Here is a 72,089-nt window from a genome sequence, read left to right as displayed (position 1 = left end):
GAATCGTACGACACGTCATCTGAGACTGGGAGGAAGTTGGGAGTTTTAGTTTCAGGGTAATTCTTAGTTTTATGTGGTAAAGGTGAAATTGAATCTGCTTGTGGGGGTACCTTTTGCATGTGTGCGCACTCATCAGTGCCAGGGAACAGAGACGGGGGCCACGTTTATGTGAGCATCAAACATTAAAGAGGAAGTAAAGTCTTCCTCTTTAATTGTACCTATAATAAGGTACCTATAATAAGGCTTTCCTCTAGGTACTGTAAATATCTCTTAAACGTGCACTTGTTTAGGAGATACAGTATTCACTATATACTCCAATGTCATCTGTGCATGCGCACTGAAGAAACAGCCCGCTCGTGCCGTTTCTTCAGGACCCATGGAGTGACCGGCGGTACACGCACGCATGCACGGGAGTGACGTCACTGTGGCTCTGTCCAATCACAGCGCCGGAGCCTGCAAACCCCCCCCCCCCCCCCCAGGAAAGATGTCGGCCGTGGGAGGCACTGCAGGGCATCATTCTAAGGTAAGTATTTCATAATGAGCTAGTACGTGATGCATACTAGCTCATTTTGCCTTTGTCTTGCAGGTCTTTTTTTTTTTACCGGAGCTTTATAACCTCTTTAACCACTTAAGCCCCAGACCATTTTGCTGGCTTAAGACCGGAGCACTTTTTGCAATTCGGCACTGCGTCGCTTTAACTGATAATTGCGTGGTCATGCGACGTGGCTCCAAAACAAAATTGACGTCCTTTTTTTCCCACAAATAAAGCTTTCTTTTGGTGGTATTTGATCACCTCTGCGGTTTTTATTTTTTGCGCTATAAACAAAAAAAGCGCAACAATTTTGAAAAAAAACACATTATTTTTTACTTTTTGCTATAATAAATATCCCCAAAAAATATTAAAAAAAACATTTTTTTTCCTCAGTTTAGGCCGATACGTATTCTTCTACATATTTTTGGTAAAATAAAATCGCAATAAGCGATTATTGATTGGTTGGCACTTTTTTTTTACTAGTAATGGCGGTGATCAGCAATTTTTATTTTGACTGCGACATTATGGCGGACACATCGGACATTTTTGACACATTTTTGGGACCATTGTCATTTATACAGCAATCAGTGCTATACAAATGCACTGATTCCTGTGTAAATGACATGAAGGGGTTAACCTAGTCCTACGGGCGTGTTTATAACTGTGGGGGGCGTGGCTGTGATTTGCATAACACTGATCTCTGCTCCAATCTCACAGGGAGCAGAGATCAGTGTCACTTGTTGCTAGGCAGAACGGGGAGATGCTGTTTACATTGTCATCTCCCCGTTCTCCCTCCCCGTGAGATGATCACGGGTATCCCCGCGGTGGTCGAGTCCGCGGGACCCACGGTCGGACTCACTGGGGTCCCGATCAGCACACACGCGCACCGCTGGCGGCGCGCACGTGATGGCATGGGGGCAATTTTAAATGGACGTACCTGTATGCCAATTTGCCTGCTCGTGCCATTCTGCTGAGGTACATCGTTGTGCTTTAGTCAGGAAGCGGGTAACCATATCAATACAGGGCACTTACACCCCCTTCCTGCCCAGACCAATTTTCAGCTTTCAGCGCTCTCACATTTTGAATGACAATTACTCAGTCATGCAACACTGTACCCATATGAAACGTGCATCCTTTTTTTTTCACAAAAATTTAGATTTCTTTTGGTGGTATTTAATCACAGTTTTTTTTTTTTTTTATTGTGCTATAAATAAAAAAGTTTTTAAATTTTGTGAAAAAATGCCTTTTTCATTGTTTCTGTCATAAAATTTTCCAAATTAGTAATTTGTCTTCATAAATGTTGGTCAAAATTTATACTGCTACATATCTTTGGTAAAAATAACCCACATTAGTGTATATTATTTGGTCTTTGTGAAAGTTATAGAGTCTACAAACTATGGTGCCAATATCTGAAAATTGATCACATCCAATCACACCTGATGTACTGAAGGCCTATTTCATTTCTTGAGACACTAACAAGTCAGGAAAGTACAAATACCCCCCAAATGACCCCTTTTTAGAAAGTAGAAATTCCAAGGTATTAAGTAAGTAGCATGGTGAATTTTTAAGTTGTAATTTTTGTCCCACAATTCTTTGCAAATGAATATTTTTTTTTTTTTTTACAAAATTGTCATATTATCAGGTTATTTCTCTCACAGAGCATATGCATACAACAAATTACACCCCAAAATACATTCTGCTACTCCTCCTGAGTATGGTGATACCACATGTGTGAGACTTTTACACAGCCTGGCCACATACAAAGGACCAACATTGAAGTAGCATCTTCAGGTGTTCTTCGAGCAAAAATGACACATCTCATTTCTCAACCACCTATTACAATTTTAAAGGCCCTGGAATTTCCCCCAAAATGACCCCCTTTTGGAAAGAAAACACCCCAACGTATAATCTATGAGGTATAATGAGTCTTTTGAACAGTTCATTTTTTTTTTCCAGAAGCTTGGGAAAACGTGAAAAAAAATGAAAACGCATTTGTTTTACACAAAGTTGACCATTTATAAGATATTTCCAACACATAGCATGTATATAGCAAAGATGACACCCCAAAAATACATTTTGCTACTCCTCTTGAGTATGTCAATACCACATGTGTGAGACTTTTACACAGTCTGGCCACATACAGAGGACCAACATCCAAGTAGCACCATCAGGCGTTCTAGGAGCATAAATGACATATATAATTTCCCGGCATCCTATCATTTTTGAAAGCCCTTCATATTTCTAACACATAGCACGTACATACTGAAATAGATATTTTGTAGATAGGCAACTCCTATCCTCATATTGATTAGTGGTTCCAAATTAATAGTAACTACTGCAGTAGGGAACAGACACAAAAGATACACTCAGCATCTTTCCAAATAACTGTTCTCCTTTATAATGACGCATTTGAAGGTTTTTATACACATGATTACGTAGGTATCACATTAATATTACAATTGTACGTTTATGGTAACAAGGGGCGTTACATAGGCAGGCTAATTCTAATCAGGACTCGAAAGAATGCAAAACATGTATTGAAACGGTGAGGGCAGTGTGCAATACATACAAAATAGAACACAATTATATACAGAACTTACAAATTTCCATTACAATACCAAGAATTACAATCGAAAAATTCTATTGCGGAAAGGGTAAAAAACAGTATTACCTGTACTTTTAGTAGTATCCACAGAGGAGAGCACTGGTCCAGGCAGCAGGCAGGGATGTGCTTAGCGACAGCAATAGTAATTATCCAGGCAGCAGGCAGGAATATTGTCTATAGCCAGTACAAGGATGTTGTCAGCACAGCACAGTCCATAGAAATTATCCAGGCAGAGACAGCCAGCACAGCCATAATATTGGTCCTGATACACTGTTACCTGCAGACACTCATTATTGTACATCTCTCCAGCCCTTCATAAACATACTGCCTCTTGCTACAGCTAATTATTTGCATAGTCCAGGTAGCGGTGTGGTCTGTTCATGCAGCAGGCAGAGGCAGGGTGGAAGTAAGTCAGCAGCAGGCTGAGGGCCACAATCAGGTAAGACCTGTGCACAGGGCCACAGGGGTAGAGGCTTCGACCCACCCAAATCTCTATGAAGCCTCCGGACTCCAGACCCTAATCCGGAGATTCTGAAACCTGGAGAAAACAAAAAAAAACAGTTTTCTCCATCTGGAAAAACAATTCTGGAGCCCCTCACATATGTAAGACCCCTGTGTACTACAGTAGCAGGGCAACAGATCAGTCCAAGCAGTAGACAAAAGCATAGTCCATAAAACAGGCCAGGGTCAGTTCACGTGCAAGCAGTCCAAACGGTAGGCAGCAGCATAGTTGATAAAACAGGCCAGGGTCAGTTCACGTGCAAGCAGTCCAAATGGTAGGCAGAGGCATAGTCACAAAACAGGCCAGGGTCAGTTCACATGGAAGCAGTCCAAACGGTAGGCAGAGTCATAGTCAAAAAACAGACCAGGGTCAGGTCACATGGAAGGCAGTGGCATGGTTATTTGGGTAAGCATGGAAAATGGTCAGCACAGATGATGAAAATGGGGAAATGGTTAAAAATATGGGCTAATATTTTAGGCATGTATGATAAAGTTAGAAGCATTCACCAATGCAAAGACCAGGTTGGGATGGGACACTGGGGACAATGGTAGCAGGTATCAGGTATCTTTTCATAATCTTCTTTTGGTGCACATGCGTCTTTGGCCTACTTCAAATGGTGCGCTCATGAAGTCAGCAACCAGCCTCAGAGCGAAGGTCTTCGGGGGGGGTGGGGGTCTTTGGTGATAGATGAGGGACGTGACAACTTCTTCTATGAATTTTAGGAAGGGGGCGGGGCTTTCCATGGATTTGGTGTAGACTACGTAGGAATTATAAATGGCCAAATGGATGAGATAAATTGCTACTGTATTTTATCAGAATTGGGACCCCCTTATTGACAAGTAGGGCTGAATCATTTGATCATTGAAATCCACCCTCCCCATGTAGAGATTATAATCTTGGACACATGTTGGCTTTTCAATGGGACCTCGTCTTCTTTGAACCTCAATTGTAGTGTCGTCATGGATGGTGAACATCATTTGCACATCCCTTTTATCCTTCCACCTCAAGGCCAGCACTTCGTTGCGTCTCAATGATGCTCATTCCCCCTTTGCAGCTTTTTGTTCGCTAGAGATTGTGGGAAGCCCTTCCTATTTTTTCTGGAGGTTCCATGTATAAGTGTTTGAAAAGGGGCAGGCTAGTGTGGCATTTGTCAAGGTATATGTGATATCCTTTGTTCAGAAGTGGGTATGCCAGGTCCCATACAATCTTTCCAGATGTGCCCATGTAGGCCAGGCATTCAGTGGGCTGGAGCTGGGAATCTCTTCCTTCGTATATGCAGAATCCATACAGATATCCCATGGCTCTCTCACAGAGCTTGTATAATTTTACTCCGTATCTGGCCCTTTTGCTAGGAATATATAGCTTTATTCCTAAAGGGACTCATCGACACATATATTCTGATCGGGGACATAGAGTTCTGCAAATTGTTGGTAAAAGAAATGTATCAATGGGCAAATTTTATATAACTTGTCGTAATTTGGATGATTGTGAGGAGGGCACTGGGTGTTGTCGCTGAAGTGAAGAAAGGGCATTATCATCTTGTATCGGGACCTGACCATTACGGCAGAATAAATGGGCATGTTGTGGACCAATAGGCATGTCCTTAATTATTTTTTGTAATCCCCATGTTTATGGTGAGGCCCATAAACAATTTGAACTCCTCCAAATTCAGATCTCTCCACTAGGGATGAGCTTCAAGTTCGAGTCGAACCCATGTTCGACTCGAACATCGCATGTTCGGTTGTTCGTTGAATTGCGAACGTTATGGGTGGTTTGCGCCAAATTTGCGTGGCGCTTCACGGCCCATAATTCACATTGTATTGCTGGCTGATGATTGGCCAAGCATGCACTATGACCCGCATGCTTGGCCAATCACAGTGCCTTGTGTTGAGGCGGCGGAGAGAGATAGACAGAGAGACAGTGTCATTTGATTTAAGTTAGATAGAGTAGGCAGGCAAGACAGTTAGCTGCAGTTAGTGTATGGAGGATATATATGCATCTCAGGTGTTTTATATATATATATATATACATATATACACACTGTATTCAGTTTAGCTAGATCCGTTCCTGTTATTCTCTTCCTAATATACTAACAGGCAGGCAGGTGATTTTAGTACTTGCAGTATTTACAGTTAGTGTACTGTGTCCTCTGCACAGTGTGCACCTAAAGATACCTTAAAGACAATTGCTGGTGTTCTGATCATATTAATACCACAGACAGGCAACTGCAGTATTTACAGTTAGTGCACTGTGTCCACTGCACAGTGTGAACCTAAAGCTACCTTCGAGACAATTGCTGGTGTTCTTCTGATCCTATTAATACCATAGACAGGCAGCTGCAGTATTTACAGTTAGTTTACTGTGTACTCTGCACAGTGTGCACCTAATGCCGCGTACACACGATCAAACAATCGGGTGGAAAAGTCCGGCAAACTCAAGTCAAGACAATCCCCCCGTGTGTATCCTCCGGCAGACTTTTTTGACCCAAAAGTACGGCGGACTTAGAAAGTAGTTTTGCACTCCAATCTTCCCGCCGGACTCTCATTTCAGCGGACAATCCGGCCGTGCGTATGCCAGTCTGCCGTACTTTTGAAATGAACTGACTTTTCCCACCCGGAGAAAAGTCCACTCACTTCGAGCGGGTCTCCAGGTAGGCGGGGCCCGCGAAGGAGACGTCGCTGGCCCCGCCACCTGGTATGGACTTAAAGGGGAACCCCCACGCCGAAAAAAATCAGCGCGGGAGTTCCCTCCCCGGTCCACATCAGACCCTTGTCTAAGCACGCCACCCGGCAGGCCAGGAAAGGGGGGGACGAGCGAGCGCCCCCCCCCCCTCCTGAGCCGTACCAGGCCGCGTGCCCTCAACATGGGGGGTGCCTTGGGGAAGGGGGGGCAATATGGCACCACATACTTGACCAGACATATGTTGACCTGCCATGCAGTTCATTGGCAAGCGTACCTAAAAGACCCACACCAAAGAACAAACCGGACCTCTCCTTGCTCCTCATCAGCTGGGATCTCCAATGAAGGTGTAGAATTAGGTGTGTCACAGCCAAGTACTTGTGGACAATCTGCTATCGGTACACTGACATCAGATAGTACCAGGTAAATGTTCCTGCCCCAACTGCTGCACCGCCGAAAGAAGTTAGCTCCCAGCCATCCACATGCCCAGCGGTTGAATGCTAGCTTGGCTAAATTGCTAGCACTTCAACTGCTGCCTTTTCAGTTGGTAGACTCTGCCCCCTTCCATGAGTTTGTGGAATGTGCAGTTCCTCAGTGGCAGGTTCCCAAACACCACTTTTTCTCACGGAAGGCGATTCCGGCTCTCTACCGGCATGTAGAAGGAAATGTCTTAGCCTCCCTGGACGGGGCGGTCAGCGGTAAGGTGCATATTACCGCTGACTCATGGTCCAGCAAGCATCGGCAGGGACGTTATCTATCTTTCACTGCCCATTGGGTGATTCTGTTGGCAGCTGGGAAGGATTTAGGACAAGGTGCAGTAGTGTTGGAGGTTGTTCCACCACCACGTTTCCAAAATACTACTACTGGTGATTCTGACACAACTCTCTCCTCCACCCTTTCCTCTTCTTCTTCCTCCATGGTCTCTTCCTGTGCTTTGTCCTCAGAACCAGCGGTGCTCTGTAGGTGTTCAAGGGGCTACGCAAGTACGCAGGCAAATAGATGCTTGAGCTGGTGTGCTTGGGGGACAGGAGCCACACTCGGGCAGAGATTCTGTTAGCTCTGCAGGGGCAGGCTGAGAGGTGGTTGATGTCACGCCAGCTTAAGCCAGGAATGGTGGTTTGCGACAATGGCACCAACCTCCTCTCCGCCCTCCAACAGGGACACTTCACCCATGTTCCCTGTTTGGCTCACATCCTTGACTAGGGATGAGCCGAACACCCCCCCCGGTTCGGTTCGCACCAGAACTTTCGAACGGACCCCAAATTCGAACGAACTTTAGAACCCCATTGAAGTCTATGGGACTCGAACGTTCGAAATGAAAAGTGCTAATTTTAACGGCTAATATGCAAGATACTGTCCTAAAAAGGGTTTGGGGACCTGGCTCCTGCCCCAGGGGACATGGGTCAATGCCTAAAATGTTTTTAAAAATGGCCGTTTTGGCGGGAGCACTGATTTTAATGACGATTAAAGTGAAAAAAAAAGTGAAATATTCCTTTAAATATGGTGCCTGGGGGGTGTCTGTAGTATGCCTGTGAAGTGCCACGTGTTTCCCGTGTTTAGAACAGTCCCTGCACAAAATGACATTAAACGGAAATAACACCATTTAAAACTGCTTGCGGTTTTAATGTTATATCTGGTTCCTGCAATATGGTTGAAAATCATTGAGAAAAATGGCATGGGTAGCCCTCCCTGCCCATTACCAGCCTATTTGGGTCTTGTACGCATATTAAGGGGAACCCCGTACCCATATTAAAAAAAGGAAATGCGTGTGGCCCCCAGGCCCTATATACTCAGAACAGCAGTATACAGGCGGTGCAAACAAGACAGGGACTGTGTAGGTTTGTTGTGTTAAGTTGAATCTGTTTGTAATTTTCAACTGGTACATTTTTAAAGTGTAGCTCCAGTCCAAAAAACTATTTTTAAGCTTTTTGGAAAACATAGGGAAGGGTTATCACCCCTGTATAATTTGTTTTGTCGTCCATCTTTTTTCATCTCACTTGCTGTTGTCTCCTTCCGTTTGCAAGTAGGAGATGTTTGTAAATTGGATGTTTGAAAGTAGGGGCCTGCCCTATATGCTCTGCAGAAATGGCGGAACAAGGTGTTGGTTTTGCCACAACATTGTAAGCCCTCAAAGTGACTCTTGGTGGGCGCTGGAGCGCCCTGCTGTGAACGATTATATCAAGAATTGTAATTACATGCCATTGTTGAACAGTGGTAGAAAAATTGACCTTTGGTGGTTGTGGTGCTGGTGCCACAACACTATAAGTCCTCACCGTTACTCTGGGTGGGCACAGGAAGGGGCCCTCCTGTGAAATATTATATCAAGAATTGTAATTACATGTCCCTGTTAAACAGGGGCAGAAAAATTTGGCCTTAGGCACTGCTGCTGGTGCCACCACACTGCAACCTCTTCCATATACTCTAGTTTTATTGCAGGAATTAGCCCTGCTGCAAAGCATTGCATCAAAAATTGTACTTAAACGCCCCTGTTAAACAGGGGCAGAAAAATTGGGCCTTAGGCCCTGGTGCTGGTGCCACCACACTGCAACCTCTGCCATATACTCTAGTTTTATTGCAGGAATTAGCCCTGCTGCAAAGCATTGCATCAAAAATTGTACTTAAACGCCCCTGTTAAACAGGAGCAGAAAAATTGGGCCTTAGGCACTGGTGCTGGTGCCACCACACTGTAACCTCTCCCATATACTCTAGTTTTAGTGCAGAAATTAGCCATGCTGCAAAGCATTGCATCAAAAATTGTACTTAAACGCCCCTGTTAAACAGGGGCAGAAAAATTGGGCCTTAGGCCCTGGTGCTGGTGCCACCACACTGCAACCTCTGCCATATACTCTAGTTTTATTGCAGGAATTAGCCCTGCTGCAAAGCATTGCATCAAAAATTGTACTTAAACGCCCCTGTTAAACAGGAGCAGAAAAATTGGGCCTTAGGCCCTGGTGCTGGTGCCACCACACTGCAACCTCTGCCATATACTCTAGTTTTATTGCAGGAATTAGCCCTGCTGCAAAGCATTGCATCAAAAATTGTAATTAAACGCCCCTGTTAAACAGGGGCAGAAAAATTGGGCCTTAGGCACTGGTGCTGGTGCCAACACACTGCAACCTCTGCCATATACTCTAGTTTTATTGCAGGAATTAGCCCTGCTGCAAAGCATTGCATCAAAAATTGTAATTAAATGCCCCTGTTAAACAGGGGCAGAAAAATTGGGCCTTAGGCACTGGTGCTGGTGCCACCACACTGCAACCTCTGCCATATACTCTAGTTTTATTGCAGGAATTAGCCCTGCTGCAAAGCATTGCATCAAAAATTGTAATTAAACACCCCTGTTAAACAGGGGCAGAAAAATTGGGCCTTAGGCACTGGTGCTGGTGCCACCACACTGCAACCTCTGTCATATACTCTAGTTTTATTGCAGGAATTATCCCTGCTGCAAAGCATTGCATCAAAAATTGTAATTAAACGCCCCTGTTAAACAGGGGCAGAAAAATTGGGCCTTAGGCACTGGTGCTGGTGCCACCACACTGCAACCTCTCCCATATACTCTTGTTTGATTGCAGGAATTAGCCCTGCTGCAAAGCATTGCATCAAAAATTGTACTTAAACGCCCCTGTTAAACAGGGGCAGAAAAATTGGGCTGATGGCATCAACCAGAACCAGAAATGTTCTTCCAACATATCAGCGGAGGAGGAAGAGGATAGACAATCAACATAACAGGACAGTCACTCAGCATCAGCATAGGCAGTCTTGAAGGGATGTGATATTTCAAAAAAAATTATTCTGTTACATCAGCTTCAGGTGCTTGGTAGCTGTGGGTGATCCAAGACTGATTCATCTTGATGAAGGTCAGTCCATCAACTGATTCGGTGGACAGGCGCACCCTGTGATCGGTAACAAAGCCACCAGCAGCACTGAAGGTGCGTTCCGAAAGAACGCTGGATGCAGGACAGGCCAGTAGCTCAATTGCATACTGTGCAAGCTCTGGCCAGTGATCCATCCTCAAGACCCAGTAAGCCAGAGGATTTTCGGTGGGAAAGGTGTCCAAGTCTGACCTTGCCCCTAGGTATTCCTGCACCATGTAAATCAGACGCTGGCGATGGGTGCTGGAACCGATCATACCTTGGGGCTGCGGACTAAAAAACTGTCTAAAAGCATCAGTCAGACGGCCACCTTCTCCACCGCTCCTTCTGACCGATGCCTCAGCAACACGTTGTCCAGGACCAGGAGTTTGTAACCTCCCAGTCTCTGGGAACGCGTTGCACAGACCTTTCTGCAAGGCCTCCCGGAGATGTCTCATCCTCTGCTCCCTCTGCGATGGCAAGATAAGGTCGGCACCCTTACCCTTGTACCATGGATCAAGGAGAGTGGCCAGCCAGTAATGGTCCCCCTCCTTGATCCGAAGAATACGAGGATCCTTCCGCAGGCTTTGCAGGATCAGGGAGGACATGCAGCGTAGGTTAGCTGAGGCATTCGGTCCGGAGTCCTCTGGGTCACTAAGGACAACATGATCCGCAGCTACCTCCTCCCAGCCACGTACAAGTCCACGTGTTTCTTGGGACTGTAAATCATCCCTACAAGACTGCTGCTGCTGCTGCTGATGCTGAGTGCCAGCCTCCACCTCCATGCTGACACAATCATCCTCCTCCTCCTCTTCCTCCTCCTCATCCTCTTCCTGTGTGATGGGTGGCACAGCAGGAACTCTGTCTGGATAAAGGGGGCCTTGAGAGGCAAGGAAGTCCTCCTCTTCCTGCCTCTGTTCTGCCTCAAGTGCCCTGTCCATTATTCCACACAGCGTATGCTCCAAGAGGTGGACAAGAGGTACAGTGTCACTGATGCATGCACTGTCACTGCTCACCATCCTTGTGGCCTCCTCAAACGGTGACAGGACAGTGCATGCATCCCTGATCATGCCCCACTGGCGTGGTGAGAAAAAACCAAGCTCCCCTGACCCTGTCCTGGTGCCGTAGTCGCATAGGTACTCATTGATGGCCCTCTGCTGCGTGTGCAGCCGCTGCAGCATGGCCAATGTTGAGTTCCATCTGGTGGGCATGTCACATATAAGGCGGTTCTTGGGCAGGTTCAACTCCTTTTGGAGCTCAGCCAGCCGAGCACAGGCATTAAATGATCGGCGGAAATGCACACAGATTTTCCTGGCCTGCTTCAGGACATCATGTAAGCCGGGGTACCTGCCCAAGAACCGCTGCACCACCAGGTTAAGGACGTGAGCTACACAGGGCACATGGGTCAGTTGTCCCTGTCAGAGGGCGGAGAGGAGGTTGGTGCCATTGTCGCAAACCACCATTCCTGGCTTAAGCTGGCGTGGCGTCAACCACCTCTCGGCCTGCCCCTGCAGAGCTGACAAAACATCCGCCCCAGTGTGGCTCCTGTCCCCCAAACAAACCAGCGCAAGCACGGCATGGCATCGTTTTGCCTGCGTACTTGCGTAGCCCCTGGAACGCCTACGGAGCACCACTGGTTCTGAGGACAGAGCACTGGAAGAGGCCATGGAGGAAGAAGAAGAGGAGGGGGTGGAGGAGAGAGGTGTGTCACAACCAATAGTAGCATTTTGGAGGCGTGGTGGCGGAACAACCTCCAACACTACTGCACCTTGTCCTGCATCCTTCCCAGCTGCCAGAAGAGTGACCCAATGGGCCGTGAAAGACAGGTAACGTCCCTGTTCATGCCTGCTGGACCATGAGTCAGCGGTAATATGCACCTTACCGCTGACCGCCCTGTCCAGCGAGGCAAGGACATTGCCTTCCACATGCCGGTAGAGAGCCGGAATCGCCTTCCGTGAGAAAAAGTGGCGTTTGGGGACCTGCCACTGAGGAACCGCACATTGTACAAACTCACGGAAGGGGGCCGAGTCTACCAACTGAAAAGGCAGCAGTTGAAGTGCTAGCAATTTAGCCAAGCTAGCATTCAACCGCTGGGCATGTGGATGGCTGGGAGCGAACTTCTTTCGCCAGTCCAGCAGCTGGGGCAGGGACATTTGCCTGCTACAATCGGACGTGGGTGTACCGCTAGCAGAGTTCCCGGAAGCACTTGGCTGTGACACACCTAATTCTACACCTTCATTCCTCTCAGAGCAGGTTTCAGAGAGGACTGAAGGTCTAGTGGGGTTGGAGATGCCAGCTGATGAGGAGCAAGGAGAGGTCCGCTTTGTTCTTTGGTGTGGGTCTTTGAGGTACGCTTGCCAACGAGCTGCATGGCAGGTCAACATATGTCTGGTCAAGCATGTGGTGCCCAAGCGGCTGATGTTTTGTCGTTGGCATGTTGCGGTTCAACATGTCCAGCTGCCGAAAAGAAGGACAAGCGTGTCCCATGGCCACGTGCTGATGACAATGCACCGCGTCCACGACCAGCACTGTTGTCTCTAGACACAGAGCCTGCTTGCCCTCTTTTATCGGCTCGTGCCTGTCTGCCTCTCCTTGCTGGCCTTCCAGACATGGTAATGGCCTGAAGGGAGTTGGGTAAAAAGCAGTTGGGTAGTGTATATTGTGCTAGAGGCACACAACACCCACTAACTCCTGCAGATGCCTTTATTATAGAACCCCAGAGATAAAGGGGTATATACAGATGTATACTGTGCTGTGCTGGAGGCACACACAACTTCCAATAACTCCTGCAGATGGCAAGTGGTCTCAAATAGAGAAGAGCTATGTAGGTGGATATAGCGGTATGTACTGGGTACAGAGCACGCAGACAGCACACACTATCTCCTAACACTACTGACTGCAAGCTCTATTATAAAAGATAGATCACTAGCTATATAGGTGAGGTGAATATAGCGGTGTATACTGCGGTCAGGGCACGCAGACAACAACCACTACACAACAGCAAGATCGAAAATCGTCCGAAAACGATCGGTGTGTACTGTGTTGAAGGTACACAGAACACCCACTAACTCCTGCAGATGCCTTTATTATAGAACACCAGAGATAAAGGGGTATATACAGATGTATACTGTGCTGTGCTGGAAGCACACACAACTTCCAATAACTCCTGCAGATGGCAAGTGGGCTCAAATAGAGAAGAGCTATGTAGGTGGATATAGCGGTATGTACTGGGTACAGAGCACGCAGACAGCACGCACTATCTCCTAACACTACTGACTGCAAGCTCTATTATAAAAGATAGATCACTAGCTATATAGGTGAGGTGAATATAGCGGTGTATACTGCGGTCAGGGCACGCAGACAATAACCACTACACAACAGCAAGATCGAAAATCGTCCGAAAACGATCGGTGTGTACTGTGTTGAAGGTACACAGAACACCCACTGCTTCAGACGCCAACACACTACACAAGGCCGCCGCGCTGGCAGCCTTATATAGTGTGGGGCGTGCACTACACAGCCTGAGCTATGATTGGCCACAGGCATCCTGCCTGTGGCCAATCATGGCTCTCCTCACTGCTGGCGCTGCGATTAGCCAAGCATGCGGGGTCACAGTGCATGCTTGGCCAATCTTGAGCCAGCAATGCACTGCGCCATCGCAGTGCATTGTGGGCCGTGAGCGCCACACGAATTTGGCGCGAACGGACCAAAATGTTCGGACTTCGCCGAACAGACGAACAGCCAATGTTCGAGTCGAACGTATGTTCGACTCGAACACGAAGCTCATCCCTATCCTTGACTTGGTGGTGCTTTATCACCAATCCTTGTTTCAATAAAAATCCCACATTTTCAAAAAACATTTGTCATCTACATGCAGAATCAGGCCTCGACCCCTACAACCCTGGCAAACAGATGACACTAGAATTCTTAAAAAACGTAGTCGCGCTCTTGAGCGTCTGTGGCACAAGACCAAGTCTCTCAAAGACTTCAACGAGTACAAATCTGAGCTCCAAAAATACTACTCTTTCCTCCACACTGCCAAGCAGACCTATTTTAGAGTGTCCATTGGCCGGCTGTTTACCAACGTGATTGGCTGTGATCCTTTCACAGCCGATCACTAAATGTAAACACAGAGCAGTAACTAGCTCACACATCTTTTCCAGTGTGAGGAGAGAAGAGCCAGGAGCAGTGAGTTACCGATCTATGTTCTGTAGTGTCTACACCAACACCACACTTGTCCCATCGCCTCCCCATTGTCATCTGTCACCCAACAGTCACCACAGTCACGCCATAAAGTGCACCTGTCACATAAGAGACTGCCATCAGTGATCATCAGCGGTGCACCTGTCACCCGTCACCCATCAGTGACTGTCAGCCATGACATATCACCCATCAGTGACCGTCAGCCATCACCCGTCACCCATCAGTGACCACCAGCCATCACCCATCACCTGTCACTCATCAGTGACCACCAGCCATCACCCGTCACCCATCAGTGACCATCACCCGTCACCCATCAGTGACCATCACCCATCAGTGACCATCATCTATCACCCATCACACATCAGTGACTGTAGCCTGTCATCCATCACACGTCACCCATCAGTGAACGTGCCCTGTCACCCACCACCCATCAGTGACCGTCAGAGGTGCACCCATCACCCATCAGTGACTGTAGCCTGTCACCCATCTGTGACCATCACCTGTCAGTGACCATCACCTATCACTGTCCGTGGCCTGTCACCCATTAGTGACCATCGTCTGTCACATGGTCATCACCTATCAATGAACGTCACCTGCCACCCATCGCACAGCCCATCAGTGACCGTCACCTGCCACCTGTCAACACCCATCAGTGTCATGTCCAAAAGAGTTTACAAGAGGAATGAGGCATTCCAGATCCTCTCCATGACCAATCAGAGCAACGGGGTGTTCTTATCAGATTCCAATTCTGATTCCGAATTAAATTCGGCATTTGAACCAAATAGTGAATCGGCAAATGATTCAGGGGAAGAATGGGTCCCTCCTAAAAGGACATGGCACTCTGGAAACCAGGATTATATTCCCAGGCCCAGTACCAGCGCTGCCGCCAGCAATAGGCCCCAAGAACAAATTCCCAGGCCCAGTACCAGCGTTGCCGCTAGCATTAGGCCCCGGGAACAAATGCCCAGTACCAGTGCTGCCACTGGCGATAGGCCCCAGGAACAAATACCCAAATCCAGTACCAGTGCTGCCACGTCACGCCCAGCACAAGAAATTCCAATCCAACTACTGGAGTGTCACTCCCCCCAAGAGCCAGGGCCTCTACGTACATGCCAGATGGTCTTGCCAACCCAACTTGGCTGCCTTAAAACTCGGAATCACCAATTATTCCCCCTTTCACAGCACAGCCAGGTATGCAGACCAACTCTCAAAATTTCTCAGAGATTGATTGCTTTAATCTGTTTTTGCCCGACACTTTGCTGCAATTTATTGTGGACCAGACAAGTTTATATGCCCAGCAGTATATTGCCAACAACCCCCAATCATCATATGCCCGTCCATTTGAGTGGAGAGTAGGGATGAGCTGAACGCCCCCCAGTTCGGTTTGCATCAGAACCTGCGAATGGACCGAAAGTTCGCGCAAACTTTAGAACCCCGTTAAAGTCCATGGGACTCAAACATTCGGAATCAAAACTGCCAATTTTAAAGGCTAATATGCAAGTTATTGTCCTAAAAAGGGTTTGAGGACCCGGCTCCTGTCCCAGGGGACATGTATCAATGCAAAAAAAAAAGTTTTAATAACGGACGGTTTTTTGGGAGCAGTGATTTTAATGATGCTTAAAGTGAAAAAAAAAACAAGTGAAATATTCCTTTAAATATCGTACCTGGGGGGTGTCTGTAGTGGTGTGTGTTTCCCGTGTTTAGAATATGGATGCCAATCATTGAGAAAAATGGCATGGGTATCCCCCCCCAGCCCATTACCAGGCCCTTTGGGTCTTGTATGGATATTAAGGGGAACCCTGCACCCAAATAAAAAAAAGAAAAGGAGTGGGGCCCTATATACTCTGAACAGCAGTATACAGGCAGTCCAAACAAGACAGGGACTGTGTAGGTTTGTTGTTACGTAGAATCTGTTTGTAATTTTAAACTGGTACATTTTTAAAGTGTAACTCCAGCCAAAACATTTATTTTTAAGCTTTTTGGAAAACATAGGGAAGGGTTAACACCCTTGTAACATTTGTTTTGCTGTCTATGCACCTCTTCAGAAGATTTTGCCTAACATTCTGTCCCAATTATTATTATTATTATTATACAGGATTTATATAGCGCTGACAGTTTACGCAGCGCTTTACAACATTAGGGTAGACATTACAATACAATTCAAGAGAAGGGGAATCAGAGGGCCCTGCTCGTTAGAGCTTACAATCTAGGAGGGAGGGTCAAGTTATACAAAAGGATAATAGCTGTGGGGGATGAGCTAATGGAGAAAATAGTGCAGTTGTTAGATGGAGGCAGGATAGGCTTCTCTGAAGAGGAAAGTTTTCAGGGATCGCCTAAAAGAGGATAAATTTGGAGACATTCTGACAGATTGGGGTAGTGAATTCCAGAGGATGGGCGAGGCTCGGGAGAAGTCCTGGAGGCGGATATGGGAGGAGGTGATGAGGGAGCTAGAGAGCAGGAGGTCTTGGGAGGAACAAAGAGGGTGAGTAGGTTGGCATTTTGAGACTAGGCTAGTGATGTAGCTGGGGGCCGAGTTGTGGATGGCTTTGTAAGTAAGTGTTAGTATTTTGAATTTAATTTGTTGGGCAAGTGGCAGCCAATGGAGGGATTGGCAGAGAGGGGTAGCAGACACTGTGCGGTTTGTAAGGTGGATGAGTCTGGCAGCAGCATTCATGAAGGGCTGAAGGGGGGATAGTCAAATTTAAAGGTGAGCCAATGAGGAGGGAGTTGCAGTAGTCAAGGCGAGAGATAACCAGGGAGTGAATCAGGAGCTTTTGTGGTTTCATTGGTTAGAAAGGGACGTAGTTTAGAGATGTTGGGGAGGTTGAGGCGGCAAGCTTTGGAAAGTGATTGGATGTGGGGCTGAAAGGAGAGTTTAGGATAACACCTAGCACGCTGACACGGGGGGATGGGTGGATGGTTGTGCCATTGCTCTTGACAGAGAAGTCAGGGGAAGAGGCGCGGGGGGGAGGAAATATTATAAGTTCGGTTTTGGACAAGTTGAGAGGAAGTGGTGTGACATCCATACAGATATGTCTGTTAGTATTTCACCCCGAAATGGCCACTTGACACTTGAAGTACCTGACAGATCTGCAGGATATGTGACTGGGGGACAAGGATTTCCAGGAATATACCACCGCGTGAAGAGAATATGTGCCAGATGGTAGAGTACAGTGCTGAGTTTCCAGCTGGTTCCAAAGATTTGTCGGCATTTCATGGGTGTGTGCAATTTTTAATCTTGACATGTTTGGTATCTATTTACTTGATGAAACATCATGGGTATTATATTGTGTTTGTTTGTACTTAAATTCATTTAAGTGTATTTTTTCCATAAAAATTTGTGTTTGCTATATGGCTGCACAAATATTATGTGACGAACAGGGCCGGACTGGGACAGAAATTTGGCCCTGGACTTCATCCAGACCGGCCCACTTATATTTTGAGTGTCCCATCAGCAGCCCCCTTACATTAGAGTGTCCAATCACCAGCCCCCTTACATCAGAGTGTCCCATCACCAGCCCCCTTACATCAGAGTGTCCCATCACCAGCCCCCTTACATCAGAGTGGCCCACTGAGCCATCGGCCCACCGGGAAACTCCCTGTAGTCCCGATGGCCAGTACATGCCTGGTGACGAAACAACATTTCAATGTAAAAAGATTACCCAGGACAGCAAGTGCTCAAAAGACCCTCTCCCAACTGGATGATATTTTTTAATTCTTTTTTTTTTCATTGCTATATGTCACCTATGGCACTACTCAGCTCCCCGTGCCTTTTTTAAACAACCTTGCGAGCTGGCCTTGAAAAAGGTCAGAAAAGGGGAAAAGAAAAATTGGTTCCCATAAACTTCAATGGGGTTCTGAGCAATTTTGGGGTTTGGCTGATTTTTTATTTTTTTTCCTGAATTCACCAGACCTCCTGAAAACAATGTTTTGCCCAGTTTGCTCAGACTTAACTACAATGACAGGAAAGACAGCTAACTTTTAAGTCAATGGTAAAAATGTAAAAATAAAGATAGCTTTTACCTCCTTGAATCAATAATTAATAACAATGGATCCAAAAGTAAAAAATAGGATGGGCTGTGGAAAAAAGCAAACATGAGAGACCTTAAAAAGACCCTCAAAAGGTACTGATAGGTCCATAAATATGAGGATCAGAATTGTCCAGGCCTTGGTATGTTCTGTTACCATCTATGGGTTTGAAAGCTCGACAAAGCACGTCAGGATAAAATATTGATGCCTATGAACGTTGGTGTGGATGACCTCCATGGACAGCAAGAAAACAATTGGAACCTTCAGAAAATCAAGGCCAACTTCTCACTAGAAGCATTCTTAAAGCGGAGTTCCACTCAAAGATGGAACTTCTGCTTATCTGTCTCCCCCCCCACCCCCTCTGATGCCACATTTGGCACCTTTTGGGGAGGGGGGGATGGGTACCTGTTTTAGACAGGTCCCCCTTCCAGAGATGGCGCCGCAGCGACGTCCCTAGGAATTTCAGCCCCCCTCCTCCATCCTCGTCTGCTGGGCCATAAGAAAGCACAGCACGCTTTGCACATGCACAGTAGGGAACCAGCTTCACTGCTGACCAGGATGGCCGATAGCCGATTCGAAAACTGTCTAGGGTGCTGACAACCCTGGACAACCCTGGACTGGTAAGTTTCCTAATATTCATTTTTCATAGGGGGGGGGCTCTTTAATTTAGACGTATTTTGAGTAGAATCAATACAATGGAAAAGGCAATTATGCTTAAAAGGAAAAGAAGACAACAACGATAAGATCAAAGAATGAACATTCCACTTCAAAGACTTAAGACCCGAACAGAAGACGTATCACTCTGTAGAAACACCATCCATGTTGTTACCAGGAGTCTACATCAACTTGATGGTGATTAGGGATGAGCCGAACACCCCCCGGTTCGGTTCGCACCAGAACTTTCGAACGGACCCCGCGTTCGAAACGAACGTTAGAACCCCATTGAAGTCTATGGGACTCAAACGTTCGAAATGGAAAGTGCTAATTTTAACGGCTAATATGCAAGATACTGTCCTAAAAAGGGTTTGGGGACCTGACTCCTGCCTCAGGGGACATGGGTCAATGCAAAAAAAGTTTTAAAAACGGCCGTTTTGGCGGGAGCACTGATTTTAATGACGTTTAAAGTGAAAAAAAAAAAAGTGAAATATTCCTTTAAATATGGTGCCTGGGGGGTGTCTGTAGGATGCCTGTGAAGTGCCACGTGTTTCCCGTGTTTAGAACAGTCCCTGCACAAAATGACATTAAACGGAAATAACACCATTTAAAACTGCTTGCGGTTTTAATGTTATATCTGGTTCCTGCAATATGGTTGAAAATCATTGAGAAAAATGGCATGGGTAACCCTCCCTGCCCATTACCAGCCTATTTGGGTCTTGTACGCATATTAAGGGGAACCCTGTACCCATATTAAAAAAAGGAAATGCGTGTGGCCCCCAGGCCCTATATACTCAGAACAGCAGTATACAGGCGGTGCAAACAAGACAGGGACTGTGTAGGTTTGTTGTGTTAAGTTGAATCTGTTTGTAATTTTCAACTGGTACATTTTTAAAGTGTAGCTCCAGTCAAAAAAAACTATTTTTAAGCTTTTTGGAAAACATAGAGAAGGGTTATCACCCCTGTATAATTTGTTTTGTCGTCCATCTTTTTTCATCTCACTTGCTGCTGTCTGATGTTTGTAAGTTGGATGTTTGAAAGTAGGGGCCTGCCCTATATGCTCTGCAGAAATGGCGGAACAAGGTGTTGGTTTTGCCACAACATTGTAAGCCCTCAAAGTGACTCTTGGTGGGTGCTGGAGCGCCCTGCTGTGAACGATTATATCAAGAATTGTAATTACATGCCATTGTTGAACAGTGGTAGAAAAATTGACCTTTGGTGGTTGTGGTGCTGGTGCCACAACACTATAAGTCCTCACCGTTACTCTGGGTGGGCACAGGAAGGGGCCCCCCTGTGAAATATTATATCAAGAATTGTGTAGGAAATCACTCATATGTCACCTCCTCAATGCCGCTAAGGCGTGCATCCCCCTTCACTGGAAACGAAGCTCCCCCCCCCCGACTGTGGCTCAATGGCTGCAGAAAATAGAGGATATACGGAAAATGGAGGACCTAATTCTTACTGCACAACACAAACAAGAAATATATAAAAAAAACTGGGACATCTGGTGTTTGTTCATATTCTCCACTGAAGGCCAATCGTTGCTGAAGCCCTGACTCTCCCCTGGCTCCCCTACTATGGAACTGTCGACCTGCACCACCGCCATGTCTGCCTCTCTGTCTATTGACTGTCCCTTCCCTTCTCTGTTTATCCCTGCCCTCTTTCCCCCTCCTTTCCCCCTTTCTTTTTCCCCCCCTTTTTGTTTTCCTTTTTTTCTTTCTCTCTCTATCTCTACCCCCGTTCTTCCTTGATGCTTCCCCTTATACACCTCCGGCGACTCTGGGCTTCCTCCCCTCGCTTAGGAGGAGGAGGCACAGAAACTGTACTCCGCTTCTGTACCCTTTCAATGAGCTCTCATCCCCACGGTTTTTCTTCCGGCTTACTACACGTGGAAGCAAGGACCCCTTATCTACCCATTTGCTTTACCATGTCTTCTTTCATTGCACTACTCGGGTTGTTACTCTCTCTTATATCGGAATGCTTTCTGTATTTATGGCTCTAATTGTTCTTTCTGTTTGTATTGTGGGGTATGCCCCCAACCGGAGATAAATACAATAAATTTTATATTTGAAAAAAAAAAAAAAGAATTGTAATTACATGTCCCTGTTAAACAGGGGCAGAAAAATTGGGCCTTAGGCACTGGTGCTGGTGCCACCACAATGCAACCTCTGCCATATACTCTAGTTTTATTGCAGGAATTAGCCCTGCTGCAAAGCATTGCATCAAAAATTGTAATTAAACGCCCCTGTTAAACAGGGGCAGGAAAATTGGGCTGCTGGCATCACCCAGAACCAAAAAACTCCTGCAGATGCCTTTTAAAGGGGTAGATAAAGGGGTATATACAGATGTATACTGTGCTGTGCCGGAGGCACACACAACTTCCAATAACTCCTGCAGATGGCAATTGGGCTCAAATAGAGAACAGCTATGTAGGTGGATTATAGCGGTATGTACTGGGTACAGAGCACGCAGACAGCACGCACTATCTCCTAACACTACTGACTGCAAGCTCTATTATTAAAGATGGATCACTAGCTATATAGGTGAGGTGAATATCACGGTGTATACTGCGGTCAGGGCACACAGACAATAACCAGAAAACAGCAGAGATAAAGGGGTATATACAGATGTATACTGTGCTGTGCCCGAGGCACACACAACTTCCAATAACTCCTGCAGATGACAATTGGGCCCAAATAGAGAACAGCTATGTAGGTGGATTATAGCGGTATGTACTGGGTACAGAGCACGCAGACAGCACGCACTATCTCCTGACACTACTGACTGCAAGCTCTATTATTAAAGATGGACCACTAGCTATATAGGTGAGGTGAATATCACGGTGTATACTGCGGTCAGGGCACGCAGACAATAACCAGAAAACAGCAGAGTTAAAGGGGTATATACAGATGTATACTGTGCTGTGCTGGAAGCACACACAACTTCCAATAACTCCTGCAGATGACAATTGGGCTCAAATAGAGAAGAGCTATGTAGGTGGATTATAGCGGTATGTACTGGGTACAGAGCACGCAGACAGCACGCACTATCTCCTAACACTACTGACTGCAAGCTCTATTATAACAGATAGATCACTAGCTATATAGGTGAGGTGAATATAGTGGTGTATACTGCGGTCAGGGCACAGACAATAACCACTACACAAGAGCAAGATAGGAAATCAGCCAAAAACGATTGGTGTGTAACTGTGTTGAAGGTACACAGAACACCCACTGCTTCAGATGCCAACACACTACACGAGGCCGCCTCAAAGGCGGCCTTATATAGTGTGGGGCGTGCACTACACAGCCTGAGCTATGATTGGCCACAGGCAGGACGCCCGTGGCCAATCATGGCTCTCCTCGCTGCCGGCGCTGCGATTGGCCAAGCATGCGGGGTCACAGTGCATGCTTGGCCAATCATGAGCCAGCAATGCACTGCGCCATCGCAGTGCATTGTGGGCCACACGAATTTTGCTGCGAACGGCCCAAACGTTCGGAATTCGGCGAACGCCCGAACGACCAATGTTCGAGTCGAACGTACGTTCGACTCGAACACGAAGCTCATCCCTAATGGTGATTATAGAGATGATGACACCCTGGGTATCAGAGTTGTCTGTAGTGTGATGGTGGTTGTACTCTCTCTCCCAGTGTTCTATGATCATAGATAGGGTTGAGCCGAACACCCCCCGGTTCGGTTCGCACCAGAACCTTTGAACGGACCGAAAATTCATACAAACTTTAGAACCCTATTAAAGTCTATGGGACTCGAACGTTTGAAATCAAAAGTGATAATTTTAAAGGCTAATATGCAAGATATGCAACAGACAACACAAGCAATAAGGGGTATCTTCAGGTGTATACTGTGCTGGAGGCACACAACACCCACTTTAACCCCTGCAGATGCCTGTATTAGAGAACACCAGCAATAAAGGGTAGATAAAGGTGTATACTGTGCTGTGCTGGAGGCACACAACGCCCACTAACTCCTGCAGATGCCTGTATGAGAGAACACCAGCAATAAAGGGTAGATACAGGTGTATACTGTGCTGGAGGCACACAACACCCACTAACTCCTGCAGATGCCTGCATTAGAGAACACCAACAACAAAGGGTAGATACAGGTGTATACTGTGCTGTGCTGGAGGCACACAACACCCACTAACTCCTGCAGATGCCTGTATGAGAGAACACCAGCAATAAAGGGTAGATACAGGTGTATACTGTGCTGGAGGCACACAACACCCACTTTAACCCCTGCAGATGCCTGTATTAGAGAACACCAGCAATAAAGGGTAGATACAGGTGTATACTGTGCTGGAGGCACACAACACCCACTTTAACCCCTGCAGATGCCTGTATTAGAGAACACCAGCAATAAAGGGTAGATACAGGTGTATACTGTGCTGTGCTGGAGGCACACAACACCCACTAACTCCTGCAGATGCCTGTAAGAGAGAACACCAGCAATAAAGGGTAGATACAGGTGTATACTGTGTTGGAGGCACACAACACCCACTAACTCCTGCAGATGCCTGTAAGAGAGAACACCAGCAATAAAGGGTAGATACAGGTGTATACTGTGTTGGAGGCACACAACACCACTTTAACTCTTGCAGATGCCTCAGAAAAGAACACACTGTCCCTGCCTATCTAGCTCTTTCCCTGCACGCCGGAACACACTACACAAGGCCGCCGCGCTGGCAGCCTTATATAGTGTGGGGCGTGTACTAAACCCCCCTGAGCTATAATTGGCCACAGGCATCCTGCCTGTGGCCAATTATGGCTCTCTTTGCTGCCGGCGCTGTGATTGCGGGGTCACAGTATATGCTTGGCCAATCATGAGCCAGCAATGCACTGTGATGGCGTAGTGCATTGTGGGCCGTTCGTGCCACATGAATTTTGTGCGAACGGTCCACAAAGTTCTGAATTTGCCGAACAGACGAACGGCCGATGTTCGAGTCGAACACCGAGCTCATCCCTAATCATAGATACCTCTCCGCTCCATCGTACACCATGATCAGTGTCTGCTCTGCTCCTCATCCTCATCCAACCCCCTCCCCTCCAATGTGGCCGGTTCAAGTGATGGTCCACACTTGAACAAGCAAAAGTTATTTTTGATAAGTAGTAATACACTTCAACGAATTATAAATCAATCACAGTCCAGAACCCCCTGAGATTAAATATACTGGTCATTGGCAGGCACACTTTAGATCGCAGTATTAAAATACAGAATATTACAGAACTCCACACACTTCCCCTTTATTGTGGCATTTTTAAGTTGCTAAAATTGAGATACAGTAAGGGGGTGACAGCTTCTTTTAAAAAGATTACAAAGATAATAACAACAGATATTAAGGATGCAGATAACACAATGCCCACAATCGTGTTTTGTCTGCAGCTGGCAATGAAGGGAGCTGAAAATCTGGAGATGGAGCCAGGTAGGTCATAAATAATTAATGAATACAGAGGGAGGCAGAAATTCTGAAAAAAATAACATTAAAGGGTGTGTAATCAATGAGCCCCTCTTATCTACGCCCTTCTGGTCTGGTAAATACACCATTGAAACGGTTTGGTGATATTTGTTTAATTGGGGCAAAACAATTCTATTTGATCCTGACAGAAATCTTGTCAGCTGATATCTGCTATATTCTACTTCCGGTGAACACATTTGAGTTATGAAGAAAAATATTGGGTGGGGGTGGTTGGTCTGTAGTCTTGTCCTGAAAAGAGATATAGACAGTGCAAGGCCCTGCCACTGTATTAGGAGGATTGAAGATAGAGTTGCCACCTTATCCCTTTGAACCTGACCACATATTAATTACACAGGTTCTGAGGCTGATTAAGGTGGTAATTAAACTCACTTGGTGCCTTATCTGCATTAAATTAGTCTCAGAACCTGTGTAATTGATATGTGTTCGGGTTTAAAGGGATGAGGTGGCAACCCTAATTGAAGACAACACAGGGGTCTCAAAAATTGGGCTCCAGAGGTCCAGCTCAGAGGGGGGAAAACAAAGCTTTTAGTTTTATTTGGGTTTTGCAATTCTCAGACCAGGGTCTGGAAAGAGCTTTGGGTATGAAAAAGCCTCTATGACTGTGTCCAGGTCTTACCAGAGACCAGCATGCTGAGTATGCAGGTGTACACACCCGTTATATTCAAGGGTCTGTCTGTAGTTCATGGCTTCACCTGGGGGGGGGGACAGAAGACTCCTTCCCCAGGAGACAAATGGCTGCAGGGGCAGTATGTGTGTGTGTGTGTGCATGCCAGGAGTCTGTCCAAGGTGGCAAAAAAAAGGGCTTGTCCAGTCAGACATTGGACAAAAAAAAATGAGGATCACTTTGAGGCAGTTTTGACGTGGTTGGCCATAGAGAGATCATTTTGACATAAATAGCCAGCGTGCTTCCAGCCTTGTTATCCCAGTGTGTCCCAGCCTTTTTTTTAGCTTTTTGTTCCCAACATTTACCAGCCTACTTCCAGGCTAGTGTTCCCAGTGTGTCCCAGCCAGTGTGTCCCAGCCAGTGTGTTCCAGCCTGATTCTAGGGTTGTGTTCCCAATGTGTCCCAGTCTGTATGAAACCTAGTGTACTCAGTATGTAGCAGCTTGCTTATAGTCTTGTGTTCCTGTGTCTCAGCCTGTGTCTCAGCCTCTTTTCAGCCTTGTGTTCTCAAAGTTTGCTTCTACTTCCAGTATAGTGTTTCTATTGTATCACAGCCTGCTTCCAGGCTCGTGTTCCCAGTATGTCCCAGCCTGCTTCCAGCCTTGTGTTCCCAGTATGTCCCAGCCAGTATGTCCAGGCCTGCTCCAATCCTTGTGTTCCCAGTATGCCCCAGCCAGTATGTACAAGCCTGCTTCCAGCCTTGTGTTCCCAGTATGTCCCGGCCTGCTTCCAGCCTTTTGTTCCCAGTATGTCGAAGCCAGTATGTCCCAGCCTGCTCCCAGCCTTGTTTTTCCAGTATGTCCCAGCCAGTATGTCCCGGCCTGCTCCCAGCCTTGTGTTCCCAGCATGTAACAGCCAGTATGTCCAAGCCCTTGTATCCCAGCCTGCTTCCAGCCTTGTGTTCCCAGTATGTCCCAGCCGGTATGTCCGAGCCCTTGTGTCCCAGCCTGCTTCCAGCCTTGTGTTCCCAGTATGTCCCAGCCAGTATGTCCCAGCCCTTGTGTCCCAGCCTTGTGTTCCCAGTATGTCCAAGCCCTTGTGTCCCAGCCTGCTTCCAGCCTTGTGTTCCCAGTATGTCCAAGCCCTTGTGTCCCAGGCTGCTTCCAGCCTTGTGTTCCCAGCATGTCCAAGCCCTTGTGTACCAGCCTGCTTCAAGCCTTGTGTTCCCAATATGTCCAAGTCCTTGCATCCCAGCCTGCTTCCAGCCTTGTGTTCCCAGTATGCCCAAGCCTTGTGTTCCCAATATGTCAAGGCCCTTGTGTCCCAGCCTGCTTCCAGCCTTGTGTTCCCAGTATGTCAAGGCCCTTGTGTCCCAGCCTGCTTCCAGCCTTGTGTTCCCAGTATGTCCAAGCCCTTCTGTCCCAGCCTGCTTCAAGCCTTGTGTTCCCAGTATGTCCCAGCCCTTGTGTCCCAGCCTGCTTCCAGCCTTGTGTTCTTTATCCTTTTAAACGTATTGCCGATGGGAATATACTTGGCAGTGAGTTTACATACAGGCCTTATTAAATTCTTACCTGTAAATTTTGAAGCGTGACATGTTGGGTATCAATATACTCGGTGTAACAATATCATTCACAATATTTAAAGCGGAGGTCCACTCTAAAGTGGACCTTCCGGTCATTGGAACCCTCCCCCCCTCCGGCGCCACAATTGGCACCTTTCAGGGGGGAGGGGGTGCAGGTACCTGTACAGTACAGGTATCTGCACCCACTTCCGGCGTAGATTCTGCAGAAGGTACGCCCCTTTCCGCAGAATCTACGCCCCTTTCCGAAGGTCCCCCGCTGCCTGCTGGGAAACACACGGATCCCAGGGACAGCGGGGTCCATCCTTATTGCGCAGCGCCACTCGCACATGTGCAGTAGGGAACCAGGAAATGAAGCTGAAAGGCTCCACTTCCTGATTCCCATACCCAAGATGGTGGCGGCTTCGGGTGCCGGCATTGCGGGCGCGCTGGGCGGGTAAGTGTCATTATTTTAAAAGTCAGCAGCTGCAGTATTTGTAGCTGCTGGCTTTAAAAAAAAAAAAAAAAGGCGTACTCCCGGCGGACTCCCGCTTTAAAAAAAAGTTTAACTTTACTGTTGTCGTATTTTTTAATTAAAAAAAGTGTAATTGAAAAAAAAAAAACTGCACTTGTAAGACCGCTGCGCAAATACCGTGTGACATAAAATATTGCAAAGACTGCCCTTTTATTCGCTAGGGTGTCGTAAAAATATATATATGATGTTTGGAGATTCTAAGTAATTTTCTAGGTAAAAAAAAAAAAACGATTTTAACTTGTAAACATCAAGTCTGAAAAATAGACTTGGTCTTTAACTAGGTAAAGTAGAACTAACAGCAAGAAAGGAGGGCTATAACCCCTGTCGGCTTTTTTTTTTTTTTTTGCTTTCTGTGGGGGAAGATGGAGATTTGGTATGATCAGGCAAATTGCATCTTCGCCTGTGTAGGCATAAATCCCTGCACCGGCCCTGCTTGTATTCCCAGTGTGTTGTAACCCGCTTACAGTCTTGTGTCCCCAGTGTGTCCCAGCCTGTTTCCAGCGGTGTGATCCCAGTGTTCCCCCAGGTGTATCCTGCTCCTGTTACTCTATGTGCTCCTTCCTGCATCTAGTCTTCCTTCACCTCCATGTCTCCCTTTGCAGGTCAGTCTGTTCATTGCTCCTCATCTCGTTTGTATTCCTGGGTATTGTGGCCTGTTCAGGTAATGCCGTGTACACACGATCAGATTTTCCGGCGTACTTAGTCCGCCGAAACGCATTTCAGCGGACAATTCGATCGTGTGTGGGCTTCAGCGGACTTTTCCAGCGTGAAGTCCGGCGGACTTAGAAAGTATTTTTGCAGTCCAATCTTCCCGTCGGACTTGGGTTTCAGCGGACAATACGTTCGTCAGTATGCTAGTACGGCGGACTAAGAATGGCGCATGCTCAGAAGCAAGTACGAAAAAGGAAGCTATTGGCTACTGGCTATTGAACTTCCTTTTTCTAGTCCCGTCGTACGTGCTGTACGTCATCGCGCAAGCGAAGGTCAGACTTTCTGTGTGTCCATGTGTGGCCAAGTCCATTTGGTAGAAAGTCCGCCAGACTATCCGCCGGATTGTATGTCGGACTAGGTACGCCAGACAATTCGATCGTGTGTACGCGGCATTAGTCAGAGGACCACAACCTGGATACCACCTGCAGCACAACATCTCCACCTCTTGGTGTTCTGGTGAAGACTCTGGCCCGTGGCCTTTTCAGGGCTCTCACTATTGCTAAGCCAGCAGCCACATCCAACATTCCGTGGCGGCTATGTAGCTTTCACCACCATCTGCCCTATTGCATCAACCAGTCCTGGTCATCCACTCTGTCCCTAATAGGCATGAGGTATATCGTGATGGTTTTGGACCCATCCAGGCTTTGTTTTCCATTGAGTTTTTGCCCCGTCTATTTTGGCGAGTGGGAACACAATAGCTTTTGGCATTTGAAGCATGGGGTCTTTTCATAGTGACCAGGTCCTTTTCCCTCACATACCTTGCAGCCTGACAGGCCGGCAACTTTGTCCTTCTGCCAGGCCAACATTCGAGTCATCTTTGGGGGTGCTGCTCAGAGCGCCCTCTGTGAATTGACAGTTTACCTTGAGCAGTCTGTTTTATCCATCTTGAGTGCATCCATCTCCTCCAAGCCCATTTGGTCGTTTTTAGGCTGCAGCATTTCTAAACTCATTTTAAATCGGGTGCAAAAAGTTTGGCAAATCGTCATGCGATGTGCAGGGCGTAATATCGTCTTGATGTAACCACCCATCCCTGAAGAAGAGACACATTATGATAGATTTGAAACGCGTTGGGTTACCTGTTGTTATAATTGTTTCAGTAGAGTGTTGGTTATTGCACATTCTATATCCATTATTGCATTGCCTATCTGCATCCTGTATTGTCATGCTTTGTATATTTGTGATATTGTTAAAGTGGAAGTAAACCCTTCTATCGTTTTCAGTCAAGGAAGCCGCCATCTTGGCCTCTAATAATTATTCAACTGCTAATAATGCTGCACATGTGATCAGTTATGACACCAGCCATTGGATGGTTTGAAAGTTTGGTTGAGAGCACAACCAATGTGAACGTTAGCATTTCCAGAATGCCGGGAATGTAAGTGTTTTTTGAAACTGGGTTTACTCCCGCTTTAACTTTACTCAAATAAATATTTTGATAGTAACTACTGCCTGAACCTAGTGAAGCAGTCCCCCGTTTAACCACTTGTCGACCGCTGCACTTCGATATACGCCGGCACAACGGCAGCAGCGGGCAAATGGGTGTACCTGTACGTCCCCTTTAAGAGCCGGGGATAGCAGGCGTGCTCACGCCCGCCACATACAGCGTGTCTGTGCCCGCAGGACCGGCAGACTCAATGTACGCCGGTCTCCCGTCGATCTAGTCACGAAGCCTCAGAACGGGGAAGTGCCTATGTAAATAAGCCATTCTGCCTTGTGACATGACAAAGATCACTACTCCATGTCATCGGGAGCGGTGATCGCTGTCATGTGACTTGAAGCCCCTCCCTCCCACAGTTAGAATCACTCCCTAGGACACACTAAACCCCTTCATCGCCCCCTAGTGGTTAACCCCTTCCCTGCCAGTGTCATTTACACAGTAATCACTGCATTTTTATAGCTCTGATCGCTATATAAATGACAAAAGGGTCCCAAAATAGTGTCAAAAGTGTCCGATGTGTCCGCCATAATGTCGCAGTCCCGATAAAAATCGCAGATCGCCGCCATTACTAATAAAAAAAAATGAAAAATGAAAAATGCCATAAAACTATCCCCTATTTTGTAAACGCTATAACATTTGCGCAAACCAATCAATATACGCTTATTGTGTAGAAGAATACATATCGGCCTAACTGAGGAAAAAAAAAATATTTTTATTTTTGGGGGATATTTATTATAGCAAAAAGTAAAAAATATTGAGTTTTTTTCAAAATGTATGCTCTTTTTTTGATTATAGCGCAAAAAAAAAAAAAAAACGCAGGGGTGATCAAATACCACCAAAAGAAAGCTCTATTTGTAGGGAAAAAAAAGAACGTCAATTTTGTCGTGTGCAATGTCTCACAACCGTGCAATTGTCAGTTAAAGCGACGCAGTGCTGAATCGCAGTGCTCTGGTCAGGAAGGGGGTAAAATCTTCCGGGGGGGGGGGGGTAAGGCAGTTAAAGTCCCATTTAGAGGAAACTACTTTTTAGTGATCTACTCCACTCTGACCCTAGTAGGAGCCATGATAAGCCATGACAGCAATAATAACTCTAAAATCGAATAATCTCTGTTGTTCTGTTAAATTCTTAAAATGTTAAATTATACTTCATTATATAAGTCCACATATCTTGGTATATTACATGTAAAAGATTTAAATAGATGGGGTTTGATCAAAAAATAAAATGGTACCACATCTCAGACTATAAATTTTTAAAGATACAGGGAAGAAACAAACAGGGGACTGGAGGGTAACCAACCCCCGGGACTTTTAAGACGGTACCCAATATCAAGACAGAGAATAAAATCAATATAATTTTATTTGAAATACAAATATATAAAACATTTCCGGAAATGGAAAATATGTAAATATTAAGCAATAATTATATAATTAATTATTATTAATTAATTATTATTAATTATTAATAATATTAGCAAGTCCTAACATACAAGAACTAGTGCAGAATCATACAGAACTACACATGTTACCGATTTTGTACATTATATATGCTGCATTTTTCTCTCTACATGTTTCGCTCTTCTGAGCTTCTTCAGGACATTGCAGCGTGTACAGTTACACAGAGAAACTGAAAAAATATACAAAATAGTCAATAAATTTGTTAAATGCATCCCAAGAATTTGAAACACATATTCGTCTGTTCAACTGAGTATCTGCTCTGACCAACCTCAGTTGATCAAGGCAGATACATTCCTTATTAAATTCAAATTTTCAAGCAAGGACATTATTACAAAGTAACAAAGAGTAGATACAAATGAATATATCATAGAGTTATATATACATAAACTTTAACATTAGAACAAAATCGGACAGTTTCAAAGCTATCCCATGAATTTAAAGACCCACTGGGTAAGGCGGCCATTTTGAAAGCCTAATTTAAATCTCTAATTGGATAGCTTTGAAACGGTCCGATTTTGTTCTAATGTTAAAGTTTATGTATATATAACTCTATGGTATATTAATTTGTATTTTCAATAAAGTTATATTGATTTTATTCTCTGTCTTGATATTGGGTACCGTCTTAAAAGTCCCGGAGGTTGGTTACCCTCCAGTCCCCTGTTTGTTTCTTCCCTGTATCTTTAAAAATATCTTGGTATATATTATTGGTGAAATAAGAATGTGAACCTGTCGGGAACCTTTCAAGTCTCCATGAATCATCTAAACTACGTCAATGGTATTCAGAAAAGCGAGTATACATCGCTCTCACAGAGCTCCATTATATCCGAATTACATTACCTGAATATCCTCCCTCAACACTATTTATATGAAGGTCTATGTTCCTCTTGTTCCTCTTCAGGGCAATCTTGCGAGGACAATATTTATGCCAACATACATGATCTCAAAGTTCAAAGAATGAGGGACGCACCAACAGCCGTAGGTAAGTTACTATAATGAGGGGTATCCTCTTCATCCATTATGGGCAGCTGAGGACCCGAGTCTTCATTTATACTTATAGGACACGTCTACTAATACTAATACAGTAAAACCTTGGATTGAGAGTAACTTGGTTTGAGAGCGTTTTGCAAGACAAGCAAAAAAATTTTTTTAAACATTTTGACTTGATCTACAAGCGATGTCTTGATATACAAGAAGCGTCACGTCACAACTGAGTATAAAAGAGAAGAGAGGCGCCTCTAATGCCGCGTATGCACGATCTGAATTTTTCTTTGGAAAAAGCTTTGATGGTTTTCCCAACGTCTTGCAAGCTGTCTTGCATACACACGGTCACACCAAACTTCCGACCGCCAAGAACGCCGTGACGTACAATGCGTACGCGGGACTAGAAAAAGAAAGTTCAATACCCAGTAGCCAATAGCTTCCGTCTCCTAGTTGAATCGCGTTTGGAATTGCATATACACGATCGGAATTTCCGACAGAAACTTTTTCCGTCTGAAAAATTAAGAACCTGCTCTCAATATTTTGCTGGCGGAAATTCGAAACCAGCAAAATTCCGATGGAGCGTACATGCGGTCGCATTTTCCGACAAAAAGCTCTCATCAGTCTTTTGCTGGCCCAAATTTTGATGGTTTGTACGGCGGCATTATAGTTGTCCTGTGGACAGATTCTCCCACCTGAGCTGTGGATCTCCGCAGCTCCTCCAGAGTTACCATGGACCTCTTGGCTGCTTCTCTGATGAATGCTCTCCTTGCCCGACCTGTCAATTTAGGTGGACGGCCATGTCTTGGTAGTTGCCATGTCGGCCATGTCTTGCAGTTGGTCCATACTCTTTACATTTTCGGATGATGGATTGAACAGAGCTCCATGAGATGTTCAAAGCTTGGGATATTTTTTTTTGTATAACCTAACCCTGCTTTATACTTCTCCACAACTCTGGTGTGTTCCTTGCTCTTCATGATGTTATTTGTTCACTAAGGTTCTCGAACAAACCTCTGAGGGCTTCACAGAACAGCTGTATTTATACTGAGATTAAATTATACACAGGTGGACACACAGGCAGAATTTACACTATTGTTTGGCTGTATCATGACAATAAACTAATATGTGATGTATATATATATATATATATATATATATATATATATATATATATAGTAGAAGATTATTATATGATATAAGGTGTGATTTAGATATACAGTGTATATATAGTACAGTTATAGTAGAATATTATTTTAGGATTTAATATGATGCCATATAGATATATACGGTATAAGCAGGAGATTATTATAGGATATAATGTGATATAGATATATATAAAGTTATAGTGGAAGATCCATAATTCGGCTGAATATCACATCAATGCAGGGCTCAAGTCCAGCGGGAACGCATGGGAACGGCGCTCCTGTACTTTTTCCATAGCAGGAACTCAGTTCCCTTTAGCAGGACTGGGCTTTGAACAGGGGCGGGCTGAGCTGGGAGGGCAATCTGCTGCGCTGCTCTGGGAGTTGTAGTCCGGACCATGCTCAAGTTCCTGGTGGCGTTGGGTGGAGACTGGAGAGAAGTGAGCAGTGCAGGAGGAAACTACAACTCCTGAGTCCCAAACACCGGCTGTGAGTGTCCCGGTGTAATGGTAAACCTCGTAGAATCAGCATGCCTGGTGTGTGATGTCACAGGTGTGCCCCATTCCACTCTGCTTCCCAATTCCTCCTCCTTCACCCCGCTGCCACACACATGTCCACTACTACCGATACCACCTATCCTCCGCTCTACGGGGCCACCGCTGCCACCTCATGGTCAACGAAGGAACAGCACCACACCGCTGCCACTTCATGGTCAACGAAAGAACAGCACCACACCGCTGCCACCTCATGGTCAACGAAGGAACAGCACCACACCGCTGCCACCTCATGGTCAACAAAGGAACAGCACCACACCGCTGTCAGCTCATCACCTCGCTGACAGGTCAGTTGAGATCTCACCAGACCCCACTCTTCCAGGAACTGGAAATTACTGCGGGGGGGGGGGGTTAAGGGGACAGAGGACATTACTGAGGGGGAGGTGAAGGGGGCAGAGGACATTACTGGGGGTTACAGGGGGCAAAGGACGTAACTGGGAGGGGGAGTGAAGGGAGGCAGAGGATGTTATGTGGGGGGGTGAAGGGGACAGAGGACATTACAGGGGGGGGGAGTGAAGGATACAGAGAACACTAAGGGGCAGAGTGAAGGGGGCAGAGTTCCCGGCATTCCCCTTTACATCAGAATCTGCAGGATTCACCCTTACACTGCAAGGGGGAACTCTGCAGACCCTGATGAAAAGGCGATATACACACATTTTGTATTTTTGAGGTGGGGGGGTGGGGAATCTTGGGTGAGTTCCCTTACTTTTTTTCCCAGGACTTGACCCCTGCATCAATGTCATATTCAGTCAGAATAATAACATAATATAAGAGGTTTATATGGTGAGGTGGAGCGCACAAATGATCCGAGCTGAATATAAAATGTCTTTATGTGAGATAAGAATTCTGGAGGATTATTATACTGTCTGATACATGCAGGGTTATTCACTATCCTCTCCGTCTGTAGAGATTCCGCCTGCGAAGAATACTCAGCACCGGTTGTTGCTGCCTCTTGGGGTCCTCCTAATATTTGCCTTCTTTGCTTTGGTCACCCTCTCCAGTCTCTTCTTCATTTACTGTGAGTATCTCTATTGTGGTGGTATGTTGGGTTTTCCCAGATTTGGAATCTGAACTTTCATTAAGTTCATGAACTTACCCCCAAAGTTGAAACCTGGGGTGTTCACCCCAGCACCAAAAAAAATATATATAAAAGCTAAAGATAAAAAATATAAATCTGTAAAGATTTAAAAAAAAAAAAAAATGAAAATGTTGAGTGGAAAATTGAGTTTTGACCAGATTTCAGCTCTTGGCACCATCAATGACCAGGTTTCTGCCCTTTCTAATTTCAGAGACTCATTGATTAAGACCTAATCTGGTTCGTTTAAGAAGCTTCTGTAAAGGCCTTTTCAACCCATCAGAGAGCTTATTCCCTAATTCTTTCTACATCTCTATATCTTTCTCTTGGTATCTCCCCTATAAGGTGGTAATCCATGTAGCTCTCACATCTGCAAGGTGAGTATCTGAACTTGTGGCCCTAATTTGTGTAGCACTGCCCGCCCCGTAGGGATTGCTATGTGTGAACTTCCCTGGACTTACCCCTGAATTTCCTGCTGGCAGCTACTAGATGTTTTCGCGCAACCAATCATACTCTCATCTGCTCATTATCCAATAATCAATGTGTTGGTTTTTTTTGTATTCATTGTTGGAACTTGGATGGGAGAAGGGAATAGTGGGATACTCCAACTGGAACTATTTACAGAAGTGGACAACTCTCACTTGGCCTCACCAGGTTGACATCTCTGCTATACCATACTGCACTCGTATGGGAGACATAAGTCCTTTGCTTGCTCTGACAGCAGACTTGATGCAACTTTTTTTATCTTCAGGAGGACACTCGCTAGCATCCCCGTTGACTGACACCCATCCACTGACTCTACTAGCTGAAGGGATGGCCCTCATATGACAACCCCCATGACACAGATCTGTACTCACAGTAGGCAGGAACAGATCCTTTCTGGTGTGTCTCCCTTCCAGTCATATCTGCAGGACATCTGGGTTGCAGCTTTATTTGGATTCAGACCTTCAGGTCAACCACCTGAGGTCACATACAAAGAATTACCGCTCTAAGGTAATGACTTATCCCAAAACAGCTGTCTCCACAATCCCACAGGGTGCTGGCTCTGTTTGCAACAGGAACTGAAGTAGAAAAGATGTAGCTGGATAGCCGCACTCCAAATTATTCAACTTTATGTCAAAAATGTAAAATGAGGTCACATGGCAGACCCCGAGTGCCCATTGGCATATATACAGTCACCCAGCATGCACTGAGGCATTTTCCTCTGCCAATGGCCAGGGCTGTAACTATGCCTATGCTCTCATTTGTCAGGTTTCCTCTCACTGTCCATAATGCCCCATCCTTTTGGACCAGTGTGAAACATTCAGACAATATGAGCAACATCTGAGCACCATGAGCAGACCCTACCAATGGATCCCTGTTCCCTGGTAGGCAGAGAACATCTAAATTTACCTGGCACCCTACCTGGTAAGCAGAAAGATCCAAAAACTATACTCTTCTTCTAGCACCTAGGAGGGTGCTACATTTGCAAGGAACTATTTCTGAATTTGCATAGGGACAAGGTAATGCTGAGCCCCAGGACTTCCTTCTTGCCTAATGTAGTGCCAAGTTTGCATTGCCATGAAACATAGATAAAAGCAGAGGGCGCACTGGCCTAGTGCATTATCCAATGACAGATTTATTAAAGCGGGAGTAAACCCAGTTTCAAAAAACACTTACATTCCCGGCATGCCGGAAATGATAACTTTCACATTGGTTGTGCTCGCAACCAAACTTTCAAACCATCCAATGGCTGGTTTCATAACTGATCACATGTGTAGCATTATGGCAGCTGAAGAATCATTAGAGGCCAAGATGGCAGCTTCCTTGACTGAAAACGATAGAAGGGTTTACTTCCACGTTAAAAAATGCAACATAAAATATATCTGCTCACAAATGTAGATAGTAAATCGCTCATAAGGCCTCTGCAAGTGGCTGCAGTCTCTCTGTTTTGCCAAAGCCGCTAGCTAAAGGAGGACCTCACCGGGTAATGCTTTTTGAAGGATGTCCTTGGATAGTCCCTGATGATGTTTGCTTGACCAAGGCAGGGACAGCCTTATAAAAAAGGCCTCACTAGGTCTATAGTCCACCAGTGCCTCCCTACAAGGGAGCGCTGTAGAGGCCTGGTGGCAGGAGCCAAATGCCTTTGAGACACGTGCACCAACGACGCAACTGTTTTACTTTTTTATTTTAATTGTCCATTTTTACAGAAGGTTTGGAGGACAGGTCTGTTAGTGAAGTTCATCTGCAGCCTTAAGGATTTTAATCACAAATATGTGTGTTTTGGGCTTTTAAATTGTCCCACCCCGCACCATCACAGCAGCTTACAATTACCGGTAACCGGGTACCAAGTATTATGTGATCACTATGATTGGTCATAGGGATCACATGATAACAATGTTACCAAGCTGTCATGAATGGGTTTCCATTCATGAGCAGCTTGCTTACAGTTGTGATCTGTGATTGGCCTACAGTAATCACATGGTACCTGGATACCTGTACCATGTGATTAGCTGTAGCCAATCACAATCATAAGCAAGCTGTTCATGAATGCTAAAACTAATGCTATACAGTGGTCATTACTGTAAAACTTTATTTGCTCATGTGAGTTCTCCAAAAATCAAAGAACATTTTCTAACCTGGTTTTCACCTTCCTCCTTAGATAAAGGTATCGGCAAGGAAATGTCACAGATGAAGAATGGTGAGTGTGTAAGGATTCTGGATCGGCGTTGAGTTGCTTTGGAAATTAGTTCCTTCAAATACACATTGTGAAATCTGTAGGTAGTGGAAGGAGATCCTGCATACATAATTCTGTGGAGGAGGAGGTAGTGGAAGGAGATCCTCCATACATAATTCTGTGGAGGAGGAGGTAGTGGAAGGAGATCCTGCATACATAATTCTGTGGAGGAGGAGGTAGTGGAAGGAGATCCTGCAGTGGCGTAACTAGAACCTTCAGGGCCCCGATGCAAGAAACCATGAAGGGCCCCCCTGAACCTCAGCCAGGGCCCTTCCCTCTGAGTCCGGCGGTGGAACTCCAGGGCATGGTCACAGGTATGACCATTGTGAGCCCTGTAGTTCTACCACTGGTATCGGTAGTTTTTTTATTTTTTTATTTTTAAGTGCCCCATTGGGACTGTCCCTAGGCAGGATGGGGTCCCCATCCCCAGAAGAGATGAGGTCCTTTTCTCCAGGGCAGATGAAGTTACTGCCCCCAGGTGAGAAGGGGTCCCTGTCCCCAGGGGAGGTGGGCGTCCATGTCCCCACGTGAGAAGGGGTCCCTGTCCCCGGGGGGAGATGGAAGGAGTATGTAATGGTGTGTGGGGGATGGGGTCCTCTCACTCACCATGACCAAGCTGTAGGCCGTGCACTTATCCATGTTGGCCTGGGCTCCATCCAGTGTGCTGTACGGGTGATCAGCATATCTCCCAGAAAGACCTTTCATCATCTGTGTATGACGGGGGAGAAGGGGGGCTGGCAGACAAGCCTGCAGTGTCCTCCGGGAGCCGGCTCTCATAGGGCTGCACTGCATCTGTGTACTTAAAGTTTGTTTACCCGGGAGAAGTATGCAGTGCAGTGTGGGCCGGACTCAGGGGGGGCAGGACTCTGGCTGGGGAGAACAGACATCGGACTGAGCGGCAATGCATGGAGCAGGAGAGGGGTACTCTGAGGAGCCGGCCGAGGACACAGGTCATGCGGGGAATGCACAACTAAAGAGCAGCCAGTGCGATAGTCGAGCATGGAGCTCTGCTAGTCACCCTCCACCTCCAGCCACCCGTGTGCATGGTGCACTGGTACCCCTACCTGCCTATGCTGCTGCCGGCCATATGTAGAGAGGGCTGCAGGGGCCCCCTGCATCACAGGGCCTGGTTGTGGTCGCAACTGCTGCACCCCCTATAGTTACGCCCCTGAGATCCTGCATACATAATTCTGTGGAGGAGGAGGTAGTGGAAGGAGATCCTGCATACATAATTCTGTGGAGGAGGAAGTAGTGGAAGGAGATCCTCCATACATAATTCTGTGGAGGAGGAGGTAGTGGATGGAGATCCTCCATACATAATTCTGTGAAGGAGCGTCTTCACTTTGACCAAAACCCTAAAATTTCAGTCACATCTAGATGCCCCTTTCTACCTCTATAATCCTAGCAGCATAATGGAGTTCTCCTCCCATTCCTCTCCTCTCCTCTCCTCTCCTCTCCTCTCCTCCCTTCCCTACCTTCTACTACCTTCTCCTTCTACTACCTTCTCCTTCACAACAGAGTACTCCTTCCATTCCTCTCCTCTCCTCTACTACCTTCCCTACCTTCTACTACCTTCTCCTTCTACTACCTTCTTCTTCTACTACCTTCTCCTTCTACTACCTTCTCCTTCTTCTACCTTCTCCTTCTACTACCTTCTCCTTCTTCTACCTTCTCCTTCTACTACCTTCTCCTTCACAACAGAGTTCTCCTCCCATTCCTCTCCTCTCCTCTACGACCTTCCCTACCTTCTACTACCTTCTCCTTCTACTACCTTCTCCTTCACAACGGAGTTCTCCTCCCATTCCTCTCCTCTACTACCTTCCCTACCTTCTTCTTCTACTACCTTCTCCTTCACAACAGAGTTCTCCTCCCATTCCTCTCCTCTACTACCTTCCCTACCTTCTACTACCTTCTCCTTCTACTGCCTTCTCCTTCACAACAGAGTTCTCCTCCCATGCCTCTCCTCTACGACCTTTCCTACCTTCTGCTACCTTCTCCTTCTACTACCTTCTCCTTCACAACAGAGTTCTCCTCCCATTTCTCTCCTCTCCTCTACTACCTTCCCTACCTTCTACTACCTTTTCCTTCTACTACCTTCTCCTTCTACTACCTTCTTATTCTACTACCTTCTCCTTCTACTACCTTCCCAGTTTATTTATACCCTCCTCTCAGCTAACCCCTGTTTTTTGTTGGTTTGTTCCCTTATCCTTTAACACATTTTCTATAAACTCCCCTCAGCACCACTTTTCGAGCACGGTACGACTTGGGCCACCAAGAGCCCCACACTTTATCCAATAATAGATGTAAAAAGACTCATTGCTTGCCAGCTTAGCTCCTTCAGCTATATAGGTGGAGGTACATAGGGAGCTTCCGTATGAATGGAACCTCTGGATATTCTGGTTCTCTGGGCTACCATCCAAAGGAAATAAGAACTGGAGGATGCACAGAGGGCACATTGAGCAGCACTCTATGGGGGGAGAAGCAAACTCTAGAGAAATATAAATCGAAAGAGAGGTGCTTCTAAGTGCAGTAACACCAGTATTTATTAAGCGAATGCAATTAACCACTTACGGACCGCCCGCTGCAGTTTTACGTTGGTTGTTTGACGGAGGATACCGTTGTTATGGCAGCAGCTAGCTGCCATAACCCCGGTACCCTCTTCTTCAGCGGGCAGTCCGCTAAAACATAAAAGTGGTCCCTATGGCGGATTCACCACAAGATCACTTTTATCGGAGGCTGAAAATAAAAAGGTAAAATAAATAAGAAAAAAGAAAAAAATTCAACGTGCCCCATCCCGATGAGCTCGCGTGCACGTATACGTGAGTAGAGCCTGCCCGTTTCCAAATTGGGTGGAGGGGGTGCACTGGGTAAGATGGTACATCTTTTTTATTACCTCTTTAGAATATTGGAGGACGTGTTCTGTGTGTATCATGGGGCGTGATTCGTAGAAATCTCCGATGAACCTTCAATCTTATCCTTACAGATTCTCTTCCCAGTGATGTTCAGAACAGTCTGGGAGATGTGAGGGACCTGGAAGGAGTCCAGGCAGCAAGCAGTAAGATTCTCTTATTCCACTCACTGGAACACTTACCCATCAAACCATTATTTACCAGAATGTTAAAATGGGATGTAAATATCACAAAGCCTCTGTCTGTGTATAATAATAATAATAATTTATATATATATATATATATATATATATATATATATATATATATATATATATATATATATATATATATATATATATATATATATATATATATATATATATATATTATATACATATACACACACAGTATCTCACAAAAGTGAGTACACCCCTCTCATTCTTGTAAATCTTTTCTTCTAACTTTTCATGTGACAACACTGAAGAAATGACACTTGTCTACAATGTAAAGTAGTGAGTGTACAGCTTGTATAATAGTGTCAATTTGCCGTCCCCTCAAAATAACTCAACACACAGCCATTAATGTCTAAACCGCTGGCAACAAAAGTCAGTACACCCCCTAAGTGAAAATGTCCAAATTGAGCCCAAAATTTCAATATTTTGTGCGGCCACCATTATTTTTCAGCACTGCCTTAACCCTCTTGGGCATGGAGGTCACCAGAGCTTCACAGGTTGGCACCGGAGTCCTCTTCCCCTCCCCCATGATGTCATTACAGAGCTGGTGGATGTTGGAGACCTTGCGCTCCTCCACCTTCCATTTGAGGATGTCCCACAGAAGCTCAATAGGGTTTAGGTCTGGAGGCATGCTTGGCCAGTCCATCACCTTTACCCTCAGCTTCTTTAGAACGGCAGTGGTCACCTTGGAGGTGTGTTTGGAGTCATTATGTTGGAATACTGCCCTGCAATCCAGTCTCCGAAGGGAGAGGATCATGCTCTGCTTCAGTAAGTCACAGTACATGTTGGCATTCATGGTTCCCTCAATGAACTGTAGCTCCCCAGTGCCGGCAGCCCCAGACCATGACACTCTTACCACCGTGCTTGACTGTAGGCAAGAAACACTTGTCTTTGTACTCCTTACCTGGTTGCCGCCACACACGCCTGACACCATCTGAACCAAATAAGTTTATCTTGGTCTCATCAGACCACAGGACATGGTTCCAGTAATCCATGTCCTTAATCTGCTTGGACTAAGGACACAGGCTTTCTTGTGCATCATCTTTAGAAGAGGCTTCCTTCTGAGACCAATTTGATGCAGTGTGTGGCGTATGGTCTGGGTACTGACAGGCTGACCCCCCACTCCTTCAAACTCTGCAGCAATGTTGGCAGTGCTCATATGTCTATTTCTCAAAGACAACCTCTGGATATGACGCTGAGCACGTGCACTCAACTTCTTTGGTGGACCATGGCGAGGCCTGTTCTGAGTGGAACCTGTCCGGCTAAACCACTGTGTGGTCTTGGCCACTTTGCTGCAGCTCAGTTTCAGGGTCTTGCCAATCTTCCTATAGCCTAGGCTAGCTTTATGCAGAGCAGCAATTCTTTTTTTTTTCAGATCCTCAGAGTTGTTGCCATGAGGTGTCATGTTGAACTTCCAGTGACCAGTATGAGAGAGTGAGAGCGATAACACCAAATTTAACACACCTGCTCCCCATTTACATCTGAGACCTTGTAACACTAACGAGTCACATGACACCGGGGAGGGAAAATGGCTAATTGGGCCCAATTTGGACATTTTCACTTAGGGGTGTACTCACTTTTGTTGCCAGCGGTTTAAACATTAATGGCTGTGTGTTGAGTAATTTTGAGGGGAGAGCAAATTTACACTGTTATACAAGCTGTACACTCACTACTTTACATTGTAGACAAGTGTCATTTCTTCAGTGTTGTCACATGAAAAAATATAATAAACTATTTACAAAATTGTGAGGGGTATGCTCATTTTTGTGACATACTGTATATATACAGCATATATATATATATATATATATATATATATATATATATATATATATATATATATATATATATATATATATATATTGTATGTATATGTAACAATTTTCTATAGGTATTTTGTCTGCCAACATGACTTCACTGATTGTCTTCTGTCCTCAGCAGTGGGTGGGTCCTTACATCATGGGTCCTCTACTGTCCTTAGCAGTGGGTGGGTCCTGGCCTCATGGGTCCTCTTCTGTACTCAGCAGTGAGTGGATCCTGACCACATGGATCTTCATCTGTCCTCAGCAGTTAGTGGATCCTGACTTCATGGGTCCTCTACTGTCCTTAGCAGTGAGTGGGTCCTCACCTCATGGGTCCTCTACTGTCCTTAGCAGTGAGTGGGTCCTCACCTCATGGGTCTTCTTCTGTCCTTAGCAGTGAGTGGATCCAGACCTCATGGGTCTTCTTCTGTCCTTAGCAGTGAGTGGATCCAGACCTCATGGGTCTTCTTCTGTCCTTAGCAGTTGTTGGATCCGGACCTCATAGGTCTACTTCTGTCCTTAGCAGAGGGTGGATCCAGACCTCATGGATCTTCTTCTGTCCTTAGCAGTGGGTGAATCCTGACCTCATGGATCTTCATATGTCCTTAGCAGTGAGTGGGTCCTGACCTCATGTGTCCTCTTCTGTCCTCAGCAGTGAGTGGGTCCTGACTTCATGGGTCCTCTTCTATACTCAACAGTGGGTAGATCCTGACTAGAAATGGGCTGAACACCCCCCTTCAAGGCCATAAAGGGGGTATGGGGGTCCGGGTACTGCCCTGGGGGACATGTACCAATGCAAAAAATTTTTTTTAAATACAATTGTTTTTTCAGAAGCAGTGATTTTAATGATGCTTAAAGTGCAATAATAAAAAAAAAATCCTTAAATATAGTGCCTAGGGGGGCCCCATATTGTGCCTATAAAGTGATGCATCTGTAGCATGCATAGAACAACATTTCTAAAACAAAAAAGCAAGTCAAATCACATTTACAATGTGAATTTACGGTTGCATTTGCCATTGCTATTGAAAAAAAAAAAAAAACTGGACTGGAACGAAGATGACAGCCCTCCTTTCTTTTGAGTTGAATGGCAGCTGGGTGAAAGGAGCAGCAATTTGTGCAAACTTTGGGATACACCATCGATAGTATCCCACCTAGAAAAGAGTGCAGCTCAGTAATAGTCCGTGTGGACTGCCAATCCTGTGATGCCTGGACTTTGGCTGGGTTGGAGGGAGACCCTGACCTGGCTTCTATTATATGCCCAAGGTACTGGATTTTCTGATGCATTAAGCAGCACTTACTGGGCTTGAGTTTTAACCCATACTGGGTTAAACAGGTAAAGACCAAGTCCGGGTGTTGGATATGGTCCTTGAATGTTTTAGACAAAATTATAATATCATCCAAGTAGTACAGGCTCCAAATTTAAATCACTCAAGCACCTCTCCTTCAAACACTGTATTGTACTGGGGGTATTATTCAGTCTGAATGGCATCTGATTATATTCAAATAGACCCAGGGGCGTGATTAAGTCAGTCTTTTCATGGTCTTGGTCCCTCACTGGGACTTGCCAGTAACCGCTTGTCAGATCAAGGGTAGAGAAAAACTTGACATGACCCAGTACCATAAGCAACTTCTCCCGCCTGGGCAATGGGTAGGCATCCAAGTGGGTATAGGCATTGAGCTTGTGATAATCCACACATAATTGCAAAATCCTGTCTTTTTTCTGTACCAGGATAATGGGAGCAGACCATGGACTACGACTCTCTTGAATTACCCTACCTCTGTAGCATATTGTGAAAGTCTGTGACATCTTGGCACAGGGCTGGAGTAATATGACGATACCACTGTCGAATGGGTGGAGCGTCCCCCCATATGAGTTGGGTGCTCAATGGCCTCTGTGCAGCCATAATACTTAGGGGTGGTGGCAAAGACCAGTGCTTCTCTATCAGTTAATGAAGTAGCTGATGTTGAGGTAGAGGAAAAGAATGGTTAGCTGTTGCAGCAGTGATTTGTATTGCGGCTTGTTCAAGGAGGTATTGGCTGCCTGTAATGGGGCGTAGTTGGCTTACACCCTGGGATTGGCCTCCGAGATGCAGTGGCAGGGCATCACACAGAGGTCTTCTATAGTGGTATTGTTAGAGAACAGGAGCAGGGAAGTCCTCAGATTGATAAGCTGAACCACTGGTCATAGAACTAGTACTATGCCAAAGCATCCACACCGTCAGTACTTCCAGGCTTCATCTGGGTCACTCCGGAATGGATTCTTGCTCTTAGAGGGGTGTGCCGAATCCTGTTTGAATGTGGACATTTCTTGCTTCAAGGAAGGCACTTCTGGGGCAAGCTCCCATATGGCCTTCTGTATGGCCGGCAGGGGTGAAGAAGCCAAGGCCTCCTTTTTTTAGGTGTAGCGGTTCATGCCTGTTTGTCACCGCCATGGTTGCTTCCATATCTTTCTGTTCTGTGTCTACTACAGTATAATTAACTTAGAGGGTGTGTGGGTTTGATTCATTCCTGTAGGGCTCTCCTGACTGGCCTGGTCTTCATGCCCACTACGAACTGATTCATCAGTAGTTTGTCTGAAGTGGTTATATCGGCACAGCCATGTACATTCTTCTTCTCTAGGCTTTTCCACAGGTTCTGTAGCACTACCGCAAAGTGGGTGAGGTTTTTTGGTTCTCTGGCTACCTATGGATGAAGAACCTTCCACCTGTCACATTCTCCCCTATAATTTGTTCCAGGCGGGCCATTCTTTTTCTGGTAGCATCATCATCGCTCAATGGGCACCATCCTCAATGGAGTTTATTACTAGCTCCGCGATCAGCCGGGTGGGAAGTTGACACAGGTACTTAGCACTCTTCACCCTCTCCTCCCACTCAGCCAGGGAGAAATTGAAACCAGGAAACTTTGGCAACCAGTGCCAAGGCTGCTCTTATTTGTGCCATGATAGTCCCCTCTCCTCCGTCCGCCCCTGCTGCAAAGATGGTTATATCATGCTCACTGCTGCCAAGTGTGGGGAGGTGCAGCGTGATGCGGCAGGCAGAAAACAGACAGAGTCCAAGTACAGTAACAAGAATATATTGCAACAGAAGTCCAGCAATACAAAACAGACCCATCAGGAAGGTGACCCAACTGACAACACTTACACCTAGTTATAGCAAAGTGGCAATAGAGTGGTGGACCACAGGTGCTGACAGTGGCTGTCTTGAGGAGTGGAATGTTGCTTGGCTGGTCTGCACCCAAATGTGGCTTTCAGGAAGGATGGCGTGTCCCTGCACTTTCCCTACTCCTCCAGAACCTCTCCTTGATGCTAAGTATCATTCCTGGCAGACCGGTGACCTGTTCTTACTCTAGCGACTCACAAAATGTGCGACAAACCCAGAAGCCAGGGTCTTAAATTGACTCTGCCTAAGCCAAGATGGCTTCCAAAGTCACATGGGGTGCCAGCTTCCAATCAGATAGCTTCCTCCCTGTAATTGATGAAACCATCGTGTAACCAGGTTCCTCTCGACTTCCTCCTGCACCTGCATTGCTTCTGCTGGTCAGGATAATGCAATGTATGCTGTACAGAACTCACCTGTGCTACCATCCGTACCCATCCACATCTCTCACCTCTGAACTAAGCCCCCACCCATCCACAGCTCTTACCTTTGCACCCAGCCCCCACACATCCACAGCTCTTACCTGCGCACCTAGCACCACCTCCAGCCCACAGCTCTCACCTCTGCATTCAGCACCCAGCCCCACCCATCTACTGTTCTCACCTCTGCACTCAGCAGTTTCCCTTTCTTCATATCCACAGCTCTCCCTCCTGTGCCCAGTGCCCCTTATCCACATATCTCTCCTTTTGGTGCTGCAGATGCAAAAATCCTTCTATCTTCTAGGTTCACCATCTGTCCTTCTTATAGCAGCTGGCACTGCTCTATTAAGCAGCTACCAGAGCAGGCTTTTTCTTTTTGAAAAGGTCTGCATAGAGGAAGTGTGGTCTTTCTGTGAATGCTGGTGCAAACCTCTGATTGGTTGTTAGGACGCAAGCAGCCCTAGCAACCAAGCAACCCTAGAGGACACAATGACAGTGCTGCCAGGTGAGCCTGCGCTGGGCACTAGGAAGGGTGGATGTTGGGGAGAAATGGAAACTGCAGGCACGTGACAGAACGCTAACCCCTAGCTGTGGGCCAGAAAAAATATTGCAGTGGGCTGTAGTTTGGTGACCTCCGCTATAAAGGAGGCCAGCTCTCACTCACACTGTGTATTTCAGCTTCTTTTTCCAGTGGCAGTCAGAGGATTATGGAGTTGTTGGGGAAAGTGGCAGAAGAGGTCCAGAAAATGAAAGGTAAGTTTATCCTAAATTATTTCATCCAAAAATCCTTCAAAGGTCTACAATACATCTACTGAGGGCAGCACCTATGTAATTCCAGGGGAAGATAAAAACACCAATTTTTATTTTATTTTTTATAGTTAAAATTGTACGATTTACACCTCAAAACGGGATCAGAAAACATTTCCTAAAATTTTTAACCTCAAAATGATATGTGAAATCCTTTTTTCAGGGGGGTTATGTGGGATGATCCTCAACTTGCAACAATTCCAATGCTGTAACTCCAGTGTAAAGGGACCCTGGGCTTCCTCTAAGTGGGAGTTCCAGTTACTACCTTGAGTTAATAAAGAGACCCTGTTACCAATTTAAATAATTCAGGTAAAATCACATAAAAATGTTCTGTTTAGTTTTACAGGTCTGTTATGTTAGGTAATTGTCTAGATCTTTGTTAGTCTAGAATGGCTATGTATATGCAAAGGTGGATTTTACTTGCTTGTTATAAAGAATGTTCATCTTTATTGTTCTGATGAAAATCTTCAATAAAAATTATTGAAATAAAAATGTTCTGTTTACTTGAAATGTGCCTTTGAACTTACTAGAAAAATTGACTAGTCAATTCGCTAGCACAGCCTCCTCACTTCTTGCCCATCATAGCCCTCTCCTCTTCTGGTCTAAATATTGTCTGTGTTGGCATATCTCCATCATCATTCTCCTCACCTCCCATATAACACTTTATAGCTGCTGGGGGAGGACAAAGGAGAATATATAAAGTGCTATTTGAGTGACAGCTCTGAGTCTGCTTGGGCTCCTGACATCACATCCAAGATGTCTACGGCACCCAGAAACAGCCTTAGGGGTTTTAGATGTCTACATAAAGGAAGATCACACAATCTGCGTACAATTGGAAATGAACTTCTAAGCTTGGGCTCCAGATCTCTCAGCCCCATGGGGAAGATGGAAAATAAGGACTGTGACAGACCTAGCCGGGACAGAGGCTTTTGGAAAGGATTGAATGCTGGCCGCTTGTCTTCTGATTATGGGCCCTGGATTTTTAGTGAACAATACTCTTTGCAATGTGAATTAGAAATCCAGTCTGATCTGTATTAATCGGACTCAATCTTGTATATATGTATGTAGCACTGACCCCCGAAGGAGCTGCTGGTTTTATTGGTCTTACCGCTACCTTCTTGACCTCGTGTAGGGGTTTCCCAAGGTAGATGGCCCAAAGAATTGTAGAAACTGACACTGGATCCTCTTTTTGGGATATTTATTTGAAAAAACAAGTAACACAGCTTCTCAATGAAAGGTAGAGGGTTAGGAAAGGAGTTCAGGTACTTTTTGGAACTGCAAAAATAGAGAGTCTCTCACTATTGAAATCCAGAGAACCACCGCTCACAACTGGATTGTCACAGCTACCGGATAGATCTCCTCTCACCAGGCCTATCAGCCGATAGAATGCTTAAGTAGAACAAAGTCTGTGCCACAGACTTGGATGTAGAACACTTGAATGAAGTCTGTGCCACAGACTTGAATGTAGAACACTTGAACAAAGTCTGTGCCACAGACTTGGATGTAACTGAGGGACATAGGTAAATTTAGAGAGCTATCATACGGTACCAGTATCTTGCAGCCAGTCTGGCGATACCGTATGAGTGTAGATCCATTTAGTGTCCTTCAACAGAGCCTCCAGGCTCCTTCTGAGAAGCCAGTCTTATGCATGGCCTTCTCCCGAAGAGTCCTCCCTTGGGTGCTTCTCCAGTTGCTGGGCTTTTCCACAGGGGAGACGGCACCGGACCACCTTTGAATCCTCCTCTCAGTTACTTTGCCTCGGGCTAGCCAGCCCCGAGACTCGGAATTGGATGGATCCGCACCCCAGGCCATGAGGGCCATGGGGGATGGTCAGGAGGACCAGGACCAAACAGATAGAAAGATCTTCTGGACCGGAACCCAGAAGCACGTGATGTCAGCACCTTAAATACCCTTTCCCAGAATGCACAGCAGGATGACACACCCACTAGGCTGGTTCCGAGAAAAAATGGCACTCAATACGCCTGGCTAAACTGCTTTCTCACACTTGCCAGGGGTGACAGCGACACCTGTGACCAAGGAGAACCCAGTGCAATCCAGCTAGACTGGCACCGAAACCATAATTTGGCATAATTAACCCCAAAACCCAGCAGCATCTGTGGAGTAACAAACTTCTCCAGCTGAAGCGCTGGCAACCAGAGGATCCAAGACCTCTGCCCCACACCTGCGGGAGTTCCGGAGGCCCAGGGGGAAAGGAGATGGTCACTCCCCAACAAGGATTCATGCACCTGGGAAACAGTGACAGAGAAATATCATCCAAGCAACCAGATGAGGGAATGAATGAGGAAGCAGCCGGCTCACCTCCCCAATGGCAGCTACACAATTTGGGAGAGATTGAGGTCATCCTTCCACCCCAGCAGCAAATCCGCAGTCTGAGAGGTGAGAAAGCGGGCCTCCCACCCCATCAGTTAGCCGGAGTGTATGCTGTGGGGTCCTCAGCTGAAGTGCTAACAGGGCAGAATGCTACGGCCCTCTATACACAACTGCAGCTTGAGCTGATATCGGTGGATGGGTCTGCAGTCTCCACTCGCAGAAGCCCAGCAGAAGGGCTGGCAACACGGCAGAGTGCTGCTGTCCTCTGCCCTCACCTAACAGAAAAGGGAGTTCCTGTGGTAGTGGATGGGACTTCGGTCTTCACTGACACAATCCCAAAAATTGGTGCGGCACTGAGACAGGAGGATGTCAGCCTTGCTTTGCAAGCACTGGGGGATTTTTCACCTACCACATGTGGAAGGGACTTCAGTCCCCACTTTTATGCTCCAGGGATGCTGGGCATTCAGCCCAGATCCCCAACAGCATGACAGAGTGAGCCCAGATGGGTTGACTCCGAAGTTAGTCAGTAGTTCCAGTCCCCCAGTGCCGATATCCACACAGTACCCCAAATAAATTGTCCCAAACATAGCATTACTTAACCAGCCAACCTCTGCCTCTCTCAGAGAACATGCCCACTGCTGGGGAGAGGCCTGGACTGGCCCTTCTCCCTGAAGTCCTTTCAGCCGCTGGAGAGTAGGGATGAGCTTCGAACATCGGCCATTCAACCGAATTACGAACATTATGGGCAAATTAGAGTGTCAAGTCACGGCACATAATTCACTGCGGTATCGCAATGCATTGCTGGTTGATGATTGGCCAAGCATGCACTATGACCTTAGCGCTGTTAGAACGTAGAGGCATAATTGGCCAAAGACAGGATATGGGGGTGGCCTTTTTTGAGACGTGTGCAGCAGATCACACCATTGCTATTTGCAAAATATGTCTGAAGCGTATCAAGGGTGGACTAGATAGCAAGCGCTTGGGCACCACATGCTTAATCAGACATATGTCGAGTTCCCATGTAGCCCGTTGGCAACACTACCTAAAAGACCCACACCAAAGAACAAGGCGGACCTCTCCTTGCTCCTCCTCATCATCTGGGATCTCCAACCCCACTATACCTTCAGTCCTCTCAGAAACCTGCACTGAGAGGAATGAAGGTGTAGAATTAGGTGTGCCACTGCCAAGTACTTGCGGGCAATCTGCTATCGGTACACCAACGTCCGATTCTAGCAGGCAGATTTCCCTACCCCAGTTGCTCCACCGGTGAAAGAAGTTCGCTCCCAGCCATCCACATGTCCAGTGGTTGAATGCTAGCTTGGCTAAATTGCTAGCACTTCAACTGCTGCCTTTTCAGTTTATAGACTCTGCCCCCTTCCGTGAGTTTGTGGAATGTGTGGTACTTCAGTGGCAGGTTCCCAAACGCCACTTTTTTTCATGGAAGGCGATTCCGGCTCTCTATCGGCATGTGGAAGGCAATGTCCATGCCTCGCTGGACAGGGCGGTCAGCGGTAAGGTGCATATTACTCCTGACTCATGGTCCAGCAGGCATGGACAGGGATGTTACCTATCTTTCACCGCGTACTGGGTGACTCTGCTGGCAGCTGGGAAGTATGCAGGACAGGGTGCAATAGTGTTGGAGGTTGTTTTGACACCACGCCTTCAAAATTCTACTAGTGGTGATTCTGCCACACGTCTCACCTTCACCCCTCCTCTTCTTCTTCTTCTTCTTCCATGGCCTCTTCCTGTGCTGATTTGTCCTCAGAACCAATGGTGCTCCATAGGAGTTCAAGGGGCTACGCAAGCACGCAGGCAAAAATATGCCAGGCGGTGCTTGAGCTGGTGTGCTTGAGGGACAGTAGCCACACTGGGACAAAGATTCTGTGAGCTCTGCAGGGGCAGGCTCAGAGATGGTTGATGCCATGCCAGCTTAAGCTAGGAATGGTGGTTTGCGACAATGGCACCAACCTCCTCTCCACATTTTGATAGTCTCCCAGCATTTGGATATTGTATGTATTTTATATTATAGAGAACACAAGAAAAGCTGTGACACACAAAGTTAGGTGGAGACACAGGTGTGCAGGAACACATTGATGGAGTTTCCAAGACATATACGAATCCAGGGTCTGACTCGGGGATGTGATGTCTTTTTAGTTGTGATTTCCTCCCAGAGCAAGCAGTTGTGCTACAAATTTGAAAATTACTTGTTAAGCTATTGCTAGACTTACTAGGCTTCAAAAGCTTGTTGCACAATTGCAGCAAGTCCACATTGCATGACTCCAGATCAACTTTCTTTTCAAGCATTCTTCTGCAAGTTCTGGTTAAGTTATGTTGTCAATATCTCACCACAGGGGGTACCGTGGTTGAATTTTCATGCTGTAGACTTGCAGAGCTCTTGCTGTAGACTCAGCACTGCAACTTTGCTAGAGACTTCCGATTCAAATTTTCTAAAAATTGTAAAAGTGTCAACTAGAGCTTGTGCTTCAAGTGCTCTGCGAGTATACAACTCGCCAGTGAAAATGTGCAGCAGACTTACAATTCAACACTGCCACAAATGTGTGGCAAATTACCCTTGCTATCTGGGCTTTTATTATAATTTTACTATCTTGGCTGAACTGTCTGACTATAACCAAGGCAATCCAGCACGACCCTCATAATCCTCTTTCTTGTTCACTCAGGCTCTTCTAATCCATTATGCAGTGAGGGATGGAGACACTATGCACTCAGCTGTTACTACTTGTCTTCAGACTCAAAACCATGGAACGACGCCAAGAAAGACTGCAAGAACAAGAAGGCCCACCTGATAGTCATTAATAGCGAGGAGGAGATGGTATGAATGCTGAACAGATAGACACTTAAGGGCCGGTTCACACTGCAGGCGATGCGAGGCGATACCGACTTGCCTCGCCGCGACCTGCCGCGACCTCAGCGGCAACTTGCAGATGACTTCTGTATAGAAGTCAATGCAAGTCGCCCCGAGGTCGCCCGAAAGTAGTACAGGAACCTTTTTTCTGAGTCGGAGCGACTCGAGTTGCTCCTCTCAGAACGGTTCCATTGTACAGAACGGGGGTGACTTGTCAGATCGAGGTGAGGCAAGTCGTGTCGCCTCGCATCGCCCGCAGTGTGAACCGGCTCTTACACTGTCAGATCACTCTACTGCCAGCAGTATTTGATTACTATGCTCTCAACCTCACCTTGTAAATAGATTTTCCAGTTTGTAGGGCAACAATTTAAGCACTGGCAGACTGGGAGTGATTACGGCTGAGGCAGGTTAACTGAATAATTAGCCCTTTGCACACACACCTGGTAGCCACCACTATAAGTTTTAATAGAAACCTGTAACTTTTATAGAATCTGTTGGTGAAATTCTGACGTGTGTATAACATGCTGCCTCATCCAGACAGGAATGTAACAGTTTACTCTACTGTAGCTTCTTCAAAGAGACAAAGTTCTTTCCACACATCTTCTTAAGATCACCACTAGGGATGAGCCAATGGGAGCTGAGCATCATATATCCACTTGCCCACTGGACACTTAAACCCCCTTCCTAACCAGACCAATTTTCAGCTTTCGGTGCTCTCACAATTTTAATGACAATTAGTCATGCAACACTGTACCCATATGAAAGTCGTGTCCTTTTTTCACACAAATAGAGCTTTCTTTTGGTGGTATTTAATCACCGCCGAGTTTTTTATTTTTTGTGCTATAAAAGAAAAAAAGACCGAAAATTCTGTAAAAAAATGAAGTTTTCTCTGTTTCTATTATAAAATTTAGCAAATTAGTAATTTTTTCTTCATATATTTTGTCCAAAATGTATACTGCTACGTATCTTTGGTAAGAATAACCCAAATTGATGTATATTATTTGGTCTTTGTGAAAGTTATAGGCCTCATTCAGACGAACGATACGTTCAGGTCCGTCCGTCAGTTTTTTAGGCGGACCTGAACGGATGCTCCATAGACCTCTATGGAGCGTCAGATGTCAGCGGTGACATGTCCGCTGACATACCCGCTCCGATCCGAAAAAGTGTGACGGAGGAAAAACATACGTTTCCATCCGTCTACAGATTGAATCGGGTGACGAGGGACTCTGCGGTCCGTCGTCATCTGATCTCCCATAGGGGAGAGCAGCGCTCTGACAGGTCCGCCCCTGTGAAGTGTGCAGAGACGGACCTGTCATCTTCCTGCTCAGCGGGGATCGACGGAGCGATCCCCGCTGAGCAAGCGGATATTCACGGGGCGGATTATCACGGATCCGTCAAACTAACACTCTGTACAAATTTGATGATGTGACTAAGGTTTGGTGACTTTTTTCTACAGTGCAATTACACCTCTGTGTGTAATGGCCCCTCACCTTACCGCTGTAAGGTAACAGTATAAGCATATACAATAGACAGTAAGTGATTGGTACCGATCAGCCACAATAATTCATCTTCTAATAACTACTGTATTTTGTCTTTTTAAGAATTTTCTGTGCAGCATTGCAAAAGGCAAATTATTGTGGATCGGTCTAACGGATCAGGATGGAAACTGGACATGGGTGGATGGAACGCCTTATGACACAACTCCAAAGTAAGACGCTGAAACCTCAAATATCAGGACCCTTCTCTTACACACTATATTACCAAAAGTATTGGGACACCTGCCTTTACATGCCCATGAACTTTAATGGAATCCCAGGCTTAGCCCGTAAGGTTCAATATTGAGCATTCTTCCAGAAGGGCGTTTGTGAGGTCAGGCACTGATGTTTGACGAGAAGGCCTGGCTCGCAGTTCATCCCAAAGTTGTTCCATCGGGTAGAATGGTGCAGGCCAGTCAAGTTCCTCCACCCCAAACTCGCTCATCCATGTCTTTATGGACCTTGCTTTGTGCACTGCTCCAAATCATATGGTGGAGGGGGGATTATGGTGGGGGGGTTGTTTTTCAGGGGTTGGTCTTGGCCCCTTAGTTCCAGTGAAGGGAACTCTTAGCCCCTGTACACACAGTTGGACATTCTGCCAACCAAATCCGTCGGATTTTGTCCGACGGATTTTGTCCGTCGGATCTTGTCCGAAACTGTTGGCTACACACGGTCGGACAAGTTGTCGGAAAATCCGATCTTTCAGAACGTGATGACGTAATTTAGTTATGATGGGACTACGTTCAGGCTAGTCGCCAATAGCTTTGATGTAGGAATTTGATCTGAGCATGCGTGGCACTTGGTCCGATCAAAATTCTCTACACATGATCGGAGTATGTCCGATCGAACCAGTTGGTCGGAAAATATTTCCAACAAGTTGGAAAATTGGGTCCGACGGATATTCAGACTATCCAACAACACGGTCCAATAGGACACATTCCGACGGATTCTCCGACCGTGTGTACAAGGGCTTAGGCGTCAGCATACCAAGACATTTTGGACAATGTTTTGGACAGTTTGGGGATGGTCCCTTCCTGTTTCAACATGATTGAGCACCAGTGCACAAAGCAAGGTCCATAAAGATATGGATGAGCGAGTTTGGGGGCCTGATAATGTTTAAATAATTAAGTAAGGGCATTTGTGAGGTCAGGCACTGATGTTCGATGAGAAGGCCTGGCTCGCAGTTCATCCCAAAGTTGTTCCATCGGGTAGAGCGGTGCAGGCAAGTCAAGTTCCTCCACCCCAAAACTCGCTCATCCATGTCTTTATGGACCTTTCTTTGTGCACTGCTCCAAATCATTTGGTGGAGGGGGGATTATGGTGGGGGGGTTGTTTTTCAGGGGTTGGGCTTGGCCCCTTAGTTCCAGTGAAGGGAACTCTTAAGCCCCGTACACACGACCGGACTTTTCAACATCAAAAGTCTGACGGAATGATTCCGGCAGACTATTCAATCGTGTGTGGGCTGCAATGGACTTTTGATTCGCAAAAGTCTGACAGACTTTAGAAATGGAACATGCTTCAAATTTTTCCGCCAGAACTCTGCCGGACCCAGAAATCCGCTCGTGTGTGTGCTAGTCTGACGGACTAAAACTGACGCTAGGGCAGCTATTGGCTACTGGCTATAAACTTCCTTATTCTAGTCCAGTCATACGTCATCACGTTCGAATCCGTCGGACTTTGGTGTGATTGTGTGTGGCTAAGTCCGTTCATTCGGAAAGTCCGTCAGAACTCTGTTAGAACTCCGTCAGAACTCCGTCGAAAGTCTGCCGGACTTAAGTCCTGTCGTGTGTACGCGGCATTAGGCGTCAGCATACCAAGACATTTTGGACAATGTTTTGGACAGTTTGGGGATGGTCCCTTCCTGTCCCAACATGATTGAGCACCAGTGCACAAAGCAAGGTCCATAAAGATATGGATGAGCGAGTTTGGGGGCCTGATAATGTTTAAATAATTAAGTCATTTTAAATGTATTGTGATAATGACTTACAATTCTCTTTATAGAGTCATTAGGATATAGTAAAGAGTTTCAGGTTTTATACTTGCCTGATTCCATCTCTACATTCGCTCACAAAATGATCTTGCTGTTCGGTTTTCATTGTCTGTTTCCCTGCTAGGTAGATTCATCCTCTTTATTTTTCCTACAGCAAAAAATGAAAACAGAAAACGTAAATAGAGTCACCCCCCCCCCCCCCAAAAAAAATAAAAATACCTTCTAAACCTTTTGAGTCTGGTATGGATTTTGAGGCGAATCCTCACAAAAAAATAAAATAATTTAATAATCCATTAGAGAACCTTTAACCAAGTATGGAGCCTGTTTGGCCAGGAAAAGGGGAAGACAAATGTTTTCTTCCCTCCTGAACCATACCAGCCCACATGATTTTAAAAAGGAAGGGTGGCTTTCCAGAAAAGACCCCCCCCCCCCCCCCCGGCACAGAGCCTTGTCCTCATATTGATGAAGACAAGGGCCTTTTACCCAGAACCATGGCCAGTGGTTGTAGAGGGGAAGTTTATCAGAATCTAGAAGCCCCCCTGGTAAAAATATGGAGGCCTACACATACCGCCATCCCTCCATGTGAACAGTACCTGTATAACCCAGAAATAAAGACACCCACTTGTTTTTACAAGTTCTTTTTAAAAGAAATGAAAATCTCCTAATGAGTCCCTCATTGCAAATCCATCATCAATCATTATGCCCGGCGCTTGCCGCTTTGCTGGAATTATCGTCCTGATCTTGATCATACCCAATGGCACTCCCCAAGCTGCCATCAGCTATATAAGGGAAGGAGTGGGGAAAGCAATGACATTATTGACCAAAATATGGCCAGTGACCATATTTGAGCAGTGATATTGCTGCTACCCCCTTCCCTTTGCTTACTTAGCCAGAGATTCTCGCCCATGTGAGTGTAGCAGTCTCCCTGACCTCTAGAGGCCTGGTGGTGACCCCCAGAGTCAGGAAGAGCTGAGATTCCTCCTTAGCATGCAGGTTACTAGGCATGGTGGGTGTAGTGCAAGGTGGAAAGATGGGCACCAGTCACTTTTAAAAATGAATAAATAGAGTTATTTTTCTCTTAACAGGAACAGGGTTGGGAGAGGGGTATGGCACAGGACACCCTAGGCAAAAGCAATAGCAAATTATCAGACTCCTTGGACAAAAATAGCACTAGACAGACAACAATACAGGAAACGGGTCTTTAAGCTGAATGCAGCAATCTGTATCTTGTAGCAACTGCTGTCTCCTATGGCAAAATCTTTACTCACAGTATCCCACTGTAGGTCCTCAAGCTCAACTCACAGTATCCCACTGTAAATCCTCAAGCTTAGCTCCCAGCTACCTGCTGGACTTCTCAAGTTTCACTCACAATAACTGTTGTATTCTTCAAGCTTCAGCCACAGCTACCCGCTGGGTTCCTCTGACTCACAGCTACCCACTGGATCCCTCAAGATTTACTCACAGCTACCTGCTGTACTTCTCTTCAAGCTTTACTTACAGCCACCCACTGTACATCTTGGATGAGTTCTCTCTTGAAGCTTTCCCACTTACTCCACAGCCAATGAGGTGTCTGATCTGGTACTCCTTCAAAACTCCATCCCTTTGACACCTGTCCCAGGCAACAAGAGTGGTTGGCCCTCTGGCTACTTCTTCTCCTATGCCTCCTGGCAATGATCAGGCTCCCCTTGGGCTGAGCCCCTTTACACACGGCTAGGCCACAGGCTTCAGGTCCACACCTCTGCTGCTGCTCCACACACACCCACCCAGGCCGCAGCCCAGGTGGAAAAGAACCCCGGTCACCTGATTCTCTCCAAATAAATAGACTATCCTAGCAGCCTCAGCAGGCAAAAAAACTCCCACTGATTGACTGAGAAAGTGCCACCTATTGACAAAAGAGAGAATCACAGTTCCATTCAAGCTTAGGAGAAAACCATTTGATCAAGCTACAAATTAGCCAGGCTAGCTACCACCTAGCACAAAGTAAATTTAGCACAAGTAAGTTTAGGACAAGGGTGCTACATGAGTAATGTGCCAAAGGTCATGCTAGGGATGCAGTGGGTGCCAGCACTTGCTGTTCCTTTAGAAACCACTGACAGCAGGTAGCCATTTTATATATATATATATATATATATATATATATATATATATATACCACTTCTATAGATGATGCTCACCTCCCACTAAAAACACCCCAGACCAGAGGTTTAAAAATAAAGATTGGATTCCAACTCACTCGGCAGTATGGTGGGGGGGATATGATCTATAACAGGGGTCCTCAACTCCAAGGCCATGACCTGTTGATGACTGGGCAGCACACCAGAAGATGAGCGGTGACTGCAATTCGCACAGGGCTATCACTTACTGCCACTCACCTCCTGGTGTGCGGTCGTGCCAGTTTTTCCTCTCCTGGCTCCTCTGCCCATCCGGCAGATGACGTCATCCAATCAGGAGGGCAGGGGGTGGGAGGAGTTGTATATTAGAATGGAGAGCTCCTCCCACCCCCTGCCCGGCTGATAGGATGACATTGTTGGCTTGGCAGGCAGAGGAGCCGGGAGAGGACACATAGACTGATCATAGCCTCTGCCCTGCCAAAGGTAGGAGTCCTGTGCAGGGAATGCAGACATTAGAATGAGAAGGTGTCAATGGAAAAGGGAGGGGGGCAGACTGCAGGGGCACTGTGATGGAGGAGGCTGTGATTGCTTGGGGCACTGTAATATAAAGGGGTCTGCACTGTAAAGGGGCACTGTAACTATTACAGTGCTCCTTTACAGTGTAGTTCCCTTTATATCACAATATCCCCTTTACAGTGCAGTCCCTTTTACATCACAACCCACCATTTACATTACAGTGCCCCCCTTACAGAGAAATCCCCTTTACATCATAGCCTCCCTTTATATTACAGTGCCCCCTTTACAGAGCAGTCCCCGTAACAGTAATGTAAAGGGGCACTGTGATGTAAAGGGGACTGCACTGTAAAAGGGCACTGGGGTGCTGTGATGGGGAACTGAGGACACTGATATAAAGGGGGGACTGTGCTGTAATGGAGGGCTGAGGACAGATTCTTTGAACAGTCACCACAACTAGCAAACGTGGTTTGAATTTTCAATCTGGGGTTGTTTTGGACTTCATATTTTTACTGTGATAATAAAGTTTTTCTCTAAGGCTTGTTAAACAGCCTGGTTTATTGGATAGTGATTGGTTAAAATCCACATGGGGAGTAATAGCTTGCTTTCTTTTCCCAGGGATCTCTAGCAATATAGTGGGAGGTGAGCAGGGATTGGAGAGAGAAGAGGCATAGCAAGCCAGAGGATCAGCAGAGCTGGGAGTTGCTACTGAGCGGGAGATCAGAAGAGCTGGAGGTTACTACTCAGATGGGGGTTACTACTGACTAGGGGGATCAGCAGAGCTGGAGGTTACTACTCAGATGGGGGTTACTACTGACTAGGGGGATCAGCAGAGCTGAGCTGGGGCATAGTACTGAGTGGGGGATCAGCAGAGCTGGGGGATAGTACTGAGTGGGGGATCTGCAGAGCTGGGGGATAGTACTGCTGAGGGAACTGTAATGGGGGCTGTGATGGGGAACTGAGGACACTGATATAAAGGGGGGACTGTGCTGTAAAGGGGGGCTGAGGAAAAACTCTTTGAACAGTCATCACAACCAACAAACGTGGTTTGAATTTTCAATCTGGGGTTGTTTTGGACTTAATATTTTTACAGTGATAATAACGTTTTTCTCTAAGGCTTGTTAAACAGCCTGGTTTATTGGATAGTGATTGATTAAAATCCACATGGGGAGTAATAGATTTCTTTTCCCAGGGAGCTCTAGCAATATAGTGGGAGGTGAGCAGGGATTGGAAAGAGAACAGGCGTGGCAAGCCAGAGGATCAGCAGAGCTGGGAGTTACTACTGAGCAGGAGATCAGAAGATCTGGAGGTTACTACTCAGATGGGGGTTGCTACTGAGTGGGGGGATCAGCAGAGCTGAGCTGGGGGATAGTACTGAGTGGGGGATCAGCAGAGCTGGGGGATAGTACTGAGTGGTGGATCTGCAGAGCTGGGGGATAGTACTGAGTGGGGGATCAGTAGAGGTGGGGCATAGTACTGAATGGGGGATCAGTAGAGGTGGGGCATAGTACTGAATGGGGGATCAGCAGATCTTGGGGTTAGTACTAAGCAGGGTCTAAGCAGAGCTGGGGGTTACTACTGAGTGGGGGATCAGCAGAGCTGGGGGATAGTACTGAGTGGGGAATCTGCAGAGCTGGGGGATAGTACTGAGTGGGGGATCAGTAGAGGTGAGGCATAGTACTGAATGGGGGATCAGCAGATCTTGGGGTTAGTACTAAGCAGGGGCTAAGAAGAGCTGGGGGTTACTACAGAGTGGGGGATTAGCAGATCTGGGGGTTACTACTACGTGGGGGATCAGCAGAGCTGGGAGTTACTACTGAGTGGGAGATCAGAAGAGCTGGAGGTTACTACTCAGATGGGGGTTACTACTGAGTGAGGGGATCAGCAGAGCTGAGCTGGGGGATAGTACAGAGTGGGGGATCAGCAGAGCTGGGGGATAGTACTGAGTGGTGGATCTGCAGAGCTGGGGGATAGTACTGAGTGGGGGATCAGTAGAGGTGGGGCATAGTACTGAATGGGGGATCAGCAGATCTTGGGGTTAGTACTAAGCAGGGGCTAAGCAGAGCTGGGGGTTACTACTGAGTGAGGAATCAGCAGAGCTGGGGGATAGTACTGAGTGGGGAATCTGCAGAGCTGGGGGATAGTACTGAGTGGGGGATCAGTAGAGGTGAGGAATAGTACTGAATGGGGGATCAGCAGATCTTGGGGTTAGTACTAAGCAGGGGCTAAGAAGAGCTGGGGGTTACTACAGAGTGGGGGATTAGCAGAGCTGGGGGTTACTACTACGTGGGGGATCAGCAGGGCTGGGAGTTACTACTGAGCGGGAGATCAGAAGAGCTGGAGGTTACTACTCAGATGGGGGTTACTACTGAGTGAGGGGATCAGCAGAGCTGAGCTGGGGGATAGTACTGAGTGGGGGATCAGCAGAGCTGGGGGATAGTACTGAGTGGGGATCTGCAGAGCTGGGGGATAGTACTGAGTGGGGGATCAGCTTGGGGTTAGTACTAAGCAGGGGCTAAGCAGAGCTGGGGGTTACTACTGAGTGGGGTATTAGCAGATCTGGGGGTTACTACTACGTGGGGGGATCAGCAGAGCTGGGTGTTACTACTGAGAGGGGATCAGCAGAGCTTTGGGTTACTGCTGAGTAGGGAAATAGCAGTCCTGGAGGTTACTACTGAGTGGGAGAGCAGTAAAGCTGGAGGTTATTACTGAGCCGGGGATCAGCAGAGCTGGGGGATACTACTGAGCTGGGGATCAGCAGCACTGGGGGTTACTACTGAGCGGGGGATCAGCAGAGTTAGGGATTAGCGCTAAGTGGGGGATCAGCAGAGCTAGGGGTTATTACTGAGTGGGGGATCAGCAGAGCTGGGGGTTAGCGCTAAGTGGGGGATCAGCAGAGCTAGTGGTTATTACTGAGTGGAAGATAAGCAGAGCTGGGGGTTACAATAGCTTGAGGGTTCAGCAAAGCTGGGGGTAATACTGGGCAGGGGATCTGCTGAACAAGGGTAATTCTAAGCTTGGGATCTGCTGAACAGGTATAATAATGAGCTGAGGATCTGCTGAGTAAGGGGAACTACTGAGCCAGGGTTCTACTGGGCCCCTTTAAAACAAATAGAAAATTAACACCCACTGGGCATTTGCCAAGCTTCATTAAAGCTTCAAAAAAGCATCACGGAAGCACCAAAAACACATAAAAAAAAACATTTAAAATGGTAGGCTCTTTAATGTGTGTTAAAGTCAAAGCAAGTGTAAATGAGCCCTAACAGCCTAGGTTCAGGCCAAACCATTGGCTCATTCCTACTCCTCGCCTTGCCAATTAGGGAAAAAATTCCTCACATAGGCCAATAAGTAAAGCAGTGAAAGGGAACAACAACCTACATCGGAAAGGACCGGGGGGAGAGAAATTCTCACATATTCCATTAGGGAAAGAGGTGAGATGAAGAACTTTTACGTAGCTAATAGGGGCTATGTATGAACAGCATGTAAGTATGAGGTTGGCCACCACTTATCTAACCTCAGTAGATTGTACCATCACATTGTAGTGTGTGGTCAGCTCTCTTGCAACCCATCACAGTTGTTGGGCTCACACCTTAAAACCTTAAAAATCGAATTTTATAGCATTTCGGAGGTCCCAGTTCTGCTCAGCTCCTGCCTTGATCTAATCCCGATTGTCTCTTCTGTCCTTCAGGTTCTGGGGGAAGAATCAGCCCGATGATTATAAAGGTCACGGTTTCGGAGGAGGGGAAGACTGTGCTGCGTTAAGGCCTACAAATGACTGGAATGATGGTCACTGTTCCCGGAACTTCCCGTACGTCTGTGAGAAGAAGACCCCTTTATGATATGGACTGATGAACATCAGAGGACACTTGATATCTCAGCCTTGTCTCCTTCTCTATCATACTGCGGCTATATCAAATCTACTACTGTATAAAATAATGCTAGAGGATATGGTGGGACTTGCACTGAACTCCAGCCTTGCCTTTAGTCTTGCACAGCTATATAGGCTCATCTATTTCACCACACACCGTGAGCTTCTCACAATGTGCATTAAAAGCTATAGCAGGTCATATAGAGCCCCGCTTCAGTTCCTGGCTGAAGGACACCTAGCATCATCTATCTTCTTTCTGCATAGACTGGCTGTTCCTGGCCTTCCCAATTCATCCATTGGATTTCAGTTATGTCATCCATAGAGGTTAAACATTGCATGTGTGCATTATCTAGGGCAGTGGTCTCTAAACTGTGGCCCGGGAGCCATATGTGGCCCTTTACTTGCTTTTATCAGGCCCTTGGGGCACTATTTCATTCACTGGTACCAACAATGGGGCATAATCCACCCCCACTGACACCAATGAAGGGGCTCACAATTCCTCCCGATGACATCAACGAAGGGGCACACTTCCTTCCAATGACACCAACAATGGTGCCCAATGACCTCAATGATGGGGCACAATTCCTCTTAATGATACCAGCGACGGGGCACAATTCCTTTCCAATGACACCAACATTGGCACCCAATGACACCAATGATAGAGCATATTTCCTTCCAATGACACCAACAATGGTGCCCAATGACCTCAATGATGGGGTACAATTCCTCTTAATTACACCAATGATGGGGCACAATTCCTTTCCAATGACACCAACATTGGCACCCAATGACACCAATAATAGAGCACATTTCCTTACAATGACATCAACACTGGGGTCCAATGACATCAATGATGGGGCACAATTCCTTCCAATGACACCAACATTGGGGCCCAATGACAGCAACGATAGGGCACAATTCCTTCCAATGACACCAACATTGGGGCCCAATGACCTCAATGATGGGGCACAATTCCTTCCAATGACACCAACGATGGGGCACAATTGGGGACAATGCCCCATCGAATGCCAACCTGTACCTGGGGGGGGGTGGGAAAAGGATACCTTTGCATGTGATGACCTGGCCCCATTTCTTGACTACATTGTAGCATGGTACAGATATATAGACAACGTTTTGATTTTTTGGTCTGGAATTGAACTCTGACTTAAACAATTTTTCCATTTAATTTCTATTAATGATTTCAATCTTCATTTTACGTTTAAATATAGCAGAGAAGGAGTTGAGTTCCTTGACCTAAAGATAAAGATTAACTCTGATGGTACACTCGTTTCTTCACTTTTTAGCAAAAAGTTTCCATCCTGAACCATTAGTACGAAGCATCCCGTATAGTCAATATTTAAGATTAAAACGTAATTGCAGTAATGAAACTGACTATCGGATAGCAGCCAGGGAACTATACAGTAGACTTAAGGCCTGAGGATATAGCCATACCTGCTTAAAGAGAGCATACTATAAAGTGAAGGCCAAAAATAGGAACACCATAATGTTTTCATCTAAATCACATGAAGGTAGCAATACTGTTAAATTAATAACAAGATATTCCAATCAACACAACAGTTCTAGGGATATTCTACATAGCTTTTGGCCTCTTTTATTGGCAGACCCTATGATCAATAAACACATTAAAAATCATCCTGAAATAACCTACAAACGAGCACCATCATTAAAGGATCGTTTAGTTCGCAGCCACTTCTCTAATCCTGAAATTACCACCAATTTGAAAAGATCTGGAACTTATCCTTGCCAACACTGTGATATGTGCCCGTATATGATGAATTTATCCAAACTTAGGTTGCCCAATGGTAAGTGGCACCTGCCCAAATCCCACGTGATTTGCTCCACACCAGGCGTTGTTTACCTGGTACGATGCCTCTGTGGGGGATTTTACGTGGGAAAAACAAAAAGGCCTTTCTCTGTTCGTATGAGGGATCATATTAAACCCATATTAAATAAAAAGATGGTTACAGGTGTTAGCAGACATGTTGGCATTTATCATGCCTTTGATTCAGAAGTTGTTTTTTTTTTTTTTGCCCTAGATCATGTTCCACTGTCCTCGAGAGGAGGCAGTGTTGATAAAACACTGCTTCAGCTCGAGGCAAGATGGATATTTAACTTGAAGGCAACTTGCTTTCCAGGCTTTAATGAGAGCCTGAGCTATAGATCGTTTCTTTAAATTGATTGCCTATCTATCCTATGCAGCTCGTTTGACTGCCCTGGATGGGGGAGGGAGGGAAGGGAGGCTGGATGCAGTATTTTTATTTTTTTTTATTTTTTGGGGTGGTGAGGAAGGGTTGAATTATAAATGTGGAGTTTGTTTTTTTTCCTTCATCTTTTTCTCTTTTGTCCATTCTCTTTTCTTTCCAATTTTGTATATTGATTAAAATATAACTAATTTGAATTCAAACTAGTTCATTTTGTTGTGCAGTATATGTTTTTTCTTATTTTTTTATTTTCTTTAATCCTCCACACCTTGAGCTTCTGGCAGTTTTTCCCAGGACCGCAGCCATTTAGGTCCCTGTCTGGGTCGTGGGTTCATTGCCCCTGGGTGCGCTGCCCCCTTCTCCTCCCACTCCGTTCAGCGGCCCTGGTTGGTATGTAATTTTCCATTGTTTTTTCAGGGGGCAAACTCTGGCGTTTTTCACTAGGTCATACGGGGTCACCCAGGGCGTTCTTGATTGGGAGTATTCCCATTGGAGCGCCCGTTATCACGGCGGCGCTTTGGTGGGTGCCCTTGGAGGAGACAATATGGGGGTCAGATTGTATGGCTTAGGCTTGTTTCATTCCAGCCAGACGTTGCCCAAGTACTCAGTGATTGGTGATCACTGGATTATGTAAGGCTCATTGTTAGTTCAATGGCCTTATGGGTAACGTAGTCCATCTCTCTCCCCCTTCCTCCAGGACATGCGCAGTGCCGTCGGGAATGTCCGCATCGAGCCGGTGACATCAGACGCCGGCTCGATGGACGGGAGCATATAAGGCTGGCTCTACTCAGCGGGATTTAATGGTGGAAATGCTGTGCCTGCTTTAGATGCTGGAGAATGCTGTGAGTAAGTCTATACTCCTAGATACTATTTGTCCTATACTTTAGCTCAGTAATATTTTTTTATACATTAATGTGGACGACTTTTTACATACTCTTAGGCACCTAATGAACGAGCTTTCAGCTTGTGGGTGTAAGCGCGCACTGTTGTAGCAGCACATCGCAATCCAGACGCATTTAGTCCTTATCAGCATATCGGCTTACTACTATACTCTCAGCCATACACCATACTCGGCATTAGTAAGTATTGCTATGACAATTGACTTCACCCTGATACCATCGGTTTCCTCTATATAAGTTCGTGTGCATACGGTTCACACTATACCGTTTGTAATCTATTCATTCTTAATTCTTGAATAATAACTATATTCAAGTTTACTTAAGAGGTCTCCTGCCCCTTTTCTTATGTTAGAAGATATTTTTAATTAACCACTTGCTTACTGGGCATTTAAACCCCCCCCCTGCCCAGACCAATTTTCAGCTTTCAGCTCACATGCACTTTGACTGACAATTGCGCGGTCGTACAACACCGTACCCAAATTAAATTTTTATCATTTTTTTTCCCACAAATAGAGCTTTATTTTGGTGGTATTTAATTACAGCTGGGAGTTTTATTTTTTTCTAAACAAACAAAAAAAGATGCAAAATAAAAAAAAATTTAAAATCATGTTTAATAGTTTGTTATAAAATTTTGCAAACAGGTCATTCTTCTCCTTCATTGAAGTGCGCTGATGAGGCGGCACTGATAGGCTGCACTGGTGGGCACTGATAGGCTGCACTGGTGGGCACTGATAGGCATAGTAAGGCGGCACTAATAGGCACAGATAAGGTGGCACCGATAGGCACAGATAAGGCAGTACTGATGGGCACAGATAAGGCTGCACTGATGGGCAAAGATGGGCACAGATAAGATGGCACGGATAGGTGGCACAGATGGGTGGCACGGATGGGTGGCACTAAGGGGCACTGATAGGTACCACTGATAGATGGGACTGATGGGCACTGATGGGTGGCACTGATAGGTGGCTCTGATAGGTGGCACTGCTGGGCACTGATGGGCGGCACTGATGGGCACTGATGGGCACTGGTAGATGACATTGATGGGCACGGATATGTGGCACTGGTGTGCAGCACCGTTGTTGAGGCAGATTGTGGGCACTGATGGGTGGCACTGTGGGCACTGCTGGGTGGCACTGTGGGCACTGCTGGGTGGCACTGACAGGGGGCACTTATTTATTAATGAGGTGGCACTGGCAGGGCTGGCCATGATCGGGACTGATGTCCCGATCACGGCCGCCGGTGATCGGCTCTTTTTTTCTCCTCGCGCTGTCAGCACGAGGAGGAATAATAGCCGATTACTGGCTCCGTTGTATCACATGATCAGCTGTCATTGGCTGACAGCTGATCACGTGGTAGGGGGTCGAGATCGACCCCTTGCTCGGATCCGTGATCAGGCGAGTCTCATAGACTCGCCGATCACAGAGCGCGCCGCGCGCGCCCCTCAGGGGCCACGCAGGCCGCTCGTGCACGGGACGACGTCAATAGACGTAGTCCCGGCAAAGGAGGTCCGCGCTGTAGCCGTCATTTGGCTATAGCGCGGATCTCTAGTGGTTAAAAATGAAATTCATGCACCCAGCTTGATTAATGAGAGAATATATTTTGTACTTTGGTAGTGTATCTTGTGTCTTTTTTTTTCCTTTTTTTTATGATTGTCCAGACTGGCTCCCGTCCATCAGGGTTTACTTCCTCTTTAACACAGTATATTTCATTGCATTACTGCAAGTTTAATGCCACATAGTTCTGTGTGTTACTGCACATTTGGCGCAATATATTGCAGTATATTATAGTGTATTCGTGGATAAGGATGAGTCGAACATCCCCCGGTTCGGTTCGTACCAGAATCTGCGAACAGACCTAAACTTTGTGTGAACTTTAGAACCCTATTAAAGTCTATGGGACTCAAACGTTCAAAATCTAAAGTGCTAATTTTAAAGGCTTATATGCAAGTTATTGTCATAAAAAGTGTTTGGGGACCCGGGTCCTGCCCCAGGGGACATGGATCAATGCAAAAAAAAAGTTTTAAAAACTGACGTTTTTTCAGGAGCAGTGATTTTAATAATGCTTAAAGTGAAACAATAAAAGTGTTGATGAGGCCCTTGTCCCCATCAACATGGGGACATGATGCTTTGAGGGGTCGCAGACCCCCAAAGCATCCTCCCAATGTTGAGGGCATGTGGCCTGGTATGGTTCATGGGGGGCGCTCTCTCATCCCCCCTCTTTTCCTGTTGCCTGCCAGGTTACATGCTCGGATAAAGGGTCTGGTATGGATTTTTGGGGGAACTCCACGCCATTTTTACATTTGGCGTGGAGTTCCCCTTAAAATCCATACCAGACCTGAATTGCTATAAAAATGCACTGATTACTGTGTAAATTTCACTGGCAGGGAAGGGGTTCACACTAGGGGGCAATCAAGGGGTTAATTGTGTGTTCCCTCAGTGTGTTCTAACTGTATGGGGATAGGATTGACTAGGAGAGGAGACATATCATTTTTCCTACTTAGTAGGAACAAACAATATGTATCCTCTCCTCTGACAGCATAGGGATCTGTGTGTTCACACACACAAATTCCCATGCTGGCGCTCGTGCGCGTGATTGTGCATGGCCGGCGGCGATCGTACCTGCCGGCCACATACATCGGGTCCCCCGCCATGCAGTTGTCACATGGCCAAAAAATGGTAGGACGTACCCATATGGGATTTCGCCCAGGAGAACCTTTCTGCCGCAGTATATCTACGTGACATGGTAGGAAAACGGTGAAATACTCAACCAAGAGCCAAGAGCCAAGTCTATATTCAACAAAGCAGAAGTAAGCATGCTATTGAGTTGTTGGGCTTCCCTGCATCCAGCGTGCTTTCCGAATGGGCATTCAGTGCTACTGGAGGTTTTGTTACTGATCATAGAACGCATCTGTCCACAGACTCTTTTGGGCTTTATAAATGCAATTATTGCTGCAGCAGCTTCTATGCACAGTACAGATGTGCCACTTTACAGGTAGTCTAAGGGGACCCCGCAGGCACTATATTGAAAGGAATTTTTCAATTTTATACTTTCACTTTAACCACTTACCCACTGGGCACTTAAAACCCCTTCCTAACCAGACCAGTTTTCAGCTTTCTGTGCTCTCACACTTTGAATGACAATTACTCAGTCATGCAACACTGTACCCATATGAAATGTTTGTTCTTTTTTTCACACAAATAGAGCTTTGTTTTGGTGGTATTTATTCACCACCATTTTTTAAATTTTTTGCGCTATAAATCAAAAAAGACTGAAAATTCTGTAAAAAAATAAATAAAGAAATATTTGTTTCTATTAAAATTTATTGCAGAGTATTGACAGAGTATTGGCAGAGTTTTGGCAGGGTATTGCATAGTGTTGGCAGAGTATTGCATAGTGATGGCAGAGTATTGTATCGTGCTGGTAGAATTTTGCATAATGTTGGCAGAGTATTGCATAGTATTGCTGCAGAGTACTGCAGAGTATGGCAGTACTGGCAGTGGCAAAATATGGGCACTCACCAGCGCTGTGGGCTGGATCTGTAGTGCCCAAAGCGCTGCAAACAATCTCTTCCTCTCTCACTGTACCGATCGGTATAGAGAGGGGAGGAGCAGGCATCATGACATGACGCCGGTTTGTTTACAAGTGATGCTCCGTCATTTGACAGAGCGATCACGTGGTAAATGGCCGGTATCAGCGGCCATTTACCGCGATCCATGATGCAATGGCTATGGGGGTCTGGGTACTGCCCTGGGGGACATGTATCAATGAAAAAAATAGTTTAAAAATTTTCATTTTTAAATGAGCAGTGATTTATTGATGCTTAACCACATGCCAACCGGGCCATAGCCAAAAGACGGCTACAGCGCGGTCGGCTTATTCTGGGTGGACATCTGTGGGACGTCCTCATAGAATACTGCTCCCACGTGCCCCCTGGGGCGGGCATCTGGGTAAGTGTCCTAATATTAAAAGTCAGCAGCTGCAGTATTTGTAGCTGCTGACTTTTTTTTATTATTTTATTTTTTTATTTTTATTTATATATATATATATATATATATATATATATATATATATTTATATCTATATTGTTGCAGAACAATATTCACAAAAAGAAAGCCTTGTTTGTCCTTAAAAAACAAAAAAGTATGTATTACATTGTTATCTTAATCACTTCCCGACCGGGGTACGACGATGTACACAGACAGGCACATGGGCGTACAGGTATGTCCCTTTAAATGTGCCGCCATGCCATCATGTGCGCGCTTCCGACAGCGTGCGCCAGTCGGGACCTCCATGAGTCCTAACGCGGGTTCCGCGGACTCAATCGTTTGAGTCTGCGGGGATACCTGCGATTGTCTCACGGGGAGGAAGAACGGGGAGATGCTAACGTAAACAAGAATCTCCCTGTTCTGCCTAGCAACAGTGACACTGATCTCTGCTCCCTGTGATTGGAGCAGAAATCAGTGATGTCTACAACACAGCCACACACCCCTCCCACAGTTAGCAACACGCCCCGAGGACACACTTAACCCCTACACTGCCACCCCCTGGTTAACCCCTTCACTGCCAATCTCATTTACACAGGAATCACTGCATTTATATAGCACTGATTGCTGTATAACTGACAATGGTCACAAAAATGTATCAAAAATGTCCGATGTGTCCAGCATAATGTCGCAGTCACAATGAAAATCGCTGAACGCTGCCAAAAAAAAAAAAAAAAATTAATAAAAATGCCATAAAACTATCCCTTATTTTGTAAACACTATACATTTTGCCGAACCAATCAAATTTTACCAAAAATATGTAGAAGAATACGTATCGGCCTCAACTGAGGGAAAAAAATGTTTTTTTATATATTTTTGCGGGATATTTATTATAGCAAAAAGTAAAAAAGAATGCGTTTTTTTTTTCTAAATTTTCGCTCTTTTTTTGTTTATAGCGCAAAAAATAAAAACCGCGGAGGTGATCAAATACCACCAAAAGAAAGCTCTATTTGTGGGGGGAAAAAAAAGGACGTCAATTTTGTTTGGGAGCCACGTCGCACCACCGCGCAATTGTCGGTTAAAGCGACGCAGTGCCGAATCGCAAAAAGTGGTCTGGTCTTAAGCCAGCAAAATGGTTCGGTCTGAAAGTGGTTAAGTAATGACAAAAATTATCACCGAAAAAACGGGCTCATAGCAGAAATATGAATAGTGCTCTGGTCCATAAGGGGTAAACAGGTGTGAGAACCAAAGTGGTTAAACATGTGGCTTAATGTAAAAAAAGAGCTTGATGTCCCATAATGTGCCTAAACCTCAATTAATTGTCTTCAAACTTTGCACAAGTTAAGTTGTCAACCATCCAAACCTATCCTAGATGTTACATGGATTTTCATCTTCCACAAAGAAAATGAGGGACATTAAGCTTGTTTTCTGGGGAGCTTAACCGCTTGCCAACCAGCCGCCGCAGTTGAACTGCAGCAACATGGCTCGGTTGCGTGAATCGCTGTTATGTTACGTCGCTGCCTCTGGTAGCCACTAGGGGCCACCGGAAGCACACGCGTCCATAGCTCGCCCCCGGAGCCGATGCGAGTGTCCGGCGGTATCGATGACCACTGGGCTCCCGCGATCACTCGTAATGCGGCAAGAACCGGGATCTTTGTGTGTAAACACAGAGTTCTCGGTTCTCTGAAGGGGGAATTGACAGACCGTCTGTTAATACCAAGTATGAACAGCGATCTGTCATCTCCGCTAGACAGTCCCTCCCCCCTTCAGTTAGAACACACACTAGAGAACACAATTAACCTCTTGATCACCCCCTAGTGTTAACCCCTTCCCTGCCAGTGACATTTATACAGTAATCAGTGCCTTTTTATAGCTCCGATCACTGTATTAATGCCAATGGTCCCAACAATGTGTCAAAATTGTCCGATGTGTCCGCCATAATGTTTCAGTCCCGATAAAAATCGCAGATCGCCTCCATTACTAGTAAAAATAATAATAATAATAATAAAATAGGAGATGGGGACTGGGACAGAATCAACTTTTATTTACACAAGGGGTCCTTGAACGTCTCCGTACAAGAGAATGGGTACAAGGTGAGAACACGCTGGTGCAGAACACCGGAGGTGCTCCATAGATTTGCCCCGGATGTACCAAAAGAGTGCTGGCGTTGTGGTGCAGAGACGGGCACGTTCCTTCATATATGGTGGAGCTGCCCCTCTCTGTTACCATTCTGGCAGGGCGTTCATGAGGTGGTGACGAGAGTATCTACCTTTCCTTTAAATTTTTCTCCCGCGCAATATCTTCTACACCTGTCTGAGATTCCCCGAAAAAAATATCATAGATCGCTTGCGCTACATATGATCAATGCGGCTAGAATGTGTATACCGATCCATTGGCGAGCGGCTTCTGTGCCGACCTTAACTGAATGGTTTCATCGCATCAACAGAGTGGCGGAAATGGAGGAGCTGATTCATACTTCACTTGATAAGACTTCCTTGTATGCTGCAATTTGGGGCGATTGGTTATCCTTTAAGGCCTCTCAGATGTATCAAAATACCATGGAATTGTCCACCTCCAGCAGTAGGTTGACCCCGTAAGGAGCCTTGCTGGATGAAAGTGATCCCCAGTTTACCGTTGTACTGTGGAACTGTTGTCAACTGTGAGCCTAGGGGAGGGCAGCTGGTGAAGTTCTCACCCCCTCCCCCCCTCTGATTTCTTTCATCCCTTCTCTGCAAATCTCATCCTGGATGTCATTTCACCCGTGTTTCTTTACGCATCATAATACACCCTTCCCCCCCCCACCACCCTCTTTTTTCTATGTCTTCTTCTTTCTCTTTAACTACCCCAGTTCATGAAGTGGTTAGTGTCTACCTCGGAATCTGACTTGGATTGGATCGCTAGAGGTTCTCGGGCCTGAGGCTCAAGTATTTGAAACTGAATTCACTATATCCTTCCCTTTAGACATATTGTATGTGTTTTACTTATGTTGATGTATACATGAGTCTTAGGCACGATCTAGCATAATTGCCTATTTGTTTATATGGAAACATCATTGGCTGTGTCTGCTCCTTTTGTGTATGTCTCCTTAATTTCAATAAAATGTTTATGAGAAAAAAAAAAAAAAAAAAAAAAAATAATAATAATAATAATAATAATA

General features: G+C 46.0%; 1 protein-coding gene across 1 annotated transcript; it reads left to right on the top strand.

Annotated features, from left to right (window-relative positions):
• The first annotated feature begins 24,428 nt into the window (after positions 1-24,428).
• Positions 24,429-61,799, top strand: LOC143962525 (asialoglycoprotein receptor 1-like). Its single transcript, XM_077471799.1, has 9 exons — positions 24,429-24,495; positions 31,744-31,824; positions 37,236-37,274; positions 40,294-40,365; positions 44,192-44,205; positions 46,464-46,563; positions 51,627-51,778; positions 53,413-53,519; positions 61,649-61,799. The coding sequence occupies exons 1-9, from the start codon at positions 24,429-24,431 to the stop codon at positions 61,797-61,799; spliced, it is 783 nt and encodes a 260-aa protein (XP_077327925.1).
• Positions 61,800-72,089: the final 10,290 nt, after the last annotated feature.

This window comes from Lithobates pipiens, unplaced genomic scaffold (assembly GCF_037356315.1).
Source record: "Lithobates pipiens isolate NorthernLeopardFrog02 unplaced genomic scaffold, aLitPip1_a1.2 Scaffold_8, whole genome shotgun sequence".
NCBI lineage: Eukaryota > Metazoa > Chordata > Amphibia > Anura > Ranidae > Lithobates > Lithobates pipiens.
This window is presented reverse-complemented; position numbering and strand designations above follow the sequence as displayed.

Bases quoted from the DNA above. Each gene is read 5' to 3' on its own strand.
- LOC143962525 (XM_077471799.1), top strand. From the start codon at position 24,429: ATGCCCACAATCGTGTTTTGTCTGCAGCTGGCAATGAAGGGAGCTGAA. The intron at 37,275-40,293 runs GTGAGTGTGTAA...TTATCCTTACAG, and splicing joins AATGTCACAGATGAAGAATG to ATTCTCTTCCCAGTGATGTT. The intron at 46,564-51,626 runs GTAAGTTTATCC...TTGTTCACTCAG, and splicing joins AGAGGTCCAGAAAATGAAAG to GCTCTTCTAATCCATTATGC.